The following is a 72,089-nucleotide window of genomic DNA, read 5'->3' on the forward strand; positions in this document are numbered from 1 at the left end:
GAAACGAGTTTCGACGCTGTGGAATGCAACGAGAAGTAGCAGGTAACGTATTGTTTCGGGATTCCACCATCCATGCTCCAAACGATCATCGAGAGGCAAGATAATGTTACTGATAAGTATTAATAGGCGGGACCAAGCAGGCAGGCAGCAGGGACCGGCGAGGCAAGTCCCGCCTCTTGCTGAAAGCTTATGGAATTGTCTCACTCAATGCAGGGTACAAAAGCTATAGCCTAACGGAACACTAAATCATTAACGGTCAGTCTGGGAACCGAAGTCTCAGATACAAATTAGGAGTGACACGCTAACTCCAAAGACATAAGGTCGTTTGTAAGAAATTTAGTTCACAAAATGCATCCATTCGTGACAGTTTGTTCAGCATTGAAAAATGAATGAAGCTGAATTTGTGTATTTTCTAGTGTGCCTTCTTTTTCAAATACTAAAGAAAATAACAGGTAAGAAAACTGGGAATACAAGAGTAAGAAAAAAAATCAAAATTTTATTTCGATTTTCCCTGATTTCATCTAGAATAAGTCGAGTTAATTAGAATTAATTATTCGAACTTTTTCTTAGATCCTTTGAACTTCGAATTGTGCAGCCTCGATTGTAACGGTCCCTTGCGCTACGAATTTTCTAGTCAGGAGTAATGTCTAAAAAGTAAAAACAAATCTTCTCGTGCTACTATCCACGTTGCAGTGGATGCTGATTTGGTTGTCCTTTTTAGTATATCAGTATGATTATAGAGTCATAATCAACGTACGCAACGCTGTTATGGCATAAACGTACGTTTATTTTTACTTAAGTTGCGTAAGAATGCGCTTCTGCCATGCATCCCCACTCCCTAAATCCGCCATCAGGCAAAAGAAAGTGAATACTCTTTCCTTTGTTTTCACCCTTCATCGATGACAATTGATAATGAATTGGCAGCAGAGACCTGTTTCACTGTTTGAGTGAGTGCTTAAACGAAAGGCATGGACGAATAAAACTACAAAACAGATATATACGTAACGTCACGTAACCATGGAGAAAAGCAGACTTGGTTTATTTTACCATATCAGTTAATTCTTTTAAAACACCGTAAGTGGAATTTACAATTTTGGTCGCTTTCTACATCTAGGAACGTTCTTTAAATTAGATGCGTATATGCTATTTACTTACAGCATTCTTGTGTCTTTTCCCCCTTGCATTTGGAATTGTCTTCTCTGAGTGCAGATTTTTGAGCAGCAGTGACGTCTAAATTACTGTTGGTCTGCAGCGCTGAAGTTGATCCCTGAGTCGAGTGAGAGATCATTCCAAAGTGTGGCACACAGCGAAAGACTTTGCGAGGGGCCGATCGTAGGGCCTCCAGAGGAAGCTTCTTGGAACGCAAATTCTGGGTGTTCACAGAAGGTGAGTTTGCTGGTAGTTCGTAACTCCAAAAATAGGCGCGTAATTGGGCCCCCTTAGTAACATGGCTGCCAAGGAGGGGAAGGACGGCAGCGTGCACAAGGTGGGGGAGTCAGTCCTGATTTGTAAAGAGTGCTTCCGGATGCCATGAAGAGTACAGGGCGCAGCCAGCTGCAGGTGGTGTCCCAAGTCGGTGCCAATGGCGTGTGTCGCTTTGGATTGGAGGAGATTCTCTCTGGTTTTGGTTACCGGATATGGTAAAGACTGCCAGGCTTGCTTGCGAGGTTAAGGCGGAGCTCACCATATGCACCATCATCGACAGAACCGACTGTGGTTCTTCTGTGCAGAGCTGAGTGGAAGGTATGAATCATAGGCTGAGGCGGTTACGTGACCGTGTAGGCCACAGATTCCTTGACTTGAGTCATAGGGTCATGGGTTTCTGGATTCCGCTTAATAGGTCAGGAGTCCACTACATACAGGAAGTTGCCACACGGGTAGATTTTTAGGTTATAGGGTCTCTGGAAACCATGGAAATGGCATCCGTCTAAAAGGGGGCAGGTAACACACAGTAAGGTGGTTGTAGAAACGATCGGTGTTGTAAATAATCGTAGCTGTTTTGGAAAAGAACCAGAGCTCCAGGCCCTCATAGAAAGCACTGAAGCTCAAACAGTTATAGCTACGGAAAGCTGGCTAAAGCCGGAAATAAGTTAAGCCAAACGACCTAACTACGTTCAGAAGGGATAGATTAAATGCAGTTGGTGCTGGAGTATTTATTGCTGTCAGAAGTAGTTTACCTTGTAGTGAAACTGAAGTAGATAGTTCCTGTGAAATAGTATAGGTAGAGGCTGTACTTGTCAATCGGACTAAACTGGATCGTTTTACCGACCTCCGATTGAGAGGGTATAGTTGCTGAACAGTTGAAAGAAAACGTGACCCTCATTTAAAATAGGTACCCCGCTCACACAATTAAAGTCGGTGGTGATTTCAATCTACCCTCGATATGCTGGAAAATGTATACGTTTAAACCCGGCTGCAGGCATAAAACGTCATCTGAAATTGTAACGAATGCTTTCTCAAAAAATGTATTTTGAACAATTCGTTCGTGAGCCCACTCAAAGCACAAATGATTGCGAAAGCTTACGTGACCTCTTAGCAGCAAATATTGCTGGATGAATAGGTAGTATCATGACGAATACAGGAATTAGCGACCACAAGGCAGTTGCTGCTACACTGAATACTGTAACACCTACAACCATCAAAAAGAAACTCAAAGTACATCTATTTAAGAAAAGCTGATAATGCTCTTAACGCTTTTGAAGGGACAGCCTCCACTCCTTTCGATCTGATCATGTAAACGTAGAAAAGATCTGGAATGACTTCAAAGAAATAGTATCGATTGCAATTGAGAGATATATGTATACCACATAAATTAATAAGTGATGGTACTAATCCCCCATGGACAAAACGGGTCAAACCGCTGTTGCAGTAGTAACGAAAAAGCATGCCAAATCTGAAATAATCCAAAATCCCCAAGACTGGCGAAGTTTTGGAGAAGTTCTGAATATAGCGGCTGCTTCAGTGCGAGATGCTCCTAATAATTTCCGCAACAAAACTCTGTTTCGAAATCTGGCGAAAAACCCAAAGAGATTCTGGCCATACATAAAGTACACCAGTGTCAATACGCAATCAGTAGCTTCACTGCGCGAAAACTGAGGACAGTGCCACTAAAGTAGAGTTACGAAACATGGTTTTCCGAATATGTAGTAAGTATTCCCGAAGTCCAGTCAACAGAAAGTGCCAAGATGAGAAGCACAGAAGTGAATATCCTCGGTGTAGCAAACTAGCTTAAATCACTTAATAAAGGCAAGGCTTCCGGTCCAGATTGTATACCAGTCGGGTTCCTCTGAATGTGCTGATACAATAGCTCCATGTTTAGTAATTATATACAACCGCTCACAGAAAGATCCGTACCTAAAGACTGGAAAATTGCTCAGGTAACACCAAATAGTTAAAGTACTGCCTTTTGTGATGTTTAACAAAACTGTTAGCAAGCGTACTTGTTATACAAATGGGCACGGCAAAGGCTTCCAATCGTAAAAAAGAAATTCAGCGTTAAACTGGAAATAGTTGTAGGAGAGTACCACAAGTAATAACCTCATGACATCTTTAATTTCTTGTACATTAGGTTTTTGTGTTGGAGAAGATTCTCATCAGTAATTTTAATAGTCTCATAAATGTGAATGTTAGCAAGTAAATTAAATACGTTAAAGGATACGGAATTACCATCATCAGAAATGGAAAAGTTTTTAATTTTAGCTGTTAGTTAAAGGGAAGTTTTGACAGTGTAGTTTTCTTCAAAGACATAATATTCTTTAAATGGTGTATGAGATTTTTTTGCCGATTTCATAGAAGCGCCGTCTGTATAGTTAACACTGTGGACAGGAAGCGAAGGCGATGTGCAGTCGGAGGCGATGCTGGGTTCGTAGCGGTGGGCACCAATTGTCGGCTACGACGGGACTGCCCGGGAGGCACACTCACACTAGAGTGGCCGCACGTGTCACGGTGGATGCAGCAGAAGGTCCATAGCAGCAGTGACCCTGTCGCGGATGCGTGCACCACTTGTTCTAGTGTCTCGTGTACACGAAGGACCTCTGCGGACCGAGCTGCAACTTTCTTAGCTCGCTGGACTGTGCAGTTACTGATTTACAGGGGCTATGCTCTATGCAGCCTGCCTGGCAGAGGTGTGTTGCAGGGTGGCATCAGAGCCTGACGGCTTTCGCGACTTGACAAATGAACTGGCGATAAAAAAAAAATCACAGCAACAAACGAACAAAAAATCATGTAGAGTATTGAAATTTCGGGAATACGTCAGTCTATGAAGCATATTTCAGTGATTAACATTGCAGCATCACAGGGCAATGTAAGCGCGAAATAAGCCGTTGCAAAAGTGACGTGCTGGTAAGTTAATAACAGATGTAACGATCAGAATGTTGAATGCAAGCATTGAAACGGGCACGCATTGTGTTGTGAAGGTGTGCGATGTCAGTTTGTGTCCCAAATGTCGGTGGTTATGGGGTCAGTGAAATGCATGCAATGGGCGCCTGGCTCGGTGCTGTCCCTGAAGTATTCGATTTTTAACATTTTGTTATGTCGCCGATTGCTGTTCGAATTGCTACTGCAGAAGAAATGTGATGTGCCAGAGACGTACGCCAGACACGACTGCCTTCCCTCTTGGTAGCGCCACGTGACCGGTCGGAGCCCGAGCTTTTTGCAACTGTACATTCTCGCGGTCACCGCTGCCAGTATACAGTGCTACATTTCTGCCAAGTCTCCTGCGAAATCGCTGGAGGAACAGCCAGCTTCTCGTGGCCCTATTACACGACCTCGTTCAAACTCATTAAGATGATCGTAATGGCGCCTCTGTCTCCTCAAAGGCAATCCTGGCTAAGATCAAACCACCACGTCCAACCTAGAAGGTAACTGACGCTCACAACCGCCACGGCGTGTATTTACAGCAGACCTCATCTGCACCCCCACAGTGCCCCCACTCTCTTATGCGACTGGCGCGAAATTTAAATAGACACTATTTTTCAAATGTAGAAACACGCCTACCATCTTTCGTTTATCTCGCACAACTGCTTGTGGTGTTGCGATTTTTTTTCCCTCGGTGTATGTTCAAGAATTCTCTAGCAAACGGATGTTAACGATATTGGTCTGTAATTTTCCAGGTCTGTCGTATTACTGTTCTTATACACTACTGGCCATTAAAATTGCTACACCAAGAAGAAATGCAGATGATAAACGTGTGTTCATTGGACCAATATATTATACTAGAACTAACATGTGATTACATTTTCACACAATTTGGGTGCATGGATCCAGAGAAATCAGTACCTACAACAACCACGTTTGGCCGTAATAAAGGCCTTGATACGCCTGGGCATTGAGTCAAACAGAGCTCGGATGGCGTGTACAGGTGCAGCTGCCCATGCAGCTTCAACACGATACCACAGTTCATCAAGGGTAGTGACGGGCGTATTGTGACAAGGCAATTGCAAGGCTACCATTGACCAGACGTTTTCATTCAACAACACCTGTCGGCATCTGAGGGTTTCAATTAATTATCAATTCTGAAGGTAATTCGATGAACCTTCTGCCAGGCACTTAAATGTGTTTTGCAGGGTATCCATGTAGATGTAGATGAAAACTCGTGCCGTGTCGCACGTGTTCAAAATGATTCATACTGCAGAACGCATGCATACATACTCGGTGAAAATACTGACGAATAACGAGTGCTGCATATCCAGGTTACACAGATCGGCTTTTCCTGCCAAGAACAGGGAGTTGCTGTCTAGGAACAATTTTAGCTAGAGGAAGGGTTGATAAGTACTCCTTGAATTGCAGACTAAACGTAAATAACGAAAATGCATTTTTGCTAAAAATGGTCAAAACATAATCCTGTGCCCTCCTTATTGGATTAGCCGTTTTGAATATTGAAAATCTGCCTTCAGATTCTCGTTCATTTCAGAGAAGTAATTTAGTATCAACTGATGTTATCCATTTTTGATTTCAGGTAACACCTGAGGGGCCACACTGCACGCTGTCTGCGTACTACAGACTCGCAGGCCCTTGATCAAATCATAATTACGGGCGCCGTTTACTTTTTACTGAAAATCTAAAATAAAGCTCATAGTATAATCACTCGTAATTCGCAAACAGATCCTTCGAATGTATTTTCATTTTCTTTAAAAAAATTCCAAATGTACAACTTTTTGCTCATTTGAATGAGAACGTGGCCGTAACGCCGGAGATTTTTTTTCGGAGACGCTGTATGTTCCCGAGAAGTATTTCGTTCTGCGCGTCTCGACGGACATTCCACAGATATTACTGTGAGTGTGCTACTCAGTCTTGCCATTTGAGTGTACATCTTTGCATAGTTTTCCTTTCACGATGTAAACAGTGCTCGGCTCAGTTGCTAACTGGCCAGTAAGTGCTTCCGAAGGTGTCGGATGTGCGGTGCGTTCGGCCTGCTATGACAACAACAGCATGGCGTGGTGCGATGGCAGAAGCAGACACTGAAGGAGCTAGCTGCTGGGACGCCAGCGAACAATTTATGCCAAGTAAGACGAAGAGGACTATTCTAAAATGATGAGCCGTCTGAAAAGTGTTTACCATTAGTAAATCTTGTAGTTGAGACTGACAATCAATCTACAATAACTGACAGTTTTGCTTAGAGAGAGAGATACAGGAAATGCCCCCCCCCCCCCCCCTCACCTCAATGAAATTTTGGTTGTGATGACAGGCCGATGGGTAGTGTAGCCCGAGATCTAAGCTGGGTTGGAAGGGGGTAATTCGATTGAGAGTTGTTTATGGCAACGATTATGAATGCCGAGTAAACGTTGTGCGAGCAGATTGCCCTGTAGCGTAGCCTAGTGTTTCCGTCCGCGCCATATTTAACACACTTTCTCTAGCTGTGTACAAAAGTCTCACAACAGCCACGATAACTACGTTTCTGGTTGGGGAAGGGAGAGTTCACTATGTAACTTTAACTACAATTTTTAGTAACCGCCGAAACTAGCCGAATTAGAAGCATAATTTTAACTACATTTCCGTTTGTAGGAAAATAACGGTTCTCCTCTTTCGGCAGCAATTACAATGTATAGGCTACTTGTTTTTTTAAACTCTGAATCATGATCTCAATAGCCGCAGAGCTTTTTTTTACGTTACTTGATTCGTGGTCTATAGGAAACAATGCAACGTATTAGTTAATTCTTTGAAGTGCGACGTGTGTCTGCAAGCTTCGTAAGGCCAAGTTTGTATATATTCGGTGTCTGATTTTTTGACCATATGCTGTATAGTTAAGGCGAGGAGGTTAATGTTCAAGGAGCATTGCATTAGCAATCTGTGGAGAAATTGAGAGTTTGGATCTGACGGACTGCATGCTCGGGCAGTTCGTGCAATTAGGTTGCGCACTGCGTAATTCGGACACAGTGATCATTGCCTCTCCCTAGTAACCAGGGGACTCGGGTGCTAATCCTGGTCTGGCACAGATTTTCATCAGTGCCCATTGACTTAAATCAGTGACCATTGCCAGATAATTTTATTAATTGTTTCGGTGTTAAATTGTATTTTGTTCACGAAACGTCGTCTAGCTCTTTCATGGACAACAGCTTTGGAAAGCGTACAGGCTGTACAGGTTATATTGATATTCGCTCGTCGTTAGTCCAAGGCAACTATAACACAGTTGTGTTGCGTATTAAGCCTACATACGTATTTGTGTTCTGTGTTTCTTTACCAAGAACTTCTTCGTAGGTAATTTCCCTATAGTGATTTTTTGTTTATTTATTTGTTTATTTATGATTTTTTGTTTATTTATAGACTGCAAGCTTGGATGAAATATGAAACACATATCCGAAGTTTCTGTTGATGCTGCAGATACTGTTTTATCCGTACTAGGGGCACAAACACTTCATCCAATAAAGAAGGACGCAATTTGTCTCGAGATTTAGCAATTTTTCGTAATATAGGCGTAGCTTCGATATATTTTTCTCTAATTCTTGTTTGGATTTAATCTTAAAACACACCAACTCTCCAACCAATTATCCGATATGTGGTTTTATCCTTTCCGTAGCCTTGAGTTCCTAAACGGTCGATAATATTAATAATTTCCTTTCTCAATTTTATTTTCTGTAGAATCTTCTGTTTTTGATTATTGCTAACCTGTTGCACCTTCTCACTTTTATCATTTTTATTTTTCTTGTTTTGTGACTGGTAGCCAAATTTTCTGTCAATTTGGTTTTTAGTTCTGAAATAGTAAGAGTAAAAAGGTCAGGTGAAGATAGCGGACTATTTGAGGAGCGTAGTTCGGAGATTTTTCATATTAGTACACAGGTCATTGAGATCCTTATCTATATAAAATTACTTCAAGTGTAATGTAGCCCATTCTCTTGTCATGATCTTGGTGGCTGTATCGTAGCGCATTGCCTCGGTTAGGTTGGAGATTTTGGTTGAGAGTTACCGAAGTCAACGAAAGTGGTTGCGAAGTAAAGACTGTGCTAACAGAACGATCTGTAGCGTAGCCCAAAACATTCTTTCGGTCCTTTTAAAATCTTTCACTAAATTTTTTTTTAAAGCTGCAAGATACAATAACAAAAACTGTGTTACGAAATACAGATATCCCAGACTGTTGTGGTGTATGTTGTGTACGTACACTTATTTTTTGTCACTGAATATATACTTTTTACTCATTTGTAGGTTTCAGTTTTCCGCGTTTTCTGGCGAAAAACCTTTTCCTGTGAAGGACCCATTTGCTTGTCGGTTATATTCGTGACTTTCTCGACGGTCTGTAATTTCATGATAGTCTGTCCACGGCGTCATTGTTAACACCGAATATAGATTTAAGTATTAGGAAGGCTAATATGAAGCAAATGCGTGAGTAGGTCTAACAATTAATTTAAAAAATTAGGAATGCGGGTAAGCTACTACAAACAGCATAGTGAACGCATTATTGTGGCCAAGATAGACACGAAGCCCACGCCTAACACAGTATTAAAAGCAGTCCGCAGATGACGAAGAAATTGATAAAATTTGTTATGAGATAAAAGAAATTATTCAGGTAGTGAAGGCAGATGAAAGTTTAATAGTCACTGGAATTCGATAGTAGAAAAAGGAAGAAAAGGAAACGTAGTAGGTGAATATGGAACGGGGGTAAGAAATGAAAGAGCAAGCTGCCTGGTAAGTTTTTACACAGAGCATAACTTAATCATAGCTAACACTTGGTTCAAGAATCATGAAAGAAGGTTGTATATGTGTAAGAGACCTGGAGATACTGCAGTATTTCAGATTATATAATGGTAAAACAGAGATTTAGGGAACAGGTTTTAAATAGTAAGACATTTCCAGGGGCAGATGTGGACTCTGACCACAATCTATTGGTTGTGAAGTGTAGATTAAAACTGAAGAAACTAGAAAAAGGTGGGAATTCAAGGAGATGGGTCCTGGATGAACTGACAGAATCAGAAGTTTGACAGGAATGGGGGAAGTAAAACAGTAGAAGAAGAATGGGTAGCTTTGAGGCATGAAATGGTGAAGGCAGCAGAGGATCAAGTAGGTAAAAAGACGAGGGCTAGTAGAAATCCTTGGGTAACAGAAGATACATTGAATTTATTTGATGAAAGGAGAAAATACAAAAATGCAGGAAATGAAGCAGGCAAAAAGGAATACAAACGTCTCAAAAATGAGATTGACAGGAAGTGCAAAATGGCTAAGCAGGGATGGCTAGAGGACAAATGTAAGGATGTAGAGGCGCATATCACTAGGGAGATAGATAATGCCTACAGGAAAACTAAAGAGACCTTTGGAGAAAAGAGATTCACTTGTATGCATATCAAGAGCTCAGATGTTATAAGCAAAGATGGGAAAGCAGAAAGGTGGAAGGAGTATATAGAGGATCTATACGAGGGCAATGTACTTGAGGACAATATAATGGAAATGGAAGAGGATGTAGAAGAAGTTGAATTGGGAGATGACCTACTGCGTGAAGAGTTTGACAGCATTGAAATACCTTAGTCGAAACAAGGCCCGGGAGTAGGCATCATTCCATTAGAACTACTGACAGCCTTGGGAGAGCCAGTCCTGACAAAACTCTACCATCTAGTGAGCAAGATGTATGAGACAGGCGAAATACCGTCAGACTTCAAGATAAATATAATAATTCCAATCTCAAACAAAGGTGTTGACAGATGTGAAAATTACCGATCTATTTGTTTAGTAAGTCACGGGTGCAAAATACTAAGGCAAATTCTTTACAGACGAATGGAGAAATTAGTAGAAGCCGATCTCTGGGAAGACCAGTTTGGATTCTGTAGAAATACTGGAACACGTTAAGGCAATACTGTTCCTACCACTTATCTTAGAAAATAGATTAAGGGAAAGCAAACCTTCGTTTCTATCGTTTATAGACTTAGAGAAAGCTTTTGACAATGTTGACTGGAATACTCTCAAAATCTGAAGGTGGCAGGGGTAAAATACAGGGAGCGAAAGGCTATTTACAATTTGTACAGAAAGCAGATGGCAGTTATGAGAGTCGAGGGACATGAAAGGGAAGCAGTGGTTGGGAATGGAGTGAGACAGGGTTGTAGCCTCTCCCCAATGTTATTCAATCTGTTTATTGAGGAAGCAGTAAAGGAAACAAAAGAAAAATTCGGAGAAGGAATTAAAATCCATGGAGAAGAAATTAAAACCTTGAGGTTCGCCCATGACGTTGGCATTTTGTCAGAGACAGCAAAGAACCTGGAAGAGCAGCTGAACAGAATGGAGTGTCCTGAAAAAAAAAAGATGAACATCAATAAAAGCAAAACGAGGATAATGGAATGTAGTTGAATTAAGTCGGGTGATGCTGATGGAGTTAGATTAGGAAATGAGACACTTAAAGTAATAAAAGAGTTTTGCTATTTGGGGAGCAAAATAACTGATGACGGTCGAAGTAGAGAGGATATAAAATGTTGACTGCCAATGACAAGAAAAGTGTTTCTGAAGAAGAAAAATTTGTTAACATCGAGTATAGATTTATGTGTCAGGAATTCATTTCTGAAAGTATTTGTATAGAGTGTAGCCATGTATGGAAGTGAATCATGGACAAGGAAGAGTTTGGACAAGAAGAGAATTGAAGCTTTAGAAATGTGGTGCTACAGAAGAATTCTGAAGATTAGATGGGTAGATTACATAACTAGAGGAGGTATTGAATAGAATTGGGGAGAACGAAGTTTGTGGGACAACTTGACTAGAAGAAGGGACCGGTTGGTAGGAGGTGAACAACATCGCTGTCGTTGCCTCTTCTGTCACGTCGAGAAGCTTCGCGAAGAATCTTCTTAACGTCGGTCATTGGCTCTCGGAATGTAGGCGAGGGCCTTTGATCACGTGTGACAATTGAGAAACACGTGAGCCGGACGGGCGATGCCCTGACGTCTGAATCGACAGCTTCTGCTTACGTGGGGGAGGACGATGGCTTCTCCTGAATGTGCTGACTTCGCGGTCATTGCCTCTTCTGCTCTGCCCGCTGTTTGCCAGAGTGTAACTCTTCTAAACTAAACGAAGTTTCTCATTTATTTTTTAATTTCTACTTCACTTCACTTTGATTTCACTAATTTATTTCCCTATCTTAAGTAGCACTCAACAGTATTTGCGCCGATCTCCGTGCACTGTTTTAGGAAAGTGTAATGCCGTCACTACACGGATGGTGTTGTGAACGTCAGTCTTGAGCGTGCCAAGTTGAAAGTGCTGCCGAACGCCCTGACTTATGCATACAGCATGTGCGTGTCAACGTGGTACACGCGATTGCAGCGGCAGCATCTGGGTCACACATCACCCGGTTCTCCACTCCCGGTAGCTGAGTGGTCAGCGTGACAGACTGTCAATCCTAAGGGCCCGGGGTTCGATTCCTGGCTTGGTTGGAGATTTTCTCTGCTCAGGGACTGGGTGTCGTGTTGTCCTAATCGTCATCATTTCATCTCCAACGACGCGCAAGTCGAAAGACCTGCACCAGGCGAGCGGTCGGGAGGCCCTCGTCACACGTTTCTCTCTATCACCCACTTTACAAAATGGATGGGTGTAAAATTCTTAAGCTAGCGCTATTAAAACGCGCCTTTCCTGTCTTGTCCACGTGAGAGTCACGTTGTTCTGCATGTAGTGTCCACGGACATGTTATAAGGCAGAAAGAGAAGTGTCAAGTCCTGTCAGAAAGGACATCAGCTTATAAAAGTTGCGTAACAAATAGCGCGATTCAAAGTCTTACTTTATATTTGTTCCTATTCAGCAGCAGAATCTTCACAACATGTGAAATAAAAAAACTTATTTTACACTTTCTTGTTATATCTTACTGCATGTAGTGCAATCTGTCTTGTAGATTAAACCATTCGAACAAACTCCATCCTCAGATGGAACGTACATATATAACATCGAATATTAGAGAATATACTTTTATTGCACTGAAAAGAAAGTATCGGATCCTAACAGAAAAAGCGAAGACTAGTAATAAAAATATTCGGATCCACTGAGGCGCAAACAAGAATCACATTACCAGCTACCTCATCGTTTCGCTCTACCGACTGTGACTGTCGAATGGCCATACATTGAATCTGACCGTCTACTGAAAGTTTTAATGGTAGATACGTTATTAACTGACACTGAAATATGACAGATTGTATCAACGACAATGCGTTTCTTCTGGATCCTCACTGTACCCGTTTACAGTCTGTCCCCACTCTGGCTACCCAGCCACGTCACGGGGCGCCTCCACAGGCTGTCTCACGACGCAGTACCGCCCTGCCGCGGCGCGCGCTTTAAGTCGGCGGCGACGCCGTCTGCATACACGGCCCTGCAGCGTTAATTTTTAGACGAGTGTTTTAGTACCGTAAAGAATACAAAAGACGATAGCTTCTTCCGAAACATAACACTATAGAGTAAATAATATTAACATATGAACGTTAGTCGGGATTCTACTACAAACATGAAACCGAATGCCTGTTCATGTGAATGTACGTTCCTCTACTGCTACCCCATAAAGCGCAATGAATCTGTAGAATTTAAGAATTATTCTCACTTTGTGTTTCTACTAAAGGATAGAAGTTTTATTTGAAGGATTGCGTTGAAACTTAACAGATCTTGCAACACGATGAGTGTTTAAAAAGCAACAAGAAATTTACAATTTCTTGTGTTGTACTAGTTCGATTTGCACTACATTTTTGGTCACTGCCTTCGTAAACGTACGTAAAAAGTATGTGGAAAATGTTATACGCATTGGCTATTTGCTCTATTGTCAGCTGTCAAAAAGGATGCATGTGTTTTGGTAGCATGGACGATTATTTGTTTTGTGTAAAAACAGATTAGAGAATCTTCCTTACATTTTGTTTTAAGAATAAAGAGTATGGAATTTTAAAAAAGTTAAATATTCCTTTTGGCGAGCCTATTATGAGTAAAATTGGATTTTTTTGTTTCATGGAAATATGTAGTTTCCGTAATGTCGGCAATATTTTTTGGTTTATGTAAAAGTCCTCCATCGTTTGTGGAAGGATCGATTTTATGAAATTGTCTACGACGACGGGTTTGCTCCCAAAATTACTAGATTTCCTTCGTGGCGATTCCTGTAAACCACGCGGTTTATTTTTGCGTTCCTTCCTTAGGCGTGACGGACGTTTGCATAAATTGGAGCCCTTTGCTTGGAACGGGTAACAGTTCTTTTCGAACGCTCGTTACATCTACATCCATACTCCGCAAGCCACCTGACGGTGTGTGGCGGAGGGTACCTTGAGTACCTCTATCAGTTGTCCCTTCTATTCCAGTCTCGTATTGTTCGTGGAAAGAAGGATTGTCGGTATGCCTCTGTGTGGGCTCTAATCTCTCTGATTTAATCCTCATGGTCTCTTCGCGAGACATACGTAGGAAGGAGCAATATACTGATTGACTCCTCGGTGAAGGTATGTTCTCGAAACTTCAACAGAATCCCATACAGAACTAATGAGCGTCCCTCCTGCAGAGTCTTCGAGTTTATCTGTCATCTCTGTAACGCTTTCGCGATTACTAAATCGTCCTGTAACGAAGCGCGCGGCTCTCCGTTGGATCTTCTCTATCTCTTCTATCAACCATATCTGGTACGGATCCCACACTGCTGAGCAGTGTTTAAGCAGTGGGCGAACAAGCGTACTGTAACCTATTTCCTTTGTTTTCGGATTGCATTTCCTTACGATTCTTCCAATGAATCTCAGTCTAGCATCTGCTTTTCCGACGATCAACTTCATATGATCATTCCATTTTAAATCACTCCTAATGCGTTCTCCCAGTTGCTTACCTGCTATATTGTAGCTAAATGATAAGGGATCTATCTTTCTATGTATTCGCAGCACATTACACTTGTCCACATTGAGATTCAATTGCCATTCCCTGCACCATGCGTCAATTCGTTGCAGATCCTCCTGCATTTCGGTACAATTTTCCATTGTTACAACCTCTCGATATACTACAGCATCATCCGCAAAAAGCCTCAGTGAACTTCCGATGATATCCACAAGGTCATTTATGTATATTGTGAATAGCAACGGTCCTATGACACTCCCCTGCGGCACACCTGAAATCACTCTTACTTCGGAAGACTTCTCTCCATTGAGAATGACATGCTGCGTTCTGTCATGTCGGAACTCTTCAATCCAATAGCACAATTGGTCTGATAGTCCGTATGCTCTTACTTTGTTCATTAAACGACTGTGGGGAACTGTATCGAGAGCCTTGCGGAAGTCAAGAAACACGGCATCTACCTGTGAACCCGTGTCTATGCCCTTCTGAGTCTCATGGACGAATAGAGAGAGCTGGGTATCACAAGACCGTCTTTTCAAAAACTCGTGCTGATTCCTAAAGAGTAGATTTCTAGCCTCCAGAAAAGTCATTATACTCGAACATAATACATGTTCCAAAATTCTACAACTGATCGACGTTAGAGATATAGGTCTATAGTTCTGTACATTTGTTTGAAGTCCCTTCTTGAAAACGTGGATGACATGTGCCCTTTTCCCATCGTTCGGAACGCTACACCGCTGCAGGAAGGGGGGCAAGTTCCTTCGCGTACTCTGTGTAAAATCGAACTGGTATCCCATAAGGTCCAGCGGCCTTTCCTCTTTTGAGCGATTTTAATTGTTTCTCTACCCTCTGCCGTCTCTTGCGACATCTACTATTTTGTCATCTGTGCGACAGTGTAGAGAAGGAACTACAGTGGAGTCTTCCTCTGTGAAACAGCCATTTAGTAGTTCGGCCTTCAGTCTGTTTCAGTACCATTTTGGGCACAGAGTGTCTGAACATTTTGTTTTGCTCCACCTACTGCTTTGACATAAGACCAAAATTTCTTAGGATTTTCTGCCAATCAGTACATAGAACTTTACTTTCGAATTCATTGAATGCCTCTCGCATAGCCCTCCTCACATTACATTTCGCTTCGCGTAATTTTTATTTGTCTGCAAGGCTTTGGCTATGTTCATGTTTGCTGTGAAGTTCTCTTTACTTCCGCAGTAGATTTTTTAACTCGGTTGTCGTACCACGGTGGCTCTTTTCCATTTCTTACGATCTTGCTTGGCACATACTCATCTAATGCATATTGTACGATTGTTTTGAACTTTTTCCACTGATCCTCAACACTATCTGTACTTGAGACAAAACTTTTGTGTTGAGCCGTCAGGTACTCTGTAATCTGCCTTTTGTCACTTTTCTTAAACAGAAAAATCTTCCTACCGTTTTTAATATTTCTATTTACGGCTGAAATCATCGATGCAGTAACCACATTATGATCGCTGATTCCCTGTTGTGCATTAACTGATTCAAATAGTTCGGGTCTGTTTGTCACCAGAAGGTCTAATATATTATCGCCACGAGTCGGTTCTCTGTTTAACTGCTCAAGGTAATTTTCAGATAAAGCACTTAGAATCCAGTGAAATTTTTTTTATTTATTTTTTTTGTCCCTGCCACCCGTTATAAACGTTTGAGTCTCCCAGTCTAACGGGTGATCAAAAAGTCAGTATAAATTGGAAGAAAGTGATAAACCATGGAATAATGTAGATAGAGAGGGAAAAATTGAGACACATGCTTGGAATGACATGGGGATTTATTAAAAAAAACAAATTCATAAAATGTCCGACAGATCTCTTACGCGCGTCGTTTGGTGATGATCGTGTGCTCAGCCGCCACTTTCATCACGCTTGGCCCCCCAGGTCCCCAGACCTCAGTCCGTGCGATTATTGGCTTTGGGGTTACCTGAAGTCGCAAGTGTATCGTGATCGAGCGACATCTCTAGGGATGCTGAAAGACAACATCCAACGCCAATGCCTCACCACATACCCCGGACATGCTTTACAGTGCTGTTCACAACATTATTCCTCGACTACAATTACTGTTGAGGAATGATGGTGGACATATTGAGCATTTCCTGTAAAGAACATCATTTTTGCTTTGTCATGCTATTCTGATCAGATGAAGCGCCATCTGTCGGACATTTTTTTGAACTTTCGTATTTTTTTTTTGGTTCTAATCAAATTCCATGTCATTCCAAGCATGTGTGTCAATTTGTACCTCCCTATCTACATTATTCCTTGATTTATTCAGTTTTCAAATTTATACTGACTTCTTGGTCACCTGGTGTATCTGGCATATTAAAATCTCCACCCAGAACTATAACATGGTGGGGAAATGTACTCCGCAAATAGCTCCTCTTCGTCTTCTGCAATTTTCTTGCAATGCAACGCGGTTATCCAGCACTTCCAGATACCGAAGTATGTCAGTGACTGATGCTGGCAACAAGGATCTCACGAACAGAAACGACGTATTGTACACCACTGCACGCCGATCTACGCCGCTAGACAGATAACAGGCAACTGATTTTGGGTGCCCCTGTAGGCCAGTGGCAAGGTTCTCCCGGAAAAGGCCGCTTGCCCCACCAAAAGCGCTGCTCGCTCTTGAGTTTACAGACAGACTATACCTTGAAACCAACATCAACTGTGACCAGGCAACCTTGGGGATGCTAGAGCTGACGGTTCCACGGCCAATGTGTACCAGCAGACTCTTGGACTGAGAGGAGGCCCTAATGGCAGCAGACACCAGAGAAGAAGCACTTCTCTGGTGGATGAAAGGAGCAACAGTTGGAGGGGAGGAAGATGTAAGTTCAGGGGAGAGGGAGAGAATAGTGAGGCATCACTGGGATAAGGTGGGGGAAAGGATGTAACAGAGTCAATAGTAGATCTTTGTAGACACAAGACGAAGCTGATCGTATACCCCAATATATTCTTTCCTTCTTACAATCCAGCGACAGTTGTGACAATGAATACACGTGGTCAGTAGAACAAAGGCACACCTGGGCATCCCATTCATTGCATACAGGATTAATACATGTGTACAAATCACAAACACCAAAAACATTTTAGCAGTGGCAGGACATACATCACAGTGATACGTCATAACCTTGACCTTGTCTGGGGGGTATCCCCTTCAAAGACCAGAATAAAGTGGTCATTATCAGTGTGGTTGTCCTTAGTGCCTTTCTGAATATGGTGAACAAAATGAATGCCTTGCCACTCCAGACTGGCCCACACTTCACCAGTTTGGAAGATGAGGTTTCTATGAAAAAGACACCCTGAAACATATTCAAAGGCTAGTGAGGAGTAATGATTTGCCAAACTTGTCTTTGATAGTTTCTACAAAGTAATGGGTTCATGGTGGGAAGGTGTCCTTGTCAGTCTTGATGCAGACCAGGTAATGGGGAAAAGATTTGACCCCAAGGAAGCATGCCTGACCCTCCTCCCATGAGGGGATAGTTGTAAGTTGAAAAGGGGTACCATGAAAAGTCATTTCTGACTAAAGGTCAGCCAAAGAAGGCCGGTTTTTTAAGTCTGATACGTTTGATACACAAAGTGTAGACCCTAATAGCACCAAAACCAATCAGGGGCTCTCTCCTTGTGCACTACTCAGCCACACCAAGGGCCAATGGCATAGGGGCTGTTGCTGGGAGTTCCAATGCTCCAGAATGACAAGCCACTACTCCTAGGCATACACAGGGAGGTAGCAGCTCGTGTATCAGAACTGTCATCCCTGTTTTCAGAGGACTCCATCAAAAGAGTACAAAACACCCCAAGCACACGAAATGACTACTATGCTAGTGGTATAGCACAAAAAGGACAATGGCTTCAGGTAAAAAATGGAAGAGGTGGTAAGCCCACATGCCAAAGCCTTCATGTATGGTGTTGTTCCACAGCTGGCTCACACCATGGAGACAAAATTTAGAGGAGTTCAATCCCCAAAGAGGGACTAAAAATTCCAAAAAGGGAATTGTAAAGCAAGAGGAATAATACTGTAAGGAATAGCCACAAAAAAAGATAGCCAGGCCAATGTAAGCAAGGAAACAGAGGTGTAAAGAAGGGTAAGGATTGAGGACAGGGATGGATGAGCACGGGAAAGTTAATGCAGCTTTGAAAAGTAGGAAGGATCCAATTACTAGCAGCCTCATGTGCACAAACTCACAAAATAATTGTGACCCCCTTCCACTGGGGAATGGGGATGGAGCAGATATAGAAACATGATTCTGTGATGTTAAAGATAAACAAATCTTCATATCTGAGTATTACTGGATTTGCTTCAAGTATCCACTGGCCAACATGCAAACATGTAGTACTGAGGTCAGACGGGCCACTTTGACAGCTCTATTTCTCATGCAGTGAAGTAGACAACACTACCCAGTGCTGTTGGCACTGTTGCAGTTGCATGCTGTATTGCCATGCTAGGTGACATGACAACGCACCATAGTGCACACAACTACACACTGCTTACTCTAGAGCCCTGCAAATTAATATTAAACTGACTGAGCATATACAAATATATTAAAAACAAAGATTCCAAGACTTACCAAGCGGGAAAGCGCCGGCAGACAGGCACAATGAACAAAACACACAAACACACACACAGAATTACTAGCTTTCGCAACCGATGGTTGCTTCTTCTGGAAGGAGAGGGAAAGACGAAAGGATGTGGGTTTTAAGGGAGAGGGTAAGGAGTCATTCCAACCCCGGGAGCGGAAAGACTTCCCTTAGGGGGAAAGAAAGGACAGGTGTACACACACACTCACACAACACACACACACACACACACACACACACACACACACACACACACACACACACACACACACACACACACACACACACACACACACACACACACACACACACACATTTAAAGGCAAAGAGAAAGGGCAGAGATGTCAGTCGAGGTGGAAGTACAGAGGCAAAGAAGATCCAGTCCCGGGAAGTATTCTGTCACAAGTGGGGCACTTTTGGGGTTCTTCTGTGAGAGGTTCTGGGTTTGAGGGGATGAGGAAGTGGCTCTGGTTATCTGCTTCTGTACAACCTGGAAACAGCTTTCACATCCTGCAACTTTAGCCTAGGCCTTCGTGGCAAACGAATCTGCTCCAGTCCTGAATCCCTCGACCATTACACCAACAACCTGAAAACAGCTTTCACATCCCGCAACTTTACCTGGTACAGAAGCAGATAACCAGAGCCACTTCGTCATCCCCTCATTCCCTCAAACCCAGAACCTCTCACAGAAGAACCCCAAAAGTGCCCCACTTGTGACAGAATACTTCCTGGGACTGGATCAGACCGTGAATGTGGCTCTCCAGCAGGGATACGACTTCCTAAAATCCTGCCCCGAAATGAGATCCATCCTTCATGAAATCCTCCCCACTCCACCAAGAGTGTCTTTCTGTCATCCACCTAACCTTCGTAACCTCTTGGTTCATCCCTATGAAATCCCCAAACCACCTTCCCTATCCTCTGGCTCCTACCCTTGCAACCGCCCCCGGTGTAAAACCTGTCCTATGCACCCTCCCACCACCACCTACTCCAGTCCTGTAACCCGGAAGGTGTACACTATCAAAGGGAGAGCCACGTGTGTAAGCACCCACGTGATTTACCAACTGACCTGCCTGCACTGTGACGCTTTCTATGTGGGAATGACCAGCAACAAACTGTCCATTCGCATGAATAGACACAGGCAGACAGTGTTTGTTGGTAATGAGGATCACCCTGTGGCTAAACATGCCTTGATGCACTGCCAGCACATCTTGGCACAGTGTTATACTGCCGAGTTACCTGGATACTTCCCACCAACACCAACCTATCCGAACTCAGGAGATGGGAACTCGCCCTTCAGTATATCCTCTCTTCTCGATATCCGCCAGGCCTCAACCTCCGCTAATTTCAAGTTGCCGCCGCTCATACCTCACCTGTATTTCAACAACTTCTTTGCCTCTGTACTTCCGCCTCGACTGACATCTCTGCCCTTACTCTTTGCCTTTAAATATGTCTGTGTACGTGTGTGTGTGTGTGTGTGTGTGTGTGTGTGTGTGTGTGTGTGTGTGTGTGTACACCAGTCGTTTTTTTCCCCCCAAGGGAAGTCTTTCCGCTCCTGGGATTGGAATGACTCCTTACCCTCTCCCTTAAAACCCACATCCTCTCGTCTTTCCCTCTCCTTCCTGAAGAAGCAACCATCGGTTGCGAAAGCTAGTAATTCTGTGTGTGTGTTTGTGTGTTTTGTTCATTGTGCATGTCTGCCGGCACTTTCCCGCTTGGTAAGTCTTGGAATCTTTGTTTTTAATATATTTTTCCCATGTGGAAGTTTCTTTCTATTTTATTTACATGAGCATATACAATTTCAGAGATGACTCACAATTCAATAATGTCAGAGAATCAGAGAATCAGTTTCATACCTAGCGTGAAATGAAATGACAGTATGGCATTTCTGGCCGGGAGATCGTATGCAGGAGCAATCGGCTGCCTACTGCAAGTCTACATCAGTTGATACTGCTTTTTTTGCATCTAAAGAAATGGTAAAATGGGGATAAGCACAACAACACCCAACCTCTGAGAGGATAAATTCTCAAATTGGCCAGGAATTGCACCTGGGTCCCTGCATAGCTGTCGGTCTCTCTAACCGACAGCCACAGCGATGGACAGAGCTAGCCTCCAACACACTCATTCACTGACAGTCCTGTAAGGCATTGTGTATCGAAAGAGGAAAGCAACATTGGGCATATGAATATAGGGATGACTCACAAGGCATTTCAGTATTGTGCATAACACACAATCAATTGCATATCTGGTGTGCTGTTTGGATGCCAAAAGCTTATCCCTCACACCCAGTGACAGGTTCTGTAAGCAAATAAGTAAACACTAAATCAGAATGCAGGCATTGTGTATTGAAACAGGAAAGTAACATTGAGCATATTTGAATTTATAGACGTCTCACAAGGCATTTCAGTATAGTGCATATTACATAATTAATCTCATACCTGGTGTGCTGTGTGGAATCTCCAGCTACCTTTTTTAAACCAAAAGCTTACCCTTCACGCCCAGTGACAGGCCTTTTAAGTAAACAGACAGGAAGACAAGATGTCCAGCGAGTGAGATCACAGGTGTTTTCTTCGTCCACTAAAAGAACTTATTTGAGAGGAAATAGTGTCAAATTTAAATTTCCTTTGTTTTGTATATTTGCTGTAGTGTCCATTCTTGTCACAAAACTGAATATTTGCGTCCCCATAGAGATTATTCTTGAGAGAGAAAAAAAAAAAAAAAACTTTGTGTAATCTGAAGTCACGATAATTGTGACATAATGCGAAATTTTGCGTTCCAAAACACAAAAAATTCTATTCAAATTTTTTTGATAGCGGAAAATTCGTTTAAGAAAGGCAGGTACTAGTTTCATCAGTGCCTATTGTTACAATAAAAGTATAATTAAAAGTTTTTCAAATTGTATTTAACTAACACATTTCATATTGTTCACTAGTTAGAGGTGATCTAGGCATAAATTTAAAACCTGACCAAACACTAAAGTAAATTCTCTAAAAGCAAAGTAATTACTAATTCATTCTTCTGTCATTGTATCTCTAAATCAGTACAAAAACAACAACAATGGCATGTAAGACCTCAATGTCATTTTTGCATACATATAGCCAATCTCGTGTCCTGGACAAATTTAAAACTTAATTATTATTTCGAAACTGATCATGAGTCAGAAATGTGGAAGCTGTTATAGCATTGTGAGTAGAGGGATTGGTTGCTAATCTTGTAGGAAATATTTTCACTGGAGGTGGGAGAGGTGGGGGGAGAATCTTGGGAAAACAGAAGAGCCTCCCTCCTGGAACTGCAGAGTATGCAGTAGGAACATTTTGATTGGGGTACAGGAAAGGAAAATCTGTGCCCTTGAGGCACAGTTGAAGGAAGCAAGGAAGTAACTGATAAGGATAAAGAGAGATAGGGAGGAGGAGGAGGGTGGTTGTGAACTGGCAGCTTGTAGGAGGGTAGGAAGAAAGAGAACATGATCTGATGTTTTTGGGGTTGATGATAAAACTGTGTGTCTACCACTGCCAGAGCCTCTGGTAGAACGTGGAGCAAGAAATGTGCAGCACACTTCAACTGAGGCCAAGCAGCTTAGAAATATACAAAATGTTAGGAAGAAGAAAGTGGTGCTGCTGCTAGGTATTAGGCATGTGTGAGTTGTAGCCCCGAGTTACAGGAATGTTTAGGGGCAGCATACCAGGCCACCAGTATGTTCCAGCCAAATGCAGGGCTAAGTCATGTGATACAGGACTTAAGGTCTTTATGTAAGGACTTTACAAAAGAAGACCATGTAGTGATAGTGGGTGGGGCAGGAAACAGTTTGCACAGGGATAGGGCACATGACATAGGTGGTAACCTGGGCAAGATAGCTTCCCTGACTCGTGGCACCAACGTACACTTTGTTGAGCTGTTCCGGTGTCACAATTGGCCACACCTTGGTGGAGATGTGAGGCGAATCAATTTTGGGTTAGGGATTGCTCTGAGGGAAGCCAACTTTAATCATGTTTCTCTGGTGCCCGTCGGGACTATCGACAGATGGGGTTTCACTGGGTGTGGCCTATACCTAAACAGGACTGGCAAGGGAAGATTGGTACAGATGATTTGTGAAAGAATAGGGGGTGGATCTCGGGCCACACATGGTCAAATACCTGTTGTCATCACTATGAGAAGTCGGCCTTTTTAAGGATAAATCCAGACAACAGGTTCCCCTGCCTAAAGAGTGTCTCCAGCAGTTTGAATTAACAGGGCTTGATATCACCAAGATATTAATAACTTTGTGTGTGTATAGATCTCCCAGTGATAGTGTGGACACTGTTTTTCAATAAATTAACAGAATTTCTATATAAAGTCTCAAGTACAAAGCTCAGCACAATTCTGTGTGGGGACATTAAAATCAACATGAATATCATAAATGAATCCAGCAGCACCTTCATAAATATACTTCAAAGTTTTGGCCTGTCCCTATTGGTCAATAGTGCAACAAGGGTTACTACAATGACTTCATCAGTAATTGACCATGTTGCCACAAATATGGACAGAGAAAAATGTGATGTAGCTGTAAAAGATCTCGGATTATCAGACCATCTCTGTCAAATAACAACAGTAATATGAGACATCAAATCATTCCATAAACTACAAGCCTACAAATTACATCCATCGGAAATGAAAATATATGATTTTTCAAAGGAACTAGCAAAAAAAAAAAAAACGCTGGGATGAAGTGTATAGGGAAACCAATGTGAATAAGAATCCACATTATTTAAATTGAACTTTGAAAAGGCATTTCCAAAAGTATGCGTGTCTGTATCAACGTCACACAAAAGTAGATGGATAACAGCAGGTACTAAGAAGTCCTCCCAAACAATTAAATACCTCACTTCTATGGAAAAGAGTCACAATGATCCATAGGAAGGTGCTGATAGCTGCAAAAAAGTCGTTTAATGACACAGTAATATATAATGCAGGGAATAAAAGCAAAGCAGTCTGGGATGTTATAAAAACGGGAACAGGAACAGGGAGAGGCAAAGAAAGACAGACAGAATAACATATTGCTAAGGGAGGAGGATAAGGTAACAAATAAGCCACAACACTTATCAAAGTATGTAAATGAGCATTTTTCAAGTATGGCAGGGAAGTTACGACAAGAATTCCCCAAAACAAATATAACCCCTGTAAAAAATGTTGCACTAAATACAATGATGTTACTTCAAATCACAGATAATGAAGCCAGTAAAACTGTTGAAAAACTAAAAAGCCAGTAGGCTTATATGAAGTATCAATGTGTGTACTAAAACAATGCATAGAGGTTATACAAGGTCCCTTAACACACATAATAAATGAATCCTTTACACCAGGGACATTTCCATAGCAGTTAAAACAGGCAAGAGTTGTGCCTTTGTTTAAGAAAGGTAATGCAGAAAATTACCAGCTGTCACCATTCTCAAAAATAATAGAAGCAATTATGAAAAACAGATTAATGAATTACCTGAATAAATACAATCTTTTAAGTGAATCACATTTTTGTTTCTGATGTGGCAAAAATACGGAGTCAGCTGGCGTAGAATGCACAAAAGTTGTACTTGATGCTCTTGATAAAGAAGAGGTTGTCAGAGGGTTCCTTTATGATCTTTCTAAGTCCTTTGATGCAGTCGACCACAAGATTCAATTAAATAAATTAGAAGCATTAGGAATAAGAGTGGTAGCTAAGGACTGGTTTTGATCATACCTAGCAGATAGGGTACAAAGAATAGTGATAACACATACTTCAAATACAGCTAAACATTTAGTAAAACACTTACCTGAACAAACATAAGCACATTACACACATCCATGCCCGAGGCAGGATTTGAACTTGCGACCGTAGCAGTTGTGCGGTTCCGGACTGAACTGCTCGGCCACCACGACCGGCGAAAAATACATTAATATGGGGTTTCCGCAAGGTATCAAATTAGGACCAACAGTATTCCTGATATACATCAATGACTTTCCCAGTAGTGTTACTCATGGTGAAAAAATTCTTTTCACTGATGACAGCAATATTATAGTCAGTGAGAAAACAAGAGAACTCCTCTCAGAGAAAGCAAATGAAACTCTCAAGGAAGTCTACAATTGATTGATTTTTATTGTTGTAGAGACCTCAGAGATCACCTGAGGAATTACAAAAGCCAGTATTACACAAAAACTTACAAGACAGAGAAACTTCTGGTACAAATTGATATTGCATAGTAAATTTAGCCAATTAGAGACTTACTCATATATAGAAGCATGTAAAAACTGATCACAAAGTGTAGTCATACCATATTCTTTGCCTCCCTTGAAAATTCATCCGTTTCATAAATGTTGAGTTCAAGAAGAAATTCTTTTACTTTTTTTTTTTTATTGGAAGATCGCTGATACGTTGGGGTATGGCATTAAAAAAATTTTATGGGCTTGTATAAAAAGCACTTTTGTGTTTTTTTTTATAGTTACATCAGAAAGAAACTAGGTCTTGCTTGTTTCTTGTGTTATAATTATGCCACATGTCATACTGTTGATACTTTGGATAGTTTTCCTTAGTATGCATTACACACTATGGTATAAATATTGACAGCAGGGTCATAATATGTAATTTTTTAAAGCTTGGTCTACAGTGAGCTCTGGTTGCCAAGCTACATATTGCCTTCTTTTGTAGTTTGAAGACATTAGCTGCCTTGCTTTGATGTCCCCAGAGTAAATGTGACTGTTTATTAAAGTGATTTCTTTTGCTTTAAGTTCTGGCACATTTAGACAAAGACACAGCTTCCTTGGAGCAAATATTCCTTTGCTAATGCTTCTTCCCACCTTTTTGAATCAATTGAGATTCCTAGGAAATCAACAGCATTTGAGCTCTGCTCAAGTTCAGTGTTATTATTCCATGATACATACAGGTCTTGAATATTTTTTATTTATTTATTTATTTATTTTTGGTTGACACAAAGGGAATTTGCTTTACACCAGTTTTCAAATTTGACAGTGCACTGGTCTGCTTCATATTTGACCTTCTCTGCTGTTTTTGCAGTTATACAGACTGCAAGATCATCTGCAAATAAGTAACTCCTAGCTGATGGCCCAACTATGTTACATGATAAGTCATTTATGTAAATAATAAATAGAATTGGGCCAAGTACAGAACATGCCCACAAGTAAGTAATCTGATTCTGCACCATTAAAAACCACCTTCTGCACTCTATTACTTAGATAAGATTTTGTCAATTCCAGAGCACTTCCTGTAAAGCCATAGAATTGCACTTTGTTCAATAAGATTTCATGAGACACAGTGTCAAAAGCTTTTCATAATTCACAGAGTTTATTCTGAACAATTAGCTTGCTTTCTAGTTGCTTCACACACTGTGTTAAAAGTGATGAGGCAGATTTAACACTTCCTAACCCTGATCTGAAGCCAAATTGACTGTCACTGAAGATATAGTTTCCTTCAAAGTATTTTACTATTTGATTATTTAATATAGCTTCTATCACTTTAGACAAGACTGGCACAATTGAAACAGGCCTAAAATTATCACAACTTTGGAGGCTGCCTTTTTTGTGTATTCGAGTGACTTTACTGCCCTGGGGAACTGAGCCTCCAAAATACATGTATTTACTACATGTGTTATCAATTCTGGCAGCTGAACAGAATCACATTTAACATGGCTGAACTTAAACCATAAACGTCATTACTAAAACTGTTCTTCATTTTCCTCAGTATATAGGTAACATCCTGTACCTTGACCAATTTAAAGCTAAATGTACTTTCAGGTTTTGTGGTGTTTCTCAGGCAGTATTTATGGTCAGTGACTATATTGTAAGTGCCAATCACTTTCTTAGTGAAGGATGTATTTAACTGTGCAGCATTCAGATTGCTGCCTTCAGCCTGTGAAGTCATTTTCCTGTTGCATTGACTGTTAATGATATTATTTTCTGATGTTAGTATTATATCTTCATTTTTTCGTACACCTAGCTTCCTTTAAGGCCTGTCTTAATCTTTCCTTTTTCACTGTGAGCATGTCTTTAAATACTTGAGAACCTGTACTTGTATACCATTCATAATATTGATCACACTCCCTCTTGATCTCCAACACCTTTTCACCCTTGACCTTATTTACTCTTAGTGCCTTTTTATTATTTGTTACCTCAATGGGAAATGACATCTTAGCATATACAGAAATAGTAGATATGAGTTCTTCCACCTTTCTACCTATTGCATGTTCTCGATAAACTTGCAACCAATTACTTTTATCAATATTAGACTTAAACGTATTTAGATTATCATAATTGACCACACATACACTCATTCCTGCCATATGCACTGAGTCAGTGGCCAGATACCCAGGTCTTAATTACCTCTGACTTCAGATGCATTAACTCATTTGATACAAATATATTGTCAGTACAGGTACCAGTACCTTTATAATGAAGCCTTGTTATTTCAGTTGTTGTAATATAAAGACCAAAAGAATTTAATAAATTATTTGCATATGAGTTACAGATAGTGGACAACTGAAAATTCAAATTGAAATCTCCACAGACTATTATCCTACACTTATACTTACAGACTGTCAGTATTGCCTCACGTGTTCCAATATTTCTACAGAATCCAAACTGACCTTCCCCAAGGTCGGCTTCAACTAGTTTTTCCATTTGTCTGTAAAGAATTCACATTAGTATTTTGCAGCAGTGACTTATTAAACTGATAGTTTGGTAATTTTCTCATCTGTCAACGCTTGCTCTCTTTGGGATTGGAATTATTATACTCTTCTTGAGGTCTGAGGGTATTTCGCCTGTCTCATACATTTTGCTCACCAGATGGTAGAGTTTTGGCAGGACTGGCTCTCCCAAGGCCGTCAGTAGTTCTAATGGTATGTTGTCTACTCCTGGGGCCTTGGTTCGACTCAGGTCTTTCAGTGCTTTGTCAAACTCTTCACACAGTATCATATCTCCCATTTCATTTTCATCTACATTCTCTTCCATTTCCATAATATTGTTCTCAAGTACATCGGCCTTGTATAGACCCTCTATATACTCCTTCCACCTTTCTGCTTTCCCTTCTTTGCTTAGAACTGGGTTTCCATCTGAGCTCTTGATGTTCATACAAGTGGTTCTCTTTTCTTCAAAGGTCTCTCAAATTTTCCTGTAGGCAGTATCTATCTTACCCCTAGTGAGATCAGCCCCTACAGCCTTACATTTGTCCTCTAGCCATCTTGCACTTCCTGTCAATCACATTTTTGAGACGTTTGTATTCCTTTTTGCCTGCATTTTTATATTTTTTCCTGTCATCAGTTAAATTCAATATTTCTTCTGTTACCCAAGGGTTTCTACTAGCCCTCTTACTTTTACATGTTTGATCTTCTCCTGCCTTTACTATTTTATCCCTCAATGCTACCGATTCTTCTTCTACTATATTTCCTTCTCCCATTGGTGTCAATTGTTCCCTTATGCTCTCCCTGAAACTCTGTACACCCTCTGGTTCTTTCAGTTTATCCAGGTCCCATCTCCTTAAATTCCCACCTTTTTGCAGTTTCTATCTACAGGTCCTAACCAATAGATTGTGGTCAGAGTCCACATCTGCCCCTGGAAATGTCTTACAATTTAAAACCTGGTTCCTAAATCTCTGTCTTACCATTATATAATCTGTCTGATACCTTTTAGTATCTCCAGGGTTCTTCCATGTATACAATTATCTTTCATGGTTCTTAAACCAAGTGTTAATCAGAGCTAAGTTGTGCTCTGTGCAAAATTCTACCAGGCAGCTTCCTCTTTCATTTCTTAGCCCCAGTCCATATTTACCTGCTACGTTTCCTTCTCCCCCTTTTCTCTCTACCGAATTCCATTCACCCATTACTATTAAATTTTCATCTCCCTTCACTACCTGAATAATTTCTTTTACCTCATCATACATTTCATCAATTTCTTCATCATCTGCAGAGCTAGTTGGCATATAAACTTGTACTACTGTAGTAGGTGTGGGCTTCGTATCTATCTTGGCCACAATAATGCGTTCACTATGCTGTTTGTAGTAGCTTACCCGCATTCCTATTTTTGTATTCATCATTAAACCTACTCCTGCATTACCCTTATTTGATTTTTTGTTTATAACCCTGTATTCAACTCACCAAGAGTCTTGTTCCTCTTGCCACCGAACTTTACTAATTCTCAGTATATCTAACTTTAACCTATCCATTTATCTTTTTAAATTTTCTAACATACCTGCCCGATTAAGGGATCTGACATTACACGCTCTGATCCGTAGAATGCCAGTTTTCTTTCTCCTGATAATGACATTCTCGAGTAGTCCCCACCTGGAGATCCTAATGGGGGACTATTTTACCTCCAGAATATTTTACCCAAGAAGACACCTTCATCATTTAACCATACAGTAAAGCTGCATGCCTTCAGGAAAAATTATGGCTGTAGTTTCCCCTTGCTTTCAACCGTTCGCAGTACCAGCACAGCAGGGCCATTTTGATTAGTGTTTCAAGGCCACATCAGTCAATCATCCAGACTGTTGCCCCTGCAACTACTGAAAAGGCTGCTGCCCCTCTTCAGGAACCACATGTTTGTCGGGCCTCTCAACAGATACCCCTCCGTTGTGGTTGCTCCTACAGTATGGCTATCTGTATCGCTGAGGCACGCAAGCCTCCCCACCAATGGCTAGGTCCATGTTTCATGGGGTGGGGGGTGTACTTTTCATTAATAATCCAAATTATTAGCATTGAGTTTGTTGTGTCTTAACTTATTATTATAATACATTATTTTAGCATCATTATTAATGTTAGTGTTATTATTATTTTGTTTTCTGTGTAATATTGTTTCTGGTCATATGTAAGTTAGCACCTGAAGCATCTAATCTAGTCAGGGTAAATAAGCCATAAATAAATAAGTTTGGGAATTTCGTTGCAAAAACTACAACAGTTAACAGATAAAATTTGTCAAAGTGTCTTCACTCTGAATGCAGTCTGATTTTGTTATCTGTATGTCAGCTGCTTTGTGTTCATCAGAGTATCTCAGACTACCATGTAGCCTAAAAACCACCATGTGCACCCCGCAAGTACTTACCTAACTGAGTAGCTGCTTCCTTTGTGTAGTGTACCCTGACCTGTCTAGGAGAGTCCTCAATTATCCACTTAATAATAGAGACTCAACAAAGCCTCTGGCCGAGATTGTCCACTCGGCTCGAGACCTTAGGACCCCAGTCAACTCTGGAAACTGTGCTGCAAATCGTGAGCTGTTCTTGCACTCCATATGAGGGGCCAGCAGCCTCCACCAGTCATCTGAATGAACTGAGGATGACCTCGGAACCCTCGCAAAAGGCACTGTCAGAACTGGTCACTCCTCGGAGATGACTGCACCCTGCAAGCTCAATAGCCACAGGCAAAGATGCCCCATCTCGGATGAGGCTCCCTGACAGACCTACTGAGTGCATATTGGCTATATTTTTGGATCTGAACAATATTTCCCTAATGTGTCCAACACTAGTGGTCCCAATAACTAGTGAACCCCTCCTCCAGTGTGCTCGCTCAGATGCCGTCGGAGGAGTGACTCACAGATGAGTGGGTGTGGCCGGACAGCCAGCCTCCACACTGATGGTCCACATGCCTAACCTAGCAGTGTAGTTAGTAATTCAAGAGAAATGACGACTGTGCTACACACTGCCTGAATTTCCACTTTAAAGTTACAAATATATGAGACTTCTTGTATTTAAGAGTTGTAAACTCATGGAATCTAAGAATTAATCTATGAAGAAAACAGAAAAATCTAAAGACATAACTAGCTGTTGTCCACATCTGGAACCAGTGTGTAACTCAGCTTTACTTGTTTCTTGTGAAGATGAGATTTAAAAAAGATTGTGCTATGGGTTGATCTATATTTATTTTTGTCGTTATGAAATTTTGAACTTTATTTACAAGCCAGTCAGTGCCCTATTGTGAATTTACGGAAAAGCTGAATAATACAGCAATACTGAGCATTAGCTGAAGTTTAGATATATTACGAACCTGTGCATACTGTCAGTCTTTTAGCCTCCTTCTTTTAGAGAGTCTTTGTACATATGATGAGCTACAAGCACACTTTTATAACAACAGCTTAATAATCATGTATTTTACTCTTCCATAAAAAAAATGTAAATAACAATCAGTACATTTCAGCCATGACTTGAACCTAAAAAAAAAACAAATCTATGCGAAGAGGCATCGGACGTCTCAACAGTGATGGTACTGACTGACAACTGTGTCATCCTCAGCTAACCAAATTCACTGGAGGGGCACGAGGTCAGCACACCTCTGTCCCGGCCGTTGTCAGTTTTTGGCAATGGCAATGCTACTTCTCAGTGGAGTAGCTCCTCAGTTGGCCTTACAAGGGCTGCGTGCACCCTTATTGAACCTTGCCCACACAGCACAGTACAGAGAGATTCACTCACAGTGTTTCATCGAGATGTGCGTCGGTTAAAATCACACGTGGTTTCTTACAGGCCTCAGAATTTGGCTGCCAAGCTGGATAACAGACATGTCTAATCGCAGAACCATAGTTTTTTATTACAGTGCTAATGTATTTGATTAAATTGCTCACTAACAAATGAATACTTCACCTACCAACATTTACAGGCTTTGTGAAAATTGGCTACATCTTTCAACAGAACTTTGCCCACTACATCATAGCTTGATGTGAGTAGTAGGGAATATCGTGGTCAAAATTTTGTTTTTGCTTCCCATAACAGTATGCTATTAATCACTTAACTTAAACCATATGCTAGTACATTTGTATATCATCCTGATACCAGGTTCCCACCATATATTTCATTCCCTTGAGAATCAGTTAGCAAATCTTCTTACACTCTATTCGTGCATGGTACTCTATGACGGTATGACGTATGACCAGCTGTCTGCTATCCTGAATGGACTCTTCCAAAATGTCAGTCAGAGCTTGGAAGATCCAGAGCACAGCCAGTAAAATTAAGCACATATAGAAAAATTTGGCAATTTGAGGTTTCTCTCATACTGAGAAATTGGATCAATCTCTCCTCACAGATGAACTTCAATTCACAGTTGCTACACTGATGTGTAAGGAGACTTGTCAAATATTTGGCCAACCAACACAGCCACAGAAGAGGTTTGCTGCTACTGAATGGGATCGAGGGAACTTCAAGTCATCTTGTAAATACAATCTGAGAGATTGATTCGGAATATTTGTATTGCAAAGCCGTGAACACTCTGCTTCTAAAATCCACAAAAAGTGTGACAAATTACCTCCAATAACTTATTAGTTTCAGTAGTTCTATTCTGTGCTCATAAACCAACTAATCACAATACATGTTCCACAGTCGTAAAACACTCCTTCCCACCCAAACACACAACCTCTCAAAGCTTCCAGAATGAAATTTTCACTCTGCAGCAATGTGTAGACAGATTTAAAACTGTGTGCTGTACTGAGACTCTATCTCAGTACCTTTGCCTTCTGTGGGAAAGTGTTCTACCAACTGAGCTACCTAAGCATGACTCATGACCCATCCTCACAGCTTTACTTCCTCCAGTACCTCATCTCCTACCATCCAAACTTCACAGAAGCTGTCCTGCAATGCTGCAGAACTAGCACTCCTGGAAGAAAGGATATAGCAAAGACATGGCTTGTCACAGCGTGGGGGATGTTTACGGAATGAAATTTTAACTCTGCAGTGGAGTGTGTGCTGATGTGAAACTTCCTGGCAGATTAAAACTGAGACTCAAACTCGGATCCTTTGCCTTTAGCAGGCAAGTGCTCTCAAAGCTTGTCACAGTTTGGAGTTACCATGTACACAAAGCCATTGCTGCTAATTTTGGCTAACAATAAAAGACAAGCAAAAACTCTTTGTATGTAGCATAACTGTTACAGATTTATTTGCTTGCCTCATCTAGCTGCTCCATTACACTCAGTCCAATATATTATTGATAGAGTAGTTTGTATTAGGAAAGCTGCAATAAAGTTCTATGCATGCACACGGATTATCATTTTACTTAAGTGTCTGTGTACACCATTTTCCCAAAACTGCAAAAAAGATAATAATGTATCATGTAATAAAATGTACTGTAGCCAGTTTGATGCATCAGTCCATTTGTCACAAGCAACTGGAGTTGAGTAAAATAGTGTTAATAGCAGACTATGTGCTAAGTGTGAAATGGTATATTGAAACTTACTTAACATACTTGTAGACAGAGTGTCAGGGACACAGATTATTAATAACAACTTTTTAATTTATGGTCTTGTGCCGGTATGAACTACCAATTTTCTTTTGGTTCCAGCTGTACGGAATTGAATTCTCACAAGCTTTTTGTTGAGTACTTGTAAACTGATGTCAGATGGTAGCTGACTTTCATACCAAACATGACCTCATCCACAGCCATGTTGCCAGCACTATCATGAAGATGGCTGCAGTATAATTGGATAAATAAGATGATCTACTCACCGGACTGGTGGCAGCATCAGAAACTATATGTAAAGGATATAGAAATGTGGAAGCTTTCAGAGCCAATGGCTCTTCCTTCTAGCAGAAGATTTGAAGGGAAAGAATGAGAACTGAAGAAACAAGACTGGCAAGACTTAAGAAAGGGAGAGAGTTAGGGAAACGTTGCCCAAAACCATAGGTCAGAGGAGACTTACCAGACAGGATGAGAAGGAAAGACTGATCCTTGGTGCCTGCGCTGGATGAGATTTGAAAACCTGAGAGCTTAACGATGGAAGATGTGGTAATCAGCAAGACACAATTTACTGAAAAAAAAATCATGTGGAGTCAATATGAGCTGAAAGCTAGCTGCATTGTACATGATAGGCATATAGGGGGAAGGGGAAGATGGTGGAGATGTGTGGGAGGGATAGATGGACTGCAAAATGAAAGGTACAGAAAAATGAAAGGGGAACAAAGAAAAGGAATAGTTACTGAGAATAAATTCTCAGAACACTATGATGCAATTTAACTTTTTTAAGCTGATGTTTCTCATTGATTCAGTAAACAAAACAAACGGATCACATACAATACTTTATTTATTACTTTTTGGAAATATAAATACAGACTGATTATTGGCTCCAGTGTCCATGGTTGTTGAATAAGTCAGTTTGCAGTCTGCGTGTTTCTATTAAATCATTGTCCATCCACGTTAGCTGAGTGGTCAGTGTGACATACTGTTGATCTTAAGAGCCCGCGTTTGATCCCCAGCTGGATAAGAGATTTTCTCCGTTCAGGGACTGGGTGTTGTGTTTTCCAGATCATCACCTATTCATCCCCATCCAAGCACAATTCGCCAAAGTGGTGTGAAATTAATTAGTTTGTTTATTTTCATTCATTTTAGAAAAACATCTGTCTGTCTCTAATTTGATTGTCTTGGCCATGGTTTCTAAATCTGCCTCTACTTGTGTGACACGCCTCGTGATGTCATCATGAGGAGTAACGCACTTTCCTACTTTTGTCATCATGTGCTACTTAAAGGTTTGACATTGATTTCATTATATTTTGCTAAAACTGTTAGTTTTGAAAACTAGGTGGCCATTTGAGTGATCCTTTTGTTCAAGTCAGTACCAATTTTGGTTAATTTAGCGTCATTACTGTCAAGTTTTTTTGTTTATTTCCTGAAATTTTTCCGTAAACTGTTTGTCATTGTTCTGTAAACTTGTATTCATCTGCTGAAATTGTTGCTTGACTGCACTGATAAATTGTGAGAAATTTACTGTTTGAACATTATCTGCCCATGGTAAATCGTGAGAATTTACTGCTTGTGATTGACTTTCCATATCTTGCAACTCTATGTTACTGTCGGTTGCTACGGCTGGATTATTTAGGTTCTGTATTTCATTTACTGTTTCACTTGTTTGAGCAAGTGTAATTTAATTCTATGCTGCTTCATTGGATACTGAACTTGCAGTAGACAAACTGTTTATGTTATCCATTCTCTGAGTCATGACCATATCAATAGCAAAAAGTAATAAGATTTTTTTTTAAACTCATCTCTACAATGTTTAGCTTGTATGTAACTGTTATTCAAACAATGCATAGAGTTGATCTATTATTGACAATGTCTCTACACGCCATGTTGTCTCCACTGAGCTGTGTAATGGCCATTTAGCAGTAATTATTGTTGTACTTTGAAAATCTGAATAAAATTTTGAAAAAAAAGATTACACTCAGCAGTAAAAATCACTTTTTAACTTTAGCAAAACTTCACTATATATTGTGAGTTAATGAAAGATTGTGCCAACAAACAGCCCAAGATGCTATGGGGCAATGTATCACAGGATGGCATTTGGCACCTTTATGATCATCTATGTGTGTCAGAATATACACCTGCATTGCCATCAGAGAGTGGTATGCATTGTAGTGATGTGACAGGACACCCTTCACTGTGACACGTGTTTCATTTGACCTGAATTACAATGATGTCACATCATGTGACAAAAATGACCATTTCTTTGAGGGTGTTGCAGTTTCCTCTTTCAGCAGAGTATATGGTATGCATTTCATTGTAACCTTTCTAGTTTAGTAAATAAATCACCTTCCTTGACAAGGATCTCAATATTTGTTTATTGTTGTTACTAAGTATATACTACAGGTCAAAATTATTCGATCACCTATGAAAAAAGCTGTACACTTTATTTTAATTGACAACTACACTATTCAAACCAAGTAGGCTAACAATACAAATATTTTCTCTCTCTGTCATTAAGTACCCTTTGTGCTAAGAACAGCTGCGCAGACTGTTGGCATTATGGAGATAATATTTTTGCAGAGATCACAGTCCCATGCATCTGTAATCCATAGATTTTCAACATTAGATGACCTCTGTTCTCTGATCTCCCTGCCGTGTTCATTCCAGTGGGTGAGGTGGAGCAGTGGTTAGCACACTGGACTCGCATTCGGGAGGACAACGGTTCAAACCCATGTCCAGCCATCTTGATTTAGGTTTTCTGCTATATCCCTAAATCGCTTCAGGCAAATGCCGTGATGGTTCTTGTGAAAGGGCACAGTCGACTTCCCTCCCCATCCTTCCCTAATCCGAGCTTGTGCTCTGTCTCTAATAACCTTGTTTTCAATGGGACATTAGTGTTTAATCTCCCTCCCTCAAGTTCATCCCGTAAGTATTCGATGGGATTTAAGTGAGGTGGCTGACTTCACCAGACCATATTCTTCAGTTTCCCAAATTTCTTTCTTCTATTGACTTACTATTGGCACAATTTAGAAGTCTGTTTGGGATCATTGTCTTGCTGCAGATCAACCCACAACTAATATGCCTCTTGGCAGATTGAACTGAATTGTTGATCAGTACTGACTTCATATGTTCTCCACGAAGTCAATGAGTAAACATTCAGTGAAGGTTTCCAAATTTCAAACTCGATTAATCCACGAAGACCAACTTGGACCATTGCTGTGCTCTCCAGTTTTTACATTGCTGTGCCCATTGCAATCAGTTCAACTTCTCTCTGTCCATCCATTTAAGTCATGGTGACACAAATGGCATTGCTCTGCTGAGACAAAGGTTGGAGCTTCTCACATATTGTTTACTTTATTATTAATTTTAGGTGGAGGAGGATTCCTCATATTTACTCTGTACACATAGGAACTAATCTTTGCTTTACGGTGTTACTCAGGGTCTTCCAGATTGTCAAACACTTGAGCTGGCACCAGAGCAATGTATACACAACTGTAGGCTTGGTTAGGCTAAATTTTGTTACTATTGCCTTGCTAGGATAGCCTTTGTGATGCAGAGCTACAATTACAGCACTTTTTTCAATTCCAACCTCCTCCTCCTTCCATCTTATTAGGATGCAATACAGCATGAACTTGAACAAGTATAGAAACTCACTTCTAGATGCACACAGTGTACAAAGGCAGCAAAAGAAATGAGACCTATTTAAATGGAACCCTCTTAGGTAAAGGCCACCAGTGTTGTGGAGACTCACCAGCACCTCTCTGGGTGAAGAATGAGCTCAGTTTTTGCATGTTTTACTATCAAAACAGGTTTATGATACAATACTCAAACTTAAATCCCTGTTTTTAACACAAATCAATAGCTGTGACTGAAAACTTTTCTTCACTTTTGCATCTAAAATTCGCAGACAATGTTTGTGATCATCTGGTCCACAGCCCTTGGACACCAAAAAGATTAAAGTGCATCTGACAGCAAGCCACCCGAGTCATTGGCACATCTCAAGAGCCAAAGTAGCATGTACGTGGTTTTATAGTGATCCCAACATAAACTGCTTCCAAACCTCAGAAATGGAATTGTGTGATTGCAATTCAACCTTTGTAAGAGATTAGAATGTATGCCATTCTGCTATTCTGCCATTCTGCCATTCTGCTATTTTAAGTGTTCTCTCTGTCAAGGTAACTGTAACTGAATTGGCAGAGATGTGACTAAACACAGAAATGATATTGAGTTGCTACAACAAAATCAGGGATCTTCTCTTTATAACAGTATCTATTTTTGTAATACGTTTCTGCTGCTGATTCGTGTTCCATCTGTGTATTACAGTGTCTATGTAGCACCAAAATGTTCCATCTTTAAAATTTGAATTCAGAATATTTTCATGTGCTTTTGGAAGGTGTGAAATGTCACAACTCGTATCCCGAGAAGTGTTGGTATTATAATTGCCAGCTCAGAGACATGGTTATTCAGTACCAATGATGGGGGAAAAAGCCTCCAATTGAATACAAAGCTGAAATATAAATGAGTGAGTGAACGTACAATTGCTCATTGGATTACACTGTGTCTGTTATTGTTATATTTCCAATTCTTAATTTTTTGCATTCAGTTACAGTTATCATTGTACAGCTTGCTACATCGAAGCATGGAAATCACCCCAACAGTTAAGATCACAGGGAACATGGGATTAGTATCTGAACTGAAATGATTCCAAGCAAGCTACCCTGGAAATTGATTAATACTAAAAGTATGTACTGCTTGGAGTATCTGACAAATTGTGCAGGGTCAGAAACACAAACATTTTACAGAAAAAGTACAAGATCTGGTGAACATTTTGTGTGCAGTCTGGTATATTGAACTGCTATGGGTGAAACAGAGTACTGCACAAAGTAGAGGTGCTAGTTCTTGGACTGCATTTACAGTAACCAGGATGAAATGTTTGTGGCTTTGCTTACCTGTGTGAGAAGGACTGTTGCTAAAGAAAAAAATTCATATTATTTGGCCAAATGTGTTTTAAAGTAAAAAATGATACATATTAATACATATATTGACTGAATTATAAGGGTAACTATTGATAATGGTTGTTCAGACATTCCAGGCTACATTTTGGGTACAATTACAAGAAATGACAGGTGCTGTGAAAAATGGTATTGGCTGCTAAACATTTACATGTAATTCTGTGGTAATTTAGGATCAAGAAACTACCTTGAAAAAAATGTGTGTCTCCTTTTTCTTATATTTTTAAGTTGAAGTGACCGTACGTCTTGTGGCAATAGCTGAAACAAGTTGGCAATAAATCTAAATGAAATTTTTACTGTTCATATAAAAGATAACATGTTTAACAAACAATGCTGTTTTTTAACAATAGTATAATGAATACTATGCCTTATCTTACGATAGCCTTAAAATAATATTTAAAATACCTAAATGTGGGAGTTGTTATAGCCAGTAGTCTCTGCAACACATCAAACAGAGCTTTTCGTTAGCTACCATTGTACATTTCAGCACCATGTTAACAAGCCTGCCACTCCTATCATACTTTATGTACACCCTATATAAAGTCCAGGAACACTTTCAAGTAATTACTGCACAAGAACTAAACATTGTACAGATATCATACATACTGCAATTTGAAGCGAAACTGTAAAAAACTTTCAAACAAACGGGGCACTGCTACATACACCAGATCTTTAATGTGTACCCACAGAAAAAAAGTCACATGGAGTGAGATGTGGTGATCAGGGAGGCCATTTAGTGAAACACCTGTCCTCTTCTGTAGCAAGGCTGATTCATCGATGCAGCAGCTCTGTGTTCAGACACCCACAAACTTCACGATGAAAATGGGGTGGAGCTCCATCCTGCTGAAAGGTGAATGAAGAGTCCAGTTGCATTTGAGGTATCAACCATTGCTGCAAGACATCAAAGTAGGAATATCCAGTAAGAGTGCTCTCAGTGAAGAAGAATTGCCTGTACTGCTTTTGGCATGACAAAGCACAAAAAACATTTACTTTTGGGGAATGATGCTCAAATTCAATGCATTAGCATGGATGCTTTGTACCCCAGATATGGCAATTATGCCTGTTCACTTTCCCCATTAGTGTGGAAAGTGTCTTCCCTGCTAAATATTATGTAATCAAAGCCATTACCATCCTCATTCAGTTTTTGCAACTCTGAACAAAACTCAAAACACTTGTCTTTGTCATCATCATTGAGCTCCTGCACTAGCTCCAGTTTGAATGATTTCATTGACACCTTCTGTAGCAGGACTTTTCACAATGTCATTGGAGCTATTTTGAGATCATGGGATGCACAACACACAGATTTTCTCGGACTCCTTATAGATGTCTCTCGTATGCACTCCTCATTCACTTCACTCACACTGGGACATCTGCTTCTCTTTCCCGGGCACAAGCAACCCATCGTAACAAATTTGTTGTGCCAGTGGTAAATGGCCTTCCTTGTTGGTGGCTCCTTACCACACTAGTTTTTGTTGGATGCCAACACACAGAAAGCTCACTCCACACCTCAACTCACCACGTATGCGACTTTCGCTGACTATCCGCAAGTTACGAAACTACACTGTGGTGGTATACATTAAAAAAAAAAAAAACTTTCAGTGTCTCTTTGAAATGACATATGTATGATAGCTGCACACTGTTTGGTTCTTGTGCAATAAATAATTGAAAGTGTTCCTGGACTTTATGTACACCTTATATTTTTTGATACATGGAAAAATCATGATATTCTCAACATTAGAAATGTTCATAATGTAACCATATGCATAAATTAATTTGCAAATGAATGTAAAATGACTCATTACTCATCATTACGATCTATCATACAAAATGATCCATAGAACATGTATCCTACTAAGTAGCTTGGATTAGATGACTGATGCATTTAATGATGATGACTCACTCTGAAGTCATTTGCCTGTATTCTCTCTGTCACCAAAAAGTGTATTATTAAGGGAGATAAAACTATTAGTTTGTTCTTTCAGTTGTCACTTGAAACTGAAAATAACATTGATATGAATGATCATCAATAAGAAAAGAAACTTTATGGTTCCATGGACCATTACAAGTCTCAACCAACTATGCAGTATACATGCAGACTGAAGAGATGAATGAAAATTTGCCTGAAGGCCGAGATTTGAACCCAGGTCCTCTGCTCACTAGGCAGATGCACGAACCACTATACCACCCTGGCACAGTGGCTTTGCCCTAGTATGCCTCCCTCCTCAGTCCAAAATCCTGTTCACACCTCAGTCCACTTATTCCACCAAAACACAAAGAGCACCACAGAGGTTGTCAAACTGTCATGGAAAAGCACCACAGTTTTGAATGAAAAGGGGATTCCTCCTTGGAACCATATAGTTTCATTTAATGAAAGCAGCTATACCTGGGTTTCAGGCAGGATCTCCTGTTTTGTTTTATTCTGAGGTACTATTCCAATACTGTTGGACATGTTCCACACCCAGCAGGATACCCTCTTTTGTGGGTCTGTGGAATAAATAATTAATGTATCTAGTCTGAGAGCCCCTCCTCTTGTGGCAGTTTATTGTATATCACTGGAGCAACAAGGCATTGTGACTAAAAAGGACACACCATTCCCATTTTCTGGAATGGTTGCAAGGCAAATGCATGCCTATATTATGGGTAACAATCTGTTGAAGCATTAAAGAACACAGTTAACATTTCTTAATTGTGACACTCTTTGTAGACCAGAATTGTCTTCTCTATGTCTCAACATGAATTTGATGAAGGGTAATTATCTGAAACTTTGCTGATAAAGGCAAAATAGTTCTCTTAATTCACCTCAAAAGCATGATATCCGACCTGGATATCAGATGGAGCAATAAATGAAATACTCGAAAGTGTCATTCGTTGGTTTTCAATAAATGGTCTAGCACTTCATTTACAAACAAAAGGCATCTTATTCGGTTTTGTACAAGGAAAGACAAATCATCACTAATAATGAAGCATTACGGAAAAGAAATATGTGAAGACTGATTGTTAAAAATACTTGGGGGTACATAGTGATGAGAACAAGAATTATAAAACTGAGTGCAGCAACATTTGCTCTAAATGTGATTGCCATAAGTGGAAATGACCGCATTGGAAAATTTAACTTCCTTCTTTCATTGATATATGGAGAGTGTGATCATGTGCCCCCTACACACACACACACACACACACACACACACACACACACACAAATGCACAGTGCCTATCCTCAAACTTCACATAGATAAAGAAATTAGATAGTCTCACAACACATACACTTTTACGAAGTTTGATGTGAAGGATCAGAGCAATTTGAAAATAATACTAGCATTCATAAATACAATACTAGGAAGAAAAACAGTGAGACTTAATCTTGTTGTAGCACAGAAAGAAGCATAGCATGCAGCTATAAAAATATTTGACCACCTATCTTTAATTAACAAGGTGCTGGCTGATAATGAAAGTTGACAAGTGCTATTCCATAGATGAATTTCTGAGAAGGAAACAACAGGTTAGCCACAAGCACTGATGTCCTGCTTCCTGGACTTGGGTAGGCGCGCCGGCCCCGGACTGAATCAGCCCAGCAGGTTAACAACGAGGGACGGTGTGCCGGCAAGCCTGAACGTGGTTTTTAGGCAGTTTTCCACATCCTACAAGGTGAATATTGGGCTGGTCCCCATGTACCACCTCAGTCACACAACTTGCAGACATTTGAAAAACATTTGCACTAGTTCACAGCTTACACTAGATGCAGACAGCTAGGGTACATTACTTCTGTCCTGGGGGGTACATGATGGCACATGAAAGGCATCTGGCAGCTCTCTAACACTGCAATTGCCAACTCCATAGTAACAGGGCTGACCTCGTGTTGAAGTGGGAAAAAGGCCCAAGCAAATGATGAGAAGGTGACATCCAAAAATGAACATATCTACTAAATGCAATTTTTCACAGTCAGCATGAAACTTCTTTTGGGCATACATAAGAATGAAAATAGCATACTGCAGTGTGAATGCCTTTTACTTTTAGGCCAAAAGGCAGTTCATATCTGTAAATCAAATCTACAATAAAAATATTCCTTTAAAAAGCACATTTAAATATGGACATGTTGTCATTACATGAACCATGAGTGATTTTAAAAAGTAAAAATCTTCTTCTTCCTTTTTCAAAATAACTTACCTCCTCCTGTATAATGCTTGTTATACCATATCATTTCATATATTTTTATAGTGTAGTATGTGATACCATAGAAAAAACTGTGAATTGGTCACTATAGCACTAATATTCGTTTTCAATGTTTTATTCAAATTTCAGGTTTTATGGTTACTTCACAATTATTTAAAATGTTTCAGATCACCATGCCAGAATAAAATGATGTAACTGTGGCATTAACAATCTTTAGAAATATTCTTTGACATAAGTGTTACATTTAAACATGCAAACCAGAATAATTTTCTTAACAATCACAAGCAACATGGAAATATCATCGGTGATGGTTGTGTTCCAACTTAAGTCCTAGTGATTTCTCCAGTCTTCTTAAAAAATAGTTTACTGTAAACCATCAACATTATTTTTTCCTGTTATCTTAGATTGGATGGCTGAAGAGTACTTTGGCTTTTGTCCAAGGAAGGGGTTTTGAATTGGTTCATCTGCTCTTTCACATCTAGCTGGGACTTCTAGAATGCAGTTGCCTCAACATCAGTACGAGTGTTTCCCATAGCTTTGTACTTGTGTATGGAAATGCATTTTATTTCACATATGTAATGTAGATCTTGCAGGCCCTTAGATAGGCATTTCACATCTGTCAGCAAGGTTTCTTAGCTCAGTCACTGATTGTAGATCTCATTGTATTCCTCTTTTGTTACAATTGTTGGCCTTTTTCTTAGAAGTTTTCCTATTCTACCAAAAATGCAGTCAGTGGATAAGTAACTGTGTCCTTTTAATAATTATTATTAGTGCTATGCAACATATTATAAGGGAGCATGGAAGCACAAACAGTTGCTCTGCATTAGAGAAACAGTGTGACTGGAATGGAAATCACTCGACTGGATGTAATGGAATTGTTATCCTTCACACAAAATGTGTATGTGGACACACATGTATTTTCATACGCTTGTATCTTGGCAAATGTTTGATATCACTTAAATTGTATGATTATTTAGGTTCTGCTTATCCTGTTTGTTTTGTTCCATTCTGTGTCTCATTTATTTTAAATTCTGGACATGTTTGCCTTTGCATGTAAGCTCCTCATATGTGGATGGGTCACACATATAAAATTTTGTTGAAGATGAAGACTGAAACAAAAAACAACAAACTTTAGTAAATAGTCAGCATGAAATAATTCTGTGCAATGTGGACCCCAGAAAAGCAGACGATAATAGCTCTCAGGTTACAATTGTCTTCCTCAACTTCCAGGAAACACTTTGTGGTGGGGGGGGGGGGGGGGGGGAGGGGGGGGTGCATATGTTAAATGCTTGCTATGCCCTCATGGTTCTTTATGCCACTTTTGATTTTTGGGTCATGACAAATGTTGAACATCTTGATGAGATCAGTCTCATTGACTGGGTGCACATTTGTCAAACTTGGATTTCATTAGCTGGGGACTTGTTAACATGAACAGTCCATTGCTACTCTAAGCTCTGGACATGCTTTTGCCTACCATCCAATGACACAGTAATGGAACATTGTACATCACAGTGCATGGGATTTTGATTTTATTGGCTGAACTGTGAAAATTGTAGGAGAAAAATAATTTTGAAGATGCATCATTTGTCAATAAGGGTTAGGGGATTGGCTATTCAAGTGAAACAATCATTACTGAGTAACTATTATGGAATATGCTGTACTGAGGCAAGCAGGGTTCTGTTTGGGTTGGCCCCAATCTCCCTACCTGGTGCCAAATAGGCTTGTGATTATCTCACTGTATAAATTTCCAGAGGGTTATTGGTTGACCCTACCAGCCCATCACCAACTGACATCAGCAAACATTGTTTAACAGTAAAAAGTGATAGTAACACAATATCAGGAGAGTTATTAAAAAATGTTGCACTACTTACAGAACACAATGCAGGTTAGCATTGCTTAATTCCAGAGAATTTTCTGTTGCAGAGGGAAGGCATAATTTCCTTAACTTTATCAAAGGTTGGACACAGATTTGAACCGTTGCCTCCTGACTTGCATTCATGTGTGTATCTTCTTCTGCTTCTACACAATGAGCACTGATCCACAAGAATTGCTGAAGAAATGGTCTTTGATGGTTATTGATTCATTCAAGAGATGTACTTGAGGTATAGGGACTTCTGAAATTAACTGAAATTAAGTTACACATCATCCCATGCTAAGACCATTACGCAACACGCACGGCACACTGTCAGAAGAGTGTGCATGTTCCCGATTTCATGCAGAGATAATTCTGCTGCAGTATGGCCAACAGGTTCATCACATTGTGGGAGTGAATTGGCATGCCAAAGTCGAAGTTCAAGGAACAGTATGGTTTTTGTTGGCAAAACATCTAAACTGCACACAAATTCGCGATGAAATTCTGGCAGTGTATGGCCCAAATGAGGTGCAATGCAATGTAGCATCCAGTCATAGTGTAACAGTGCCAACAATTTGAAGAAGACCATTCAGTCTTTCCAGCAAGCTGGGTGGATATCTGGCAGGAAAGAGATTTTCCATCAAAGAGGAAATTCACACAGCAGTCCTCAAATTGTTCCATGACTGAGGGGCAGATTTACACAGTCAAGAAACTGAACAGTTGCTGGGATGTTACAATTGTTTACAAATCTTGGTGACTGTAGCAAAAAGTAGTATCTGCATCACTTTGAATTGTGTTGTAGCATACAGTAAAAGTTACTCAGTCTGTCATACATCATCACCCATGCTCCGCAAGCCACCTGATGGAGTGTGGTGGAGGGTACCCTAAGTACCTCTATCGGTTCTCCCTTCTATTCCAGTCTCGTATTGTTCATGGAAAGAAGGATTGTCGGTATGCTTCTGTGTGGGCTCTAATCTCTCTCATTTTATCCTCATGGTCTCTTTGCAAGATATACATAGGAGGGAGATATATTCTGCTTGACTCCTCGGTGAAGGTATGTTCTCAAAACTTCAACAAAAGCTCGTATCGAGCTACTGAGCGTCTCTCCTGCAGAGTCTTCCACTGGAGTTTATCTATCATCTCCGCAACGCTTTCACGATTACTAAGTGATCCTGTAACGAAGTGTGCTGCTCTCCGTTGGATCTTCTCTATCTCTTCTATCAACTCTATCTGGTACGGATCCCATACTGCTGAGCAGTATTTGAGCAGTGGGCGAACAAGCGTACTGTAACATACTTCCTTTGTTTTCGGATTGCATTTCCTTAGGATTCTTCCAATGAATCTCAGTCTGGCATCTGCTTTACCGATGATCAACTTTATATGATCATTCCATTTTAAATCACTCCTAATGCGTACTCCCTGATAATTTATGGAATTAAGTGCTTCCAGTTGCTGACCTGCTATTTTGTAGCTAAATGATAAGGCATCTATCTTTCTATGTATTCGTAGCACATTACACTTGTCTACACTGAGATTCAATTGCCATTCCCTGCACCATCCGTCAATTCGCTGCAGATCCTCCTGCATTTCAGTACAATTTTTCATTGTTACAACCTCTCGATACACCACAGCATCATCTGCAAAAAGCCTCAGTGAACTTCCGATGTCATCCACCAGGTCATTTATGAATATTGTGAGTAGCAACGGTCATATCACACTCCCCTGCGGCACACCTGAAATCACTCTTACTTCGGAAGACTTCTCTCCATTAAGAATGACATGCTGCATTCTGTTATCTAGGAACTCCTGAATCCAATCACACAATTGGTCTGATAGTCCATATACTCTTACTTTGTTCATAAAACGACTGTGGGGAACTGTATCAAACACCTTGCGGAAGTCAAGAAAATCGGCATCTATCTGTGAACCCGTGTCTAAGGCCCTCTGAGTCTCATAGTTTCCTGCTGCTTCCACACCTTTCCTTGACAATCATTAGATGCCAGGTTACTCCTGGATGCATCAGTGAACGGAATCCTACCCTGCTGATTGAGCACCCATTCTGTGTTTTCCGGTACCCATCTCCACAGACCAGTGCTTTGGAGGAGGGATGTTAGCATCATCTGTAATGGAGGCCACACTGATAATTTGGAGACTTGGATTCTGTCTTGACCACAGTTGCCTGATTTCCCAGTTTAGGTGGGATCATCCCAAATGTCTGGTTGGAAACCCAACTCCCAGCTCCCAACTGTACTTTGTTGGGATGGATAAAAATCCTGGTTACATAAAAATGGATACCTTTTTATATAATGTTGTGCTCTTCACTTCAAATTGTTCATTACTGATTTCAATTGAGGGGCAGTCTTGACTTTAAACTTCTGCTTTCATTAAGAGCGCTAAGTTGCCATACTTGACTCAATAGCTATTGTTTTCAAGTAGTGCATCAGAGGTCAATCTTGACAATGCTTTGTAATTCTCTGCTGAAAAAATTGAATAGAGTTGTGCAGTTTCCTTCCCCTGTTGCAGCCTTAGTCATCATGATGCCAATAGATGATGATCATATCAAAACATTCAAAAGAGAAGTTGTGACGAAGGATGGTGAGATAGTTTTTACTTCTCCCTTGTTTTGCCATATGCCTCCTTAAAATCTGTTTTTTCACTTTTAACTAATTATTATTAACATATGTGAATATAATATGCATTTTCATAAAAGAGAAAGGTTGGCCCTCAGTTTTAAAGAATTTAACACCAGGTTAAATTTTGTTTATGTAATTGATATTTCTAGTTTATATTGAGTATTCCTAGTTAGTATCTTTTATTATAGGGCAAAATCAGTCATTTTTATGTAACTTGAATTCTATTGTTGACTTGTAAACAAATATAAATTTTGCAATAATTGCAAACATTTGGAATATGAAATGCTAGTATTCGTAAAGTATCTATTTGGCTCTAGTTGGACACATGCTAGCAAAGCCAGCCCATAATTAATTCTAAGGTAATTAACAGATTAGACAAAAGTGTTGCATGCATAACTATATATGTGAATTTCATGATTGAAACAAATAATTCGGCCTAACTCTTTTAGTAGAAGAAACTATTAAAAAGATGGAATTTTTAGATGTATTCAGTTAACTGATTTTAATTGCAATTTCTGTAAATTTAACTTTGAACAATGTGTAGTTTCCATACCTATTATTGTGGTGATAAATGAGGCTCATGAGACAGTCAGTCCATGGTCAAGTTTCAGATGAGGAAGCTGTGTTGGTTAGAACAACCACGATGCATCACCTTAACAGTGATGTAAGTGGTACACGAATAGGCCATGTGTTAAAGCAATGATAGCATCTGTTCCATACGTACCTGATTATTCCGAAAGAACTCTGAATTATTTGGTTATGCTTTTATTGCTGTAGATGTTAAACAGTAAACTATTTTAGCAGTATGTGGACGTTTGCCTGGAAACTAGTAATGAGGCTTATGGGAAGTTGTGCACTGCCCATATATAACCGTGTATTATTGGGAGGTTGTGAAAAGTGAAAGTAAAAGACTGTGAAATGCAGCTGTGCATCTGTGGGCTACACCATTTACAGTAGACAATACTGCATGTCCATCCCCTATGTTTTCAGCCAGTATGTCGACACCGAGGACAACAGAGAAACAAAGTAGCAAACCACAACAAAATAGCAGTTTACTTGCAGCACAGTATAAACTATGTTGAAAAATGATTTGACTTTGAAGAAAGTGTCTACACGACTTTCAAACCATTTTCACTGACATTGAAAAAGAGCTCATTTTCAGAATTTGTATAAGTGATTTCTTGATATGAATTTCTTGTAGATGGGGTTTTGATGTTTGAAGAATGTGCGCAGTTAAAGAACTTTCTCAAGGAAGAAGAGAAGAACTTTTTAAGCTGAAATTTGATTAGTGGAAGAAATTTTTTTCATTGTTATGAAAACTATGACAACTTCTTCAAACTTTTCCGTTTTGCTTCACATGAGTTTTCAGCCTGGCTATGAACACTTGGTGAGCTGAGAGGAACCTTTTCCCAGCAGCAACATTAGAAGCTGAAATAATAATGAAGATGGTTTAGTGATTTACATGTCTCCAGTTTTGTTGCTTTCTTGGTGAGGAAGAACAGAAGATTCTATGAAGGAGATTGAAAAGTGAGCAAAAATCTCAATAAGGTAAAATACAATGATTTGTTATTTTGAATTGTAGCCTGTGTGTGTTTAGTCTTGGTTTTAAAAAATATCCCGATTTAGTTCAGAAAAAACTTGGTGACTGGTCTGTACTAATACAGCTGCCTTCTAAATGGGCAGTGCACAGCTCTTTTGCATTTTCTTGTGGGTGCTTATGAGCCACAACTCTTATGCTGTAATCAGGTTGTTGACTCCAGGCTACCACTGGAAGATGGTTTGTCTCACAGTAGCGGTTCTCTGTTTGAATGACATCACTGTGGTGTATGAGAAATTGACAGGCAACTTACCATGCTGCCAACCTTCCTGCCATAGACTCACAATGTGGATAAGCCTGAAGTGATCCTTCAGAGCATGTTTACAGACAACACAGTACACACAGTTAAAGGTTTTAATGAATCTGTCTCACAGAGACTTCTGTTCAATAGTAGATTATGATAATTATTCTGGCTAACGGAGTATCTCATTCCATTCATTTTGCAGCTATGTTTTTTCAATAACTGCAAATCTGCTGTTCAAAAATGGAAGCCTTTTGGATTAATATTTTGTTTGAAATTTCTTTCTTTTTCTTTGATGTTTGAGAATATTAATTACATTATAAATTTCATTTTTTTCAACTGTAAAATTGCCTGTTTTTCAAATTTTGAAATTATTTGGTTATCAAAATGCCTCATAGCACATCTCTATCAAATAAAAACTGTTATAATTTTTCATAAACACCAGAACAGTTCCTGAAGATAATATTGCAAAAATGTGCCTTTGATGCTTTGCACCAGTGAGTTGAGTTGTGCCTCTTTCTTAACTTTCTCAATAGTTTTAGGGAGGTTACTGAATGAAAATAGTTGTTTTGGACTTGATGTCACATGGAACCAAGTGCAGTTTTATCTGTTGGACTGAGTAATGTGAACTCAGTGTATATCCTGAACTGTAATTTGTTTTTATAATTCTGCAACTTTGAAATCAGTGCCCATTTAAAAGTGACTCTTTTTAGCCAGTTGCCAAAGCTTTAGAAATGTGGTCTTAGTTGTTGATTACATTTGGAGAATTGGGCTTAGCAAAAACTACAGTGTTCTTTCATCTGCAAGTCAAGATATTAACTGAAACAATGAATTGTGCTGCTAAATATATTTGGATGGTGAGCTGAGCAACAAAATACTTCAAATCATGTCGATGATTGTTGATACTGTTTTCTATGCAACAAATGTCATTTGAACTCTGTCCTACAGTGTCATATCCCAGTGTTACACTTCAGACAGTTTTGACAAAGAAATGTTACAGCTTTAATTACATAATTTCAATAATTTCTTGTTGTTTGGAGTGAGGAACAGGACAGGCACAGGAATTAATGTTCAGAGAGAAGAAATAAAGGACTTGGAACATAAGTTGAATGGAATAGAAGGGATAAAAATCATGCATTGTTGACATTCATACCTGGAATTTCTATTGGTTGTTTTAAAAATGGTAAAATTCCACCAACCAACATGTTGCCCCTGCCAGTAGTCTAATGTGATGCAGCATGGAGGGGCAGCTGATCAGCACACCTCTCTCCTGGGACTTTTTGACTGTGGAACCACTACTAATTGGTGAAGCAGCTCCTCAGCTAGCCTCACAAGACTGAGTGCATTCTGTACCAGTCACCCCCCACCGATGAAAAATCGCTGGCAGTACCAGCAATCAAACCCAGGTCCGCCAAATGGTAGTTAGTTGAATTTGACGGCTAAGGAGGTAGACAATGGAATGGATAGTGTGTTAAAGAGCAGTTCTAAGATGAACATAAGACAAGGATAATGGAATGTAGTCAAGTCGAATCGGGAGATGCGGAGGGAGTTACGAGGGGTGATCAAAAAGTTTCTACCCTAACAAATAGAGAGTGACAGAAATGTCATAATATCAATTTATTTGTCTTTGTAATACCTGTGTACACTAATACACTTGAAGGCGTGCTCAGATAATTTCCGCAAACCATTCAAACAAAAGGTCTTTGATTTCAAGTTCAACAAAGCACCAGTCACTGCATCATCATCCTTTGAGGTATTTTTTTTAGGTTTGGGAAAAGAAAAAAGTCTGACACAGTCAGATCTGGAGAATATGGCAGGTGATGTAAGAATTCAAACCCGTAGTCATGCAGAGTTTCCAATGTTGTGAGGTCTTTGTGCACCGGTGCATTGTCCTGATACTAAAGAGTTTAGTGAGCCAATTTTCCACACCTCGTTTTCCTTATCTCTTCTCTCATATGGAACAGGAGGATGCAACAGTATAAAGCATTGATAGTAGCAACCATTGGCAAGTAATCCACGATAATTACCCCTTTTGCACCACAGAAGACCAATGCCGTCACCGTACCAGCTGACTTTTGCACGTGGAATTTTTTGTGTGAAGGATGTTTTCATCGTTCTGTCTCAGGATCAAAGTGGTGAACCCACATTTTGTCTATTGTGACATACCTTGCAAGAAAGCCATCTTCATTCACTTCAAATTGGTGAATGATTTCTTCACAACACTGCATTTGTTCCTGTATCTGATCTGCACTCGAGTCTTTGTGGACCCACTGAGATGAAACTTTCAGCATTCCCAAAATAACCACAACAGTGTCATGAGCATGCCCCTGGGAGATACCAAATGTGCTGCAATGATCCTGCAAAACTGTATCATGAACTGTAGTCACTGTTTCATCAGTGGCAGGCTTTCCATTCCTTGGTGCTTCTCTCGAACTCATTCTTCTGTGTTTGAAGTCAGACACCCAGTTTTTCACTGTTGCACAAGACAGAACACTGTTCGTAAGTGTATTCCGCGTGTCCTCCACAATTTCCTTGGATATCATTACCTTCAAATGAATGTATTCAACCACTACACAGTTCTTGATACTCCCAATATTCACCACTTTGCTTACACTACGGTATACAATGCATCTTAGGGGCTACACTAATGAAGGTGGAGCTGCGACATTTGACTTGCATACCCATAAAGGGTCACCATAAAAGTAGGTGGTGGTGTTTATGTGACACATTACAGTAACTATGTGGGGCTAGAAACTTTTCAGCCACCCTTCATATGCGAATCGGGCAAAATTATGATGGGAACTGAGGCAACCATCCTACCAGTGCACCAGGTTGAAGATGCACATTTGGTAGAACACTGCTCCTGCTTTGTCAAGAAATCCGTCACTGCTTGCTGCACACCCTCTTGCAACAGGAGTCACTGATCCTTCAAGACCTTTCTAAGGGACCAAAGGCATGGTAAGCACACAGGTAGAGATCAGGACTGTTGGGTGGCTACTCAAGTGTCTCCCACTTTAGCTGGTGTCTGCATTATGAGGATGTGTATTATCCAAGTTGATGCACCATTGCACAATGGTGGTTTTCAACAGATATGCTGCTTCATACACATTGTTCAATCAATGATGGATGTTGACCTGTGTTTGGCCTCCAGCAGCTCAGAAAACAACAACAGTATGTGACCCTATTTGGTAATAACACTGCCGTAGTTCAAATTTGTACATGCACTTCAGAAAGGCACAAATGCCACACATTGCTTACATGTCTGTACTTCTGTAACCACACTGGAGTCATGCTACTTCTCTTTTACTCTGTGGCAACAGCCTTGAATGGGAACTTTTTGATTGTCCATTACACGAGGTTTGTTCAGAAAATACGTATGAAAGATGAATAATGTCTTTATGTTACAGGTTGCAGTCACTGCCAGCTTGGACTACTGCTGTAATCAATCCCATCAACGCTCAGTTGGAGTCAGAGCACTCTGCAAGAAGATGGGAGTGTGCAGCAGCTTGTTGACAGTTACCCTTTTTCACGTGCTATCGGCATGGAGCTCTCTCTGATTGAGGAACAGTGCGTCAACATCGAGTTTCTTGCAAAGGTAGGCAAGAATGGCTGTGAGATTTTTGAGGGTTTGAAACAGGTTTACGGACACAATTCTCTAAAGGAACCGACCATGAACAAGTGGTTAAAAAGGTTCTGGGGTGGTCGAGAAGAAGTGAACGATGACCAACGCCCGTTGACATCGAGTTCTGATGCAAATGTTGAACGAATTCGGGCTCGTGTTCTTAAAGACTGTAGATTGACAGTCAGAATTCTTGCGGATGAGCTGTCAATTCCCAAAACAATCGTTCACGAAATCCTGACACAAAAACTTGAAATGAAGAAATTGTGTGCAAAAATCGTACCGAAGCTCTTGAAGCCAGAACAGAAAGCAAAGAGGGTCGAGTGCTGTAAGGATTAGTTGGAAGCAGAGGAACGAGGAGACTTTCTGAACCGACTCCTGGTTTTACGAATTCAACATGGAGCTCAAATCTCAAAGCAAGGAATGGAAACTAGCAGGAGAACCGAGAACAAAAAAGTAGCGAAAATCGAGGTCCAATGTGAAGACAATGTTGATTGTTTTTTTTTTTTTATTATTATTCTAGGGGCTTTTTTCACAAGGCATTTCACCCTCCCGGCCAGAGAGTGAAAGGAAATTTTTACGTTGAAGTTTTGACATGTGTCAGAGCTCATGTGGCAAGAGTTCGACCAAAGTTGGCAAAAGGGGCAGGTGGATCCTTCATCACAACAATGCGCCCACTCACATGTCGCTCGTTGTGTGCGAGTTTTTGGCCCGAAGCTGAATCACCATGACAGACCACCGGATTTAGTCCCATGTGACTTCTTCATGTTTCCAAAATGCAAAATGGTGTTTCAGGGGTGGCACTTAGGAGATGTGGAAACGACACGCAACTAAACAACATCACAACTGAAGACTTTCAGCAATGTTATCAACAGTGGAAACGGCATTGGCAGAAGTGTATCACATCTCAGGGCGAGTACTTTCAAGGAGACTATATTGTAATACCTGAATAATTGTAAAATAAAGTTATCATTCAACTTTTATACGTATTTTCCAGACAAACCTCGTAGATTAGGAAATGAGACACTGAAGATAATAGAAGTGTTTTGTTATTTGGGTAACAAAATTATTGATGATGGCTGACAGAGAGAGGATATAAAATGCAGGCTGGACTGTCTGATGGACAGAATACCTGAGAAAGAGAAATAAGTTAAGAGTGGATCTAAATGTAAATGTTAAGGATTCTTTTGTGGAGGTATCTGCCTGAAGTGTAGCCCTGCTCCGAAACGAGATGTGAACAACAAGCAGTTGAAGCTAGAAAAGGATAGTATCTTTTGAAATGTGTTTCTCGGAAGAAATATTGATGATTACATGGATAAAACATAAGGTAAACTCTGCCCATCGGTACTGGCCGACCACCGTGTCATTGTCTGCCAATGACGTCCAGCACACCACTATCCTGCCTGTGTCAGTTTTCTTTACCTCGAGCCCTGCTTGCTTCAGTAGCTCCTCAGTTGGCATCACAAGGGTGAATGTACACCGTCCCAATCCTCTCACCCAGGAAAAGTCCCTGGCAGTACCGGGAACTAAATCTGCGTCCTCCCCATGATAGGCAGCAGCAGTGGACACAAGGTTACGGAGGTGGATAGATGACTCGGACTGGCGCTAGATACCCTCTGTGATGCACCTCAAGGTGGCTTATGGAATAATTATGCAGTTGCACATCAAATTATTAGGAAGATGGTACTGAATGAAATTGAGGAGAAAATAAATTTCCAGCAAAACTTGACTAAAAGAAGGAACTGGTTGTTAAGACATACCCTGATGCATCAAGGAATCATCACTTTGGTATTGGTGGGATTTGGGAGAGGGGAGGAAAAACTGTTGAGGGGGAAATACAGTAAGCAGGTTCAAATAGGTGTAGGCTTGTATGACAGACTACCATAGAGAGCTGCATCAAACCAGTCTTTGGACTGAAGACCACAATAACAGAAACAGTTGGCTGTATGTAGGAATTTTCTGTGGCCAGGAAAGCAATGAGAAAGGATTTTCTGATAAAGAAAACTGAAAACACTATACATTTATGTGGTGTAAAATGTTTCTTGGGCTGTTTATGAATCCAGAGAAATCTTATATTAGTTCTTTTAGCATAAAAAACCTGTTCTCTCACCCACTACATGCAAATGACTAGTCCTACATAAAAAATGAACAGGATCTTTTTGTGGGAAATTTAATGCAGTCATTTTTTTTTGGGGGGGGGGGGATACATTTTTGATAGAGGCCATAGTTTATGAATTATTCAACAAAAAGTACAAAAATGGCATTCAAATGCATTTTTCTTGAATAAGACAAAAACTATGGTCTCCAACAAAATCTTATTCCAGTTCAAAATTTAATGTAGTTAATTTTCATACAAAAACGTCCTGTCCATTGTTTTTGTAGGCCTAACAGTGTGCATGTAGGGAGGAGAGAAGATTAAAATCATGGGTGTGGTTCTTGAAGATGTTGCAGGTTCCATAGAACTTTAAGGCAGGGGCAGTTGAATAACCCTGTGTATGATCCAGACGATTCAACAACATTCTTAACACACCTCATGCTCAAACATGGCTGCTGATAGAAAACAGGTGATTCATATAAGCTTTGTGTATCCCCATTATGTGACTGCAGTAAAGAAGACGTTGTGGGATGTTCTCTGTCAACTTTTTTACCCACATTGGTATGCCAAGAGAAATTAAAATATACAAGGTATGCCAGAAAAGTGGGAAAAGGAGTCATGAAAACATTTCTTCAGACCAAAATTTGTTTTCCAAAATTTGTTTTTTGAAGAAATACTATTTTTATCAGACATTTGTCATAGCAGTAAGCCAACTTTTTTATGCACTTTTCACAGAAAGGTACCACCAGTGAAGAACTCCAATACTGATCACACTTTCTTACATCATCATTGGTGTTGAAGCACCTTCATCCTGATTGATGATGAAGTAAAAGTGGTAGTCAGAAGATGTGAGATCAGCACTGATTGGCAGATGGTTGAACTGTTCCAAGCTGAATTGTTTAGTAAGGTTTCCAGTGCCACCAGCAGAAATGAAATGTGATGCCATGAAGCAACATAATGATTCAACTGAGAATTTTGCATCTTTTGTTTTGAATAGTGTGATGGAGTTCTCTTGGTGTTTTGCACTATCATATCGCTTTCATGGTTTCAGCTCTGAGAAGGAACTCAACAAGCAGAATGCCTTGTTGGTCATAGAATCCATTTCACCTGATTTTTTTTGCACTGACGACTTCATTCTGATTTCTTATTTTGGGGGGTGGGGAGGAGGAGTATTGTTGGATTCTAAGTTCCTTCACTCCATAGATTGTTGTTTTCATTTTGGAGTGTCATGAAAAACCAAAGGTTCAACACCAGTCATGACTATTTAGGAATTCATCTTACTCATCACTGTATTCAGTACTGAAATGTCAAAACCCTACCAAGGTACATAATTTTGTAAGCATTTTTGGAACACAATTCACAAAATTTTAAGCAATTTATGACTCAGTCGTGCAAAACAGTTTTTGAAATACATTTTTATTGTGAACCATCTGTTTTCATGAATTTTCTCACTCATACAATCAGTGACAACAGAAGGCTGTCCAACACATGTTTCATTTTGAATGTTTGTTCAACTGTCTCATCCACTTTCTCACCATAAATGTCTACAAGTTGATGAATTTCAGCTGGCTTAATGTTCTGTGTGTTGAAACACAACATAACAGAGCACACTTCACAGTCACTGGGCTCAGAGGTTGTCTTAAACATTTTGACTGATCACTAACAAATATAAATACCACAAAATTCACGTCCAGTGTCAACTGTGGAATGACAATGAACCAGATACACCATTACAGAGCCTCCACCAGCTTCAACAGTCCGCCACTGGCATGCACTGTCCATGGATTCAATAGGATGTTTCCATGCCTGTACGTGTCCATCTGCGCGACACACTTTGAAACGAGACTCGTCCAACCAGGCAACATGTTTTCAGTCATCAACAGTCCAATATCAGTGTTGGACCCAAGTGAGGCAAAAATCTTAGTGTCGTGCAGTCATCAAGGGTACACAAGTGGACCTTCAGCTACGAAAGTTCATATCGATGATGGTTCACACTCTGACACTTGTTGATGGCCCAACATTGAAATATGCAGCGATTTGCAGAAGGGTTGCACTTTGAATGATTCTCTTCAGTTGTTGGATCTTTTCTCAGCTGCAACATTGTTGGAGATCTGATGTTTTACCAGATTCTTGATATTCACTGTATGCTGGTGAAAATAACCACTTCATTGTTACCTTGGAGATGCTTTGTCCCATTGCTCATACACCAACTATAACACCACATTCAAATTCATGTAAATCTTGATAAGCTGCCAGTGTAGCAGCACTAACCAATCTAGCATCTGTGCCAGACACTTGTTGTCTTATATAGGCATTGCCCACTGCAGTGCTATATTCTGTATGTTTAGATATCCCTGTATTTGAATACGCATGCCTATGCCTGTTTTGTTGGCAATTCAGAGTATATACATATCCTGTGAGAAGATAATGATATGTTACCAATCCACATACTGTGATGGAAGAGGTACATGATAGGGAATGTGTTGTGTTGTTTGGCGGTTGATGGTATTCTGGGAACATTCTTTCCTCAGAAAAAAAGTTACCTTGATATGCTCAGGCTGTTACTATGACTGACTGCCAAGACACAGTCTTTTTCCAGTAATATGGTGCACTGCCACATTGGGCTCAGACTGTGGAAGATGTTGTGGACCAGGTGTTAAGGGGTATGCTGACTTGGCAGGGGTGGTCCTATTCCCTGGTGTTCTAGACCACCAGGCATTAGAAAGGTGGGCTTGTCTCTATCAGCATATACCAAGGACAGAGTCTACCAAGCAGCTGTCAAACACATCTAAAATTTAATGAACAAAATCATTTCTGCCTTGCCACAGGTAATGCAGATACAATGTGCTGAATGTGGATAGATCCTGATAACAGACTGGAAATTGTGCCCGCCACCACTGGTGCACACATGTTGAAATTGATTAAATTGCATAAAAACTTTGTGACGCTATGTCACATAAGCGAAACATGGTGTGAATACCTTAGGTCTAATTAGTTTGGATGCTGTAACTTTTGAGACACTCTGTATATCCTCTGCCCATTGCAGGTTAAAAACCTTATTGTGCTGTCAGAGCCCTTGATATGTTCTCAGAAAGAGGCAAAACCACCACACATTTCAAGTCACCTGCTGTCCAGTTTGTGTGGTGTTTGCTCCACTGACAACATGTACATTTTTATGCCTCAGTAGTCTTCTGCAAGGGACCCATTGCATGAAACTTGCCATCACAATATTTGGCTGAAAACTAGTAGAGATGGGTCTGCAGTGATTCCTGTTGTGTTTGAGACTGACTGTCAATGGCAACTTACAACGTTCATCTCTATGACTAACTATTAGTTAGGATCTTAATGTGGCCCCTTTAATTATTATGCCACATTATGCAGTTGCAATTGGTACAACATTCCTTGTAGACACGCTGGATAGTCTTCACTGGTATCAGGTATCAGTTACACTCCAACTACTGCACTTCAAAGGGACCTGTGTGCTCTTTTAAGATGGCGACTAATATGTTGTCTGGTGAACTTATAAGGTTGTTACACAATTTTTATAGTACACTCCAAGGAAAGAAGAAAGTTGCACCACACAGGAACTATCCAAAGGGTTGAAAGGAGTAGATTTGTGATGTTCATGTGCAGAGAAACATATGATTACAATTTCAGAACACTTGGATGAGTTATTCAAGAGGAAGAGCATCACAAACTGAGGGAGTCATTAATGCATTGACAACCTGTAGCCCATATGCAAGCAGTAATTCGGTTTGATATTGGTTGATACAGGTGTTGGATGTGCTCCTGGGGGATATCATGCCAAATTCTGTCTAAATTGTGGACTGGAGCATTGAAATCTCAATATGTTTGGAGGGCCCTGCCCGTAGCACTCCATTCTCAATTGGGTGTGGCAGGTCTCGGAAAGCATAAAGACAAGCAGTAAAAGCTCTTGTCATGTGCAGGTAGGCATATCTGACTGAGATGTAGACTCAACATTGTCTGCAATGAAGGGCAATAAAACAGTGTGTAGCACATCGTTGACATAGCACTGTGGATGAAAACTGAAGGGATGTTGCTACAAAACTAATGGCACCCAAGGCGATTGCTCTTGATTATCGGGTCATCTCCAGGCACATCTTTGGACTGGAATCTCAATGACAGGAATGGATTCAACTGAGACAAATGGCCAGCAAAGACATGTCTGGAGATGCTTTGGACAGCAGTGTGATACCAACCTGACTATTGCCTGATTACCAGGCGTGATTGACTGGGATTCCATTTTTATTTTGTAGATGGACCTCTTTTTGGTTTTCATCTGTTGCTTTCTTACAACAATGTTCTCAGTACCATTCTGTTGCCTTTCACAGCCAGCCATCCTTGTGAGGAGTGGCACCTTATATTGCCCCTGTGTATCGAGAGAGTGACTCAAGCCTGTACAGTGACAGATTGTCTGAAACAGTTCAGTCGAGTACATAGTTCTAATTTTTCACCCACCAGAGTCCAGTAGTGCACAGACTTTCAAGAAACAGGTCAAGAGAATGATTTTTGGGACTTTTTCTGTTTATTTCTTGATGGCTCTTTTGTTTGTACACTTTTGTATATGCTCATAGCAATGTGAATGAGGTCTGTAGTAAATATGTATATCATTGTTCTACTGATGTACACTGTACAGTGGGGAGTTTGGTATCATAATTTGTTAAGTAAGTTTATGGTGAAAGGAAAGCCAATTCAAGTGCAAATGAATATAGTTTACATTATTAACAAAGTATAAAGTATCAGACTGTTTAATATTTATTTTGGGAAAGTACAGTTTGAAAGTGTGTTATTTGTTAGTCGTGAAAAGTGAGGACTAATGTGGGAGAATAATGTTTTTCTATTGGCTTTAAAGAAAACTGACCAATCAGAAAGTTCCGCAGTATTCTTCGTGCATTTTTCTCCTGGATATATAGAATGCTTACAGCATTGTAAGGATTCAGAGCCCTGCCTTTCAATGTTATGGTCACGTGTAGTATGAGCTGCAAAGGAAGCTATAATTTGCCAGCTTTAGTTGTGCTACATGTTTCAAAAGTGTAGGTATATTTATTCTGGTGTGTTTTTTAGAAACTTTGGCTTTTAAAGTAACTTTGTGTACGAGAAAAGACAGTAATTCCACGTGGCAGATTGGTGACTAAAATCGTGAGTGCATTGCACGTTGATAATCTTAATACTATGGTGAGCATTTCCATTTAAAAACAATCCATGCTTAGTAGCTCTTCAGATTTCGGGAAATGTGTTCACATAAACTTGCTAATGTAAATGAAAGGATCTGTGCATGACAATGTTAAGATTAGCTCGGGCTTGGCAGTGAACGTCTACATTATCAATGTTCAAAGTTTTTCCAGTATGATCTTTTCCCGATTCTTAAAATAGTTAAATTGTATGCAGCCTGGTGTGAGTTGCAGTACGTTAGGCCTCTGCTCGCATTTCCTGCCAGCCAACTGTTGCAACCAGTTGACAGGCAGGTGCTGGTAAAAAGCAACTGTGCCGCCAAACTTGGCTTACATTTCAGCAATATAATGCCTGCCTGTGCATGGTGAGAATTTCTAGTGCTTCTTTCATGCTTTCCAAACTCTACCTTGGCCAGCAACGTCACCAGATGTCTCTCCAACTGAGAATGTTTGGAGCATTATGGGCTGGAGCCTCCAACTAGCACCGAGCGAGGTGGCGCACACTGGACTCGCATTCGGGAGGACGATGGTTCAATCCCGTCTCCAGCCATCCTGATTTAATTTTTCCGTGATTTCCCTGAATCGTTTCAGGCAAATGCCAGGATTGTTCCTTTGAAAGGGCACGGCCAATTTCCTTCCCCATGCTTCCCTAACACAAGCTTGTGCTCCGTCTCTAATGGCCTCGTTGTCGACGGGACGTTAAACAACAATAACCTAACCTAACCTCCAACTAGCTTGGGATTTTCACAATATAATTCACCAACTGGGCAGAATTTGCCACAATATCCCTCAGGAGAACTCTGTCAATCAATACCAAGCTGAATAATTGCTTGCATAAAAGCTGGAGGTGGACCAATGTGTTCTCAATTTGTGAAGCTCTTTCTGTGGAATACATAATGCAGTTTTTCTGAGAATCTAATGATTTGTTTGTTGGTACCTGTACATCACTCTTACTGGTCTGCATCCCATTCAGAAAATTCCTTTGTAGTGCCTTTTTTTATGTCTTAGAGTCTACAAAATGCATCTGAACATTTGGTGAAAGGTCTCGGAAAGAAACAAGAGTTATAAACAAAATGCTTTTACTGACCTTCAGAGTAATCACCATTACCTACAACAGACTTCTGACTTCAGTTGTCAATCTGTAGGAAATAGTCAGCCAACGCTTCTTGTGGAATCACTTAAAGCACCATGGGCACACAATGCTGGATGTCTGCATCATTGCCAGAGATGATACCTGATGTCAGTACTACCCAGAGACTATGCAGCAGTAAGTGATATGGTGTTCATTGTCTTCCCAACATCCCACAGGTAGAAATTCATCATGGGTCAAGCCCTTTCCATCAAAAATTGTGATTGATACATCTTAATCTCAGAGTTTTTTTATCAAACATTTTTTGGGATGCAGGGAAGATGATGAACGCTGTTGCTCGATCTTTGGATTGTACTGGTGGCTCTGCCTCTCATCTGTAATAGCGCAGATGTCCAACAATGGATGAAAACTGTGTGTTCAGGGACTCCACAAGAATTGTTTGCAGACTGTTTCCAATAGCTTTACAACAAATGTCAGAATTGTTTTGTAGCTAATGGTGATTACTTTGTAACTTATATTCCCCTCATTTTCTGAGACTATTCACCAAACTTTCCAGATATACCTTGTACAGGAAGCAATAGACACATTATTCTCTTACATATACCATCAAGTAATATGTGTATGAAGATAGGTCACATTTTGGCCAAAGAATGTGTTGCTGAGAACTAAACAGGCATGTAGAACAGGTTGAATATGGGTTAGCTTTGAGGTAACAGTCATTGTTGCCTGGTATTTGCAGAGAATAATCCCATATGAAGAGGATTGAGGAAAGAGCATGTAAAAGGCACGTTATAAAATATGTGAGGAGGGGAGGCAAATAACCTAGAGTAGCATCTATCGACCCACTTCACTGAGTGGTCAGCACATCTGACTGCCATGCAGTTCATTTCCCAGCCATGTCAGATATTCTCTCTGCTCAGGGAGTGGGTGATATGTTGTCCTTATCATTGATTCATCATTGCCAGCATGAAAGTCACCCACCGTGGTATCAACAGAAAAGACCTGCAACTTGGCAGCCAAACATACCCACCAAGTGACTCCCAGGTATCAATGTCCATATGATCACTTCATTCCACCTAGAGCAGTAGAAAGGGAAACTTACCAAAGAGGAGTAATGGCCAAGTATGCTAAATGTGTTGGGCTATAAACAAACAAGGATACTTTTTCAAAATTTAAAAGCTTTTGTCTAGATTGGTCACCAAAGTCTGAACATTATGGCCTTTCCTCAGAAACATACAGTGATCAAAAGTCCAAAGTAGCAACCGAAAAGATATCTTATAGTACACTGATAAGATATGAGGCTCTTCTGAAATTGTCTATGGAGGTTTTTCATTTTCTCCTACATAAAGGATGAAATGAACTCCACTGACAAAATTCAGGTGGTGGTTCAAGGATGTTTTATGAGTATTTTGGTACAATGGACCATTGGTCTCCTGTGGCTCACAGAGGAGTAATAATGTGATTATGATTTATTTAGTTTGCTACCTTCACTCCTGCAACTACCATCTATATGACGATGACATCCAACTGTACATAAGTGCAAGCCCCAAAAACATTGCTCACACAGTGGTGAATATGAACGCAGATCTTTGCTCTGTTTCTAGATGGGCACAGAACTTAGGTCTGAAACTAAACCCCAAGAAATCCCAGGTCATACTTATATCTCATCCATAGTTAATCAGCCGGTACTTTCGCAAAACAGTCCCTAAAATACTCCTCAATGGTACCCAACCACCATACCAAAAAACAGTAAAAGACCTTGGATGAAAACATAAACTGGGAAGAACAAACAGTCACAGCTTGCCGGAAATTGCTCTCCTCCCTACATGCAATTCAAAAATTTAGAGAAATATTTCCAACACATGTTAAACAAAAATTAGTCCAAATACTAGTCTTGCCTAATCTTTCCTACTGCAATGTAGTTCAACACAGCATGAATAGTGAAAATTCTGGATGGCTCGAGCTAGTGATGAATGCTTGCGTTAGATACGTGTGCAATATACGGTTGTATGATCATATCAGTCCTTCATACTCCCAGCTAGGTTGGATACGCCCACATAAGGCACGCGATCTGCAAACGATGTGCTTACTTCATCGATTTCTTAGCCACTGGTGCCCCCAATAATTATCTTGTCACATTAAACACCTATCATCATTCCACAATCGCAATACCAGATCGGATACATCTAGCATCTTGGCTGTACCTTTACATAACACAAAATCTTTCTCCGTGTCATTCTCCATCTCAGCCATACGACTATGGAACGTGCTCCCCTGTGATCTGCATCTTATCCAGAACTACTCAACATTCAAGAGGAAACTCAAAACTTATATATTAGGGACGGTATAGCTACCATTGTAGTGCCCCTCCCATCTTTTTCTTTCTCCTCTCCAACACATATTTGAATTTTACCATTCTACCTCGCTTCCTCTAACCTATCTACCTCTTATATATCTCTTTCACCCCATTCTATCATCTTATGTCTCTGCTCGATGAGAATAACTAACAAGCTGCAAGAATATAACGAGAAAATTCCCAACTAACAATGGGACTGACATTCACAAAAGAAAAGTATGTTTACTTTCATATACACTCCTGGATATTGAAATAAGAACACCGTGAATTCATTGTCCCAGGAAGGGGAAACTTTATTGACACATTCCTGGGTTCTGATACATCACATGATCACACTGACAGAACCACAGGCACATAGACACAGGCAACAGAGCATGCACAATATCGGCACTAGTACAGTGTATATCCACCTTTCGCAGCAATGCAGTCTGCTATTCTCCCATGGAGACGATCGTAGAGATGCTGGATGTAGTCCTGTGGAACGGCTTGCCATGCCATTTCCACCTGGCGCCTCAGTTAGACCAGCGTTCGTGCTGGACGTGCAGACCGCGTGAGACGACGCTTCATCCAGTCCCAAACATGCTCAATGGGGGACAGATCCGGAGATCTTGCTGGCCAGGGTAGTTGACTTACACCTTCTAGAGCACGTTGGGTGGCACGGAATACATGCGAACGTGCATTGTTCTGTTGGAACAGCAAGTTCCCTTGCCGGTCTAGGAATGGTACAACGAGGGGTTCGATGACGGTTTGCATGTACCGTGCACTATTCAGTGTCCCCTCGACGATCACCAGAGGTGTACGGCCAGTGTAGGAGATCGCTCCCCACACCATGATGCCGGGTGTAGGCCCTGTGTGCCTCGGTCGTATGCAGTCCTGATTGTGGCGCTCACCTGCACGGCGCCAAACACGCATACGACCGTCAATGGCACCTAGGCAGAAGCTACTCTCATCGCTGAAGACGACACGTCTCCATTCGTCCCTCCATTCACGCCTGTCACGACACCACTGGAGGCGGGCTGCACGATGTTGGGGCGTGAGCGGAAGACGGCCTAACGGTGTGCGGGACCGTAGCCCAGCTTCATGGAGACGGTTGCGAATGGTCCTCGCCGATACCCCAGGAGCAACAGTGTCCCTAATTTGCTGGGAAGTGGCGGTGCGGTCCCCTACGGCACTGCGTAGGATCCTACGGTCTTGGCGTGCATCCATGCGTAACTGCGGTCCGGTCCCAGGTCGACGGGCACGTGCACCTTCCGCCGACCACTGGCGACAACATCGATGTACTGTGGAGACCTCACGCCCCACGTGTTGAGCAATTCGGCGGTACGTCCACCCGGCCTCCCGCATGCCCACTATACGCCCTCGCTCGCTCAAAGTCCGTCAACTGCACATACGGTTCACGTCCACGCTGTCGCGGCATGCTACCAGTGTTAAAGACTGCGATGGAGCTCCGTATGCCACGGCAAACTGGCTGACACTGACGGCGGCGATGCACAAATGCTGCGCAGCTAGCGCCATTCGACGGCCAACACCGCGGTTCCTGGTGTGTCCGCTGTGCTGTGCGTGTGATCATTGCTTGTACAGCCCTCTCGCAGTGTCCGGAGCAAGTATGGTGGGTGTGACACGCCGGTGTCAATGTGTTCTTTTTTCCATTTCCAGGAGTGTACATAGTCATCATCATTATTATTATTATTATTCTTGATTGTTATAATATTTTTTTTATTGTTGTAATTATCATTGTACTACTGTTACAATCTCTATTTTTTTCTTTAATATCAATACTGCATAATACATTATATGTCCTTAATGTTCTGTAGAAACTGTAACTCGTTCAATCTGAGTATGCCTGGTTAGGTGTAAGAGGAGGACTGAAGGCCCTAATCTTGCCAGGTAAAATAAATGCATGAATAAATTCATTTCTCCTGAAAATACACTGTCCAGACACGTTAATGTGACTCTCGTCAAAACCTGGAATAACCTCTTTTTGCGGTGTCCACCATTACGAGACGTGCAGGAAGAGTTTCAATGAAATGATCATATGGCATTAATGACTGGCAGACCCGCAGACTCCATCTGGGCTTGATCAGTTGCCTACTGCAATTCTTTTCGTTTTACGCTGCTTTTGAGACATGCTTGTTGATGACAAGAACAACACAACGCCCACTTTCCGAGGAGACAAAAATCCTGTATGCAGCTGGGAATCAAACTGCCCCCCCCCCCCCTCCCCACGTGGCTGTGAGGTTCTGTATTAACAGGGGTGTGGTGCCATGCTGATTCCATTGCCAAGTCCAGCTGTTCTAGGTTTTTCATGTGAGGATCCACGGACAATACAGCCTGGCAGAGGGGTTCCAACAGATTCTCGGTTGGTTTCAATTCGAGGACTTCGGTGGCTAGAGGCATGTGATAAACTCGTCCTGGTGCTGTTTGAACCGCACATGTACACTGCAAGCTGTGTGTACAAGTGGACACGGCCCTCGAGGACAGACGGATACATCTGTTTCTCCATTGTGCCTCCCAGAGTAGCATCACCACCACAGAATGCAACAGACTCCCTCCCTGGTGTGCTCCCTTCTGACAGATGTCGCAGTGTTTTGCTTTCAGTCATTTAACAATGGCCATATGTCGTTTGGAAAGCCTCTCGGTTCATCTGGGTGGTCAGTTGTTCGACAGCTGACATTCACCCCCGTCATCTGTGGCCCACAACTGCACCACAGTATCCTCAGCACCGATTGTGAATAGCGCCATTTTGCTGAGCACAGTATACTTTAACCACATTGACATGCGAACAGTTTACAGACTTAGTCATTGCAAAATGATTTGTCTCTTTCCCAAAAAGCCAGTGACCGTGCACATTTCGACATCATCTTGTCTCACTGTACAGTGACAACTGCACTGTTTTCAGTGGCTCCCAACATGCTTTATATACCGTTTACTGCTAGTGGTGGCGTCTGTCATCTGTGAGAGGTTACTGCATGTCGATTTTGGTCACATTAATGTGATGGACCGGACCGTGTACCTTCACAATAAAAAAAACCTGGTGTAGCATATCAGCTGTATTCCGTCCCAAAATACACAAGTTTATTCCACAGAAACTGAAAATTTCTAAATTTGTACCCCTGTTGAGAAAGAGTGATAAGTTTAAAACACTAAACTACAGACCTGTCTCCCTTCTCACCACTACATATGAACACTTTTACTACATATGAACACTTTTCACATTCTCCCATGCAACGTGGCTACTAGACCTCACTTAATGCGAAATCTTTAGGTTCTATCTCATTCCAAGTCACAAAAGCCGGCAAAAAAGTCAGTAATCGATAAATAAAACATGAATTGTATTGCTTCTTACTAGCTTTTACATCAACTTAGAAGCTTCTTCTGTGTTCTACTATGGTGCTTTTAGTGTCTCCGCATACTGCAACACGCGACATAGCTTTGTACACGATAAATGTAACCGTTTCAGAGAGAAGAGCGGCCAATGTGACGATCTGGCATTAAGTCGATTCGATAGTAAATGACGAAAACGGGCGGATTTCTCAGGTTTTTACTACATATGAACACTTTTCACATTCTTCCGTGCAACGTGGCTGCTGGACCTCCCTTCACGCGAAATCTTAAGGTCCTAGCTCATGTCCAAGGCACCAAAGCCGGCTAAAAAGTCAATAATCGATAACTAAAACTTGAGTTTTACTGCTTCTTACTGGCTATTACATCACCTTATAACTTCTTCTGTGTTCTACTGTGTTGATATTAGTGCCTCCACATACCGCAGCATGCAACATAAGTTTGCAGGCGATGAAGGTAACCGTTTCAGAGAGAAATGTCAAATTCTGTGTCTGTGTCTGCTGCCTGCTCATATTGTTTAAAGCAGGTTGCTCTAAATGCGCAGTGGATCTGATTCCATTGATACCCATTCTAAACAAACTCGGAATGGGAAAGACCAATCTCTGCTTATACTTTAGTCTGGAAATTTGACATATCTTAGAGAGTAAAGTATGATGGTTAAAGATGTCCACTGAGTATTCCCATATACACTGAAATTAGCTTTGAAAAACAAATTAATAATTGGCCACCTACTCTTGGCTCAATAGCTTCTAAGAACTTTCATTGGTGAAGGAGGTGACGACATTATTACGTCCATTAGAGGCTTCTGTAGTTTGCTGAGAATGATGTGAAATTACTGTGCCTTGTGATTTTCTGTGGAGTTCCATAGTAAGTTCTATACTGGTGCAGGATATTCATTCCTGTTGCTCTCATTCGAGGCAATCCTGGATTCTGAATCTCAAGCGCCGGAGGATTAGAAACAGCAATGCAACCTCTGTCTTTCTGGCTGTGCACTATTTCAAAGTGCTGAGGTTGACAGTCTCTTCTCGTTGTGAAATACTTGTAGATTATTGTAAATGGATTATCTGTAATATTTAGAACATCTCATTCTAAACTTTCTAAAGAATGAGACTTTTCTGTCATGACCACTTTTTGTGTGAGGTGATAAATACCAGAAATTTGGTAGTATTTTGAGGAGCTAATGGTGACTGAGATTAGTGTCTGTGTAAATTAATGAAACTGGATTTCTCCCGAGGTTGGCGGTTTTCCGAAGGTCGGCGTTTTTCCCGAGGTCGGCGATTATCCCGAGGTCGGCGTTTTCCCCTCAAGGTCGGCGTTTTCCCCCCGAGATCGGCGTTTTTCCCGAGGTCGGCGTTTTTCCCCCGACGTCTAGAAATCTATCGATATATTGAAAATCCAAAGTATTTTCATGTATATCGAACTATACTGATATGTCATGTCATCTTGAAACATATATCCGACCACTAGATATTGTTATTTATCGAGATAGCGATATATTTCTATATATCTATTTCGAGGATCGTTTTCTCAGAGGTACAGATTTATTTCGAGACATCGATTCAATTCCCATTATCGATTCCTTTCGATATAACGATATATATTGAGGAGCATGATTACTTTGGGATGTCGATTTACTTCGAGATATCTCTCTATATCGAGAAGTCGATTCATTTTGAGGTATCGATTGATTCCGAATTATCCGTTTGTGTAGAGATACCGATTTATTTTGATATACCAAAACAATTCGGTTTATCTGTATATTTCGAGGTATCGATATATTTCCATATATCGGTGTACTTCAGATACCGATTTCTTTCGAGATTACGTTATGTTTTCAAGTATCTCTATATCTCAAATAATCCATAAATTTCTAGATATCGCTATTTTTAGATATATCTTTATATTGCCAGGTATCGATATATTTCGAGATATCGACGTATTTCTAGACCTCGACTTATCTCCATATGTAGAATTATTTCGAGATATCGATCTACGTTGTAGGTCCTACTGCGTCTTGGTGTCGATATAATTCCAGATATCGACTTATTTCGATATACCGGAATATTGTATGTGTCGATTTATTTCGAGGTTTCGATTTATTTCGATGTGACGATATATTTTGACGTTATTTGTCGACTGCATCAGCTTAGAACCTATTTCGTACAGAGTGGTGCGACTGCATACCTCAGCACGCGACATTAATTGCCAGACGATAAATGTAAACGTTTCCGAGACAAAAGCGTCCTATGTGGCATTGTGGCATTACTTCGTTTAGTAAAGAAAGGACGAAAACGTAAGGTTTTCTTGAGTTCTTTTTACACATTAGCACTTCTCACGTTTTCTCGTGTAACGTGGCAGCCAGGCCTTGGTTCATGCTAAACCTTAAGGTCCTAGGTCAACTCTAACGCAGCAAATGAGGCCAATAATTGAATTTTCGATAACTAAAACATGACTTGCACGGCTCCTTACTTAAGCTTCTATCTCGTACAGAGTGGTGCGACTGCATACCTCAGCAGGCGACATTGATTGACAGACGATGAATGTAAACGTTTCCGAGAGAAAAGCGTCCGATGTGATGAATTGGCACTACGTCATTATGAAAACAAATGACGAAAACGTTAGGTTTTCTTCGGTTTTTCTGCCACTCAAAGTGCTGCCAACTTTCACCCCACCCCCTCCTCCCCCTCCCCAGTCGTGGCGATCAGCTGGTGTGATGGAAATGGACACAGGAAAGTAATAACGTTTCATGAAATCCCATTCCAGGGATGTGCTAGGGTAAATGTTCCAGACCGTTTATTTCCATTAAGACACGCATACTGGGCATCTACAGTGTCACATCTGCCAGATCGTTTCTATTGTGAGCAGTGGAAAACAAAACAGCGTACTGAAGAAGCCATAGTGAGACGCGGTTTTTGGTAGACGAAATAATAGGAATACTCGAGCCACTGATAATGATGAACTAATGAGAATTCTGTTTCTGTTTTGAAAGATGCATTTAAATATGCATTGAACGTAGCTCCAAATTATTTTGAGGATTATAATTGCGGTATGATGAATCTACATTGGAGATTTTGTAATGCAAAACATTTCGATCTCAGATTACTTTACGTGATAGAACGGCATTGACCTTGTGTGTCACTAGGTAAAGTTAATTTGCCGCCATTAACATAAAATTTATGTGACATTAACGTAAAATTTATGCGCCATTAACGTAAAATCTATTTTTCAGCGCACTGTAATAAGGACTCACTTCAGATGACTGGACAATTAAAGAGAAATCAAGCCGTTATTTTAATAGTATTCGTAGGTCCAATGCAGCATTTACCGTGGACAGTCCATCAGCCAAGACTGGCAGTTTTATGTAGGGAGCACTACTTTAAAATAGCACTCCGTCTTCAGGCCCCAAGTAGCCAGTCAGGACCATCCGACCGCCACGTCATCCTCACTGAGGGTGGAGGAGGAGCTGGCTCTCCCACTAGTTGTGGTAGTTTCCTTTGAGTGGAGCCGCTACTGTTCGGTCGAGTAGGTCCTCAATTGGCATCAGAAGGCTGAGTGTAACCCGAAAAATGGCAACAGGGCATGGCGGCTCGGATGGTCATCCATCCAAGTACCGACCGCGCCCGACAGTGCTAAACTTCAGTGATCTGACGGGAACCGGTGTATCCACTGCGGCAAGGCCGTTGCCCCTACCCCTTTTTCATGATATTTTTGATCATAGATCAGGTCCGTTTGCTCGAAAGAATAGACGTTTACCATGTTATGCACATTTATATTTTCCCTACGTCGACACAGCTGGTCCAATTACGACCACAGGTGATGGTAGCCATAATGATGGAGCCAAGCATCCCGCGTACATTAGTTGCACCCAAGTGTGTGGGCAGCAGAGCATTCGTGACATTTAAATTTGTTACTTCTTTGCTACTATATTCGCAATAAATTTCGCAGACAGTATCCGCATATGACGCTGAATGTACCTACAAAATTATATCATTGTACGACACATGTTTCAGGAGATACGTCATAAAAACTCAGGACAAGGCCAGACGCTGCATAGTACGGACGTGGACGCACAGCTGTAAATAAATGCCTGGTCAAGGCCAAGCTTTTCCGCTAGTCATCTATAAAGATAAAAAATCCCCAATATTGTCCACCAGCGTATTTTTGAAAAACCTTTGTTTTTTCATCCATTTTTTTCCTGTAAAAATCGTAAATACCGTGCATCATTGTGTTTTTAAAAATCGTCTCTTATTGTCATCTCTTTTTATGTATTTTAAACGATCTATCGCTTATGTAACCGTGTGGCTACAAGTCCATTCCCTTTATGGGGGAATCGAAATAATAAACAACGGAAAAAAGTGTGGGTCAATTTCTTCCTCATTTTTCGGAAGTTCTGATAATAGTAAATCGTTGGCTTTTTGAGGGCATGGTAGGTAGATACAAGAGATTAGTGTAAGATTAGAATTTGGGTCAGATACAGTGCCAGGAGGTTCTGTTTCTATCTGGCTAGCTTCAGAGTACTTCACCATCTACTAAGTAATGCGTTTCAATGTGAATAGTGTGTTCTGTGCTAGGTCTACCCTTTACTGCACAATGCTGTTCCTTCGATGCTATTAAAACCAGGATGTTATCAAAATATATGCACAGTGGGAGACTGGAGTCTGCAGAAATATTTCCAGTGGAGGGGAGGGCGGGAGGCGCGTCGGGGCTGGAGTGCATGATTCTGAAAACTGGCACTCTGTGTACAAATCAGCTGGTCAGTTACGAGGTGCATCAAGCTACGAGACACTAACTCTATAAGCGCTACAACTGGTCAAAGCTAAGGTTTAGCAGTATTGTGGAGAATTCTTATCTGGAAGAGTATAAGTATACTGTGACGAATAAAAACTCTTTACACCAGATTCCAGGGAGGGTTGGGGGCGATGGGTGAAAGTGCCCTTTTGCCTCTCCTCCCCTCCCCACCTCCACCCCTCCCCCTCCCCTTCCAACTCGCGGACGCCAATGGCTGGCCCGTTCATTTTGAGAACATCAGAGCTGCAGTAACCTTTCTGAGAAACTGTTCTAGATGTCCTTGCGCGTCAATCTTACCACTCAGAACTCCAGGGGGAATGTCGGTTAACGCTGAAACAACTGGTTTTTGACTCTTATCAGTTTCCCAGCCTCACTTTAACCTAATTGTTAAAGCCCATCACAATACCAGTTATTGTAATAACCGATTTTTAGTCTTTTATTTACATTATTTCCTCTACTAAACGTAGAAATCAAACAGAGAGTAAAAAAAATTGACTTTTTCAAGTTCTTGATAAATGGAATCAAAACGTTAAATTAAATACTTTTATGATGACCTGCAGCCGTCCAGAACGAAATTAGAATTATATTAATACCGTCAGCTGCTCACGGGTTTCGATATATATCAACGGGGACAGGTGACAACGTGTGCCCCGTCTGGGACTCGAACCCGGGATCTCCTGCATACATGGCAGACGCTCTGTCCATCTGAGCCACCGATGGCATAGTCGATAGTGTGACTACACGAACTATCTCGCGCACGCCTCCCGCGAGACTCACATTCTCACCTTGCATGTCCACACACTACATTCGTAGTGTCCCACACCGACACACTCATTACTCGTGGAACACATTCTTACCAAGTCCCGTAACAGTTCGGGGAATACGTGTGCATCTTCACAGAAGAAGGTCATGGCTGGTATTGCCAGAACCATATACTTATATGGATATGGTGTCTGTTCTTTCGGACATGTCTTCCACGAGGAATGAGTGTGTTGGAGTGGGACTCTACGACTGTAGTGTATGGACATTCAAGGTGAGAATGTAAGTCTCGCAGGAGGCGTGCGCAAGATAGTCCCTGCAGTCGAACCATACACTGTGTTCTCGGTGGCTCAGATGGAT

The sequence above is a fragment of the Schistocerca gregaria genome, unplaced genomic scaffold (assembly GCF_023897955.1).
Source record: "Schistocerca gregaria isolate iqSchGreg1 unplaced genomic scaffold, iqSchGreg1.2 ptg000345l, whole genome shotgun sequence".
In the NCBI taxonomy this organism is placed as follows: Eukaryota; Metazoa; Arthropoda; class Insecta; order Orthoptera; family Acrididae; genus Schistocerca; species Schistocerca gregaria.